Below are 71,355 nucleotides of genomic sequence, written 5' to 3' on the forward strand. Positions count from 1 at the left end.
AAGGATACATGACCTTGGAGACAGGGGTCTACTGATGGATATCAAGTCTCAGGGAAGAATTCCTCATCGTGAAGAGCTAGGGCGGTATCTGGAGATCCATGGATCCTACTGCTCTTCCAGTCTACCTGAACATGTTCTTGATCATGCTGATCACATATTGCAAATTGATGATAGCTCTTTTAGTCACTTATCCGAACTTGTTAAAGAGAATTTGAAATCAATAAAGAGCTGCTGGCTTGACAGGTGCACGGATATCAAAAGTATAGTCAATGGAGAAGAAGATGCCAGAGCTTCAGGAAAGCTTGAGTTTCTTTATCTGTGTAATCTCTCTTCCTCAAGATGCGTGTGTGATGATAAAGTGCAGACCGATGATGATAAAGTGCAGCCTGAGGTCTTTGGAGTTCTTAAGAGCTTGTATATAGAGTGTTGCCCAATGCTCACAGACGTTTTCCCATTGTCCAAGCTGCCAAAGAAGCTCGAAACCCTCCAAATCAAATTTTGTGATGAAATGAGAGAGCTATTTGACCATGGTATGTCTGCAGAATGTAACTTGCAGACCTTGGATCTTATGGAATTACCGAAGCTTGAGAAAATTGGGGTAATGATGGTCTCTCTGCGAGTACTGAAGGTGAGACGATGTCCAAAACTGAAGAACATTTTCCCATCATCCAATCTGCCAAGGAAGCTCGAAACCCTCCAAATCAATTCTTGTGATGAAACAAAAGAGCTATTTAGCCCTGGTATGGCCGAAAAATGTAACTTGCAGACCATGGATCTTATGGAATTAAAAGAGCTTGAGAGAATTGGGGTTATGATGGTCTCCCTGCGAGTACTGAAACTGGGACGCTGTCCGAATCTGGAGAATTTAGAGGAAGTGCTTGGAGAAGCTGAAAATCTGGAAATTCTCCATATTTCTTGCGCTGCTAGGCTGAAGACCATATGCAATCAGAAAGTGAAGCCAATGAGCTTCAAAATACTAAAACAGCTTAAAATAGAATCTTGTCCCCAGCTCAAAGAAGTTTCTCCCTCATCCAAATTACCACCAAACCTGGAGGTTCTTGAGATAAACTCTTGTGAAAGCTTGGAAACTATATTCGGAGGCAGCTCAGCAGGTTCTTCATTGTCAAGAGTACGACTGTGCAGCTTGCCTAAACTAAGCAGCCCTGGGTTCATAGTACTTCATCAACATGATGTCAGCAATTGCCCAAATCTGCAAATAGACCGATCCGGTTGAGTGAGAAGTAAGTTCATAGAATTTGATGTGAAGCTCACTGATCAATGCTTTTAGAATATCATTCAGTTTGCAATTGCCAGTTCAGCTCTCTCTCTCTCTCCCCAACAACCGCCCCGCCCCCCTTGGAATTTGGTATTGTCATCTCAATTTTGGAACTCATCCATTTTGCAGGCATTTCTTCGGTCGTGAATCTGTGATGATCCATTGAATGCAGGAGAAATTTCCCCTGAAATGCCTGGCAGCTTTTTTCTTTTACTAATGTATAAACAATCATGGTCATCGCGAATGGAAAGAGAAAACATCGGATGCTTACTGGCTGCAATGTCCGACCGCCCTTGCTGTAACTCAATGCATATGTTTCCTTGAGGGATGTGATGCAGCATAGAATCAGATGCTGGGGATATCAGGTGTGACTTAAGTTTTCATATAACAGTCTGTCAAGTCTACATTATTCTTTCATATCTGGTTTCAGATTTCTCAATTTGTATGTGTACGTCCATATTTGTACTAATTCAAATCCCGTGTCGATTGATACCTTTGCAGTGGCAGTGGTGTCATACTTCTCTGCCGGAACTCACCAATTTTAATTTGTTTGAGGCTCTTGGCTTCATTTCTGAACTGGGTTCTGGTTCCAATTGGCAACCCTTGATCTCCCTTCAAGCTGAGATTACAGCTGATTTTGTTCATATGTACCAGGTTAGACATTACTCTTATGAGCTGCATAATTTGTAATCCTAGAACTGAGGATGCGTGTCACATTGGACTTCACGAGAGAATTTATGATCAACGACGCATCACTCGACAAAATCATGTACTGAAGTATTCGGAAGATGCAACAATCTCCATTCTTCTGCTGTTACCAGAATTCTGTATGTGAGAACTGCAGTTTTTCCTCCTCCAAATGTTTCTATCATGATATTATGAAGAAGCTCCCAAGCAGTGAGAAGCTCATAATCTCACGAAGAAAGATGCTCGTACCGGGACACATCGTCTCATAAAAAATCCCAAATCAGCACCCATTCGTCTCCAAGAAATCCAAATTGGCACTCCCGATTCAAATCTATCCTCCATATCGGTTCAGAATTTTTCAAGAGAACATTATTAATTCGAGATAAATGTGTTTGAGATTTTTAACAGTACTAAAAAAAATACATTTATACAAGCTGTCAATTTGCATGAAACTCTTCAAATTCTCAAGCACAGGAATTCATCAGTATCGTCGTGTGATGCAGGGCATCGTCATGCTCTCCAACGAACGTGGGCAAAGGGGATGAGATTGTAGTACAAGAAGGGTCCAGTACAATGATGAAGTACAGGACTCCACCCTTTCTTCCCGAGCATTAATATTCCGTGACAAGACCCGAAACCTCTGCTTGTTCAGCAGATCGAGAGGCAGTACAAAAGGGATCCAAAGTCACTGTGTACTGCACTTTCATGGCTACTACCGTATAAAAGAATGAGTCTAGATGTACGAAAGATGCAGATCGTGATGCTGCTCGAGAAGATTGGAGACTCCCACGATTCAGAAACATCATTGAGTGCAGCGTTGATGAAATCGCCTCCAAGTTTCCGGGGATCTTGCTCGACGGAACAGGGTCGGCTTCGCCGGCGCTGCACTCAATTATGTTTCTATGTTTGGGTCGCCGGCGACGCCGGAGATTTCGAGGTTTCGGTTTTACTTTTGCGTACGATGCGATTGGTTTTGTACTCTTGTCGTCTGGATTTGTAGGCAAATATCAGATCCCAATATATTCATATTGATTCAGGATACGAATTTCATTTATGATTGCATAGCTATTGCGAAGTATTCCTGCATAATTAAAAGTGTTCATCAGTAAACTCGCATGTTTATGGCGAAAATCGCTATGAAGTCGTCGATATATTTTTTTTTTGGTAAGGTAAGTCGTCGATATTTGTTGTTAGATAGTTCAGAAAAAGATGCATGATGAGTACGAGCTTGAAAAAGTTAAATAAATAGTTTCGCAAATGGTAATACTTTAATTATTGAGCGCATCTATAAACTATTATTTCGGAGTATTTTGTGCAAGATACTTGTGTTGATCAAGGCCCAATGAGACACTCTTTTTCCCTTTGCAATTAGACCCCTCCTAGAGTAGACAAATTTACAACAAAACTTTACCAATACTTGAGGCTTGTGGCACACATTATATATATATTGATAATCATGGATCCGCACGTACGGCCGACAGCCAACAGCGACTATACCTCGAGGGGAACTAGCACAGCAACCCACCGCTATGGCCCCCCACTTAAATCGCGATAGCAGTGCTGGGGAATCGATCCCAGGTCTCATGGGTAAAGACTGGGAACGCCCTAACCAGCGCAGCTGCCCACGGGTGGGTTTGTGGCACACATTATATTCATATTCACAATTTCCAAAATGTTCAAAGAATAAAATTTTCTAACATGTATTTGGTGCGCACATGCCCGATGCACTCGTTAGTCATTCAATGACGACTTTATGCGCATATGACGCATTAAATAGTGGTTCATACCTAAGAGCGTCCAATGCATTAGATAGTGGTTCATACCTAAGAGCAGATCTGCCCAATTAAAGTAATGAAGTTAATTGTATAAGAGATTCGAGATAATTGACCGTGATAGTACAGGGAAAGGAGTTCTTAGCCCATGATAGATATAGATGGACTAGTTCCATCGTATAGTTTGGGCTCTTAGAATATAACCCTTCTAAAGCTTTCGATTCGGTTATATCAAAAAGCGCACTAAATTAGGGTCTCCTTATCGGGCCAGGTCATTTCAGGCCAAGCGAATTGTAAGTTTTGGAATGTATAAGAGTGTAACGTGTGTTAAATCAGTTTTCTAATTCGTCTCCCAATTGATTACGCAACCAATTCTAATCATGAATCATTCAATGCGACTTGAATTGAATTCGACAGTCATATCAAATGTTGCATTTCGATCACGACAATGCATAAAATCTTCCAAAACCGGATTTTTCATGACCTTGTTTGATCCTTGAACGTTCCTAAAAGAGAGAGATCCACCGGATACGGGAGATCACAAAAGTGGCATAAAACTAATCATAGAAGAAAATATCTTCACTAAAGTAATAAGATGCTTATTGTAGCTTGATGAAAGCACACCTTTCTAGAACATCCTAGGGACATTACATGCGAAAAGTTTGAGATGACGACAGATCATGAGTACTGTTATGGATACACAATCTGATTAACTTAGATTTAACAGGTCATCGAAGCCTATCAAGCTCTAAAAAATATATTTAAGCAAGCGGGTCATATTCAAGTACCGAAGAAAGAGTATCGTGTCATCTTGTAAATGGAAAAATTGCACCATTGGTCTTTAATCCTTTACGAAAAAATTGCAATCGAGTCGTAAATTTTTCAATTGGTTCGATCGAGTCATCAACCTCTATTGAAAAATGCAATTAAGTTATGAAATTTTGTCGAAAAGTGCAACTTAAGAATGCCACATAAGCAATTTTGTTTGGGTGACACGTAGGCAATTTTTAATACTGTTCGTCAAAATAACTTGATTGCACTTTTTGAAGAAGGTTGATGGCTTAATTGAACCAATTGAAAGGTTTAAGATTTAATTACATCATTACATAAAAATTAGGACTTCCTGTACGATTTTCCTATCGCAATTTTTTTTTTTTTAAGTCTAGCTGTTCAAGAGAGACCAACCAAGTTGCTAACTGAGTTGTGAAAGCCCAATGAATGAAAGCCCTATCTACAAATGGGGCCTCTTTCCCTCCGCAGGCCCTTTGAGATTTACTCTTCTCAAGATACTTCGAACTTGTATTCTCAATCTTTATCTAGTTAATGAAGCTTCCAGCTGTTCATAGCAGATTTTTCAGGATTTCCTATTATTTGACTTGATTTTGATACAGTCTTAAATACATGGGAGATCAAATAGGGCATACATGTAATTAAAGGAGAAAATACTTTCATGAAGTACTAAAGTTCTTATTTTACCTTAATAAAAGTACACCTTTCTAGAATTTCCCAGGGACATCATCGTATGCAAAAAGTTGAGATATCATCTATGTGTATCAAACTTTAAGAGAAATATTTAAACAGGCAGGTCATATTTAAGCACCTAATAAGGATCTATCATGTTATCTTATAAATTGATTTGGTAAATAGTTGTTTTCTTTAATCTCTATCCCCAATATCTCCAGACTATATCCTCGAGTATTAACTTGTGCTTTCTTCAAACAATAAGTTTTTAGGTAGATAGACTATTATGTAAAAAAAAACAACACTAACTCTCATGCACGACCACCACCACCGTCGCCTGGTCTAAAGGGCTAAACCAACCTCTTTGCACTATACTCCTCCGCCCTGAACGGTGTCTCCGGTGCAAGAATGTGGTTGTGACTCATGGGCGGATAGTTGCGCCGGCATGATCGTGGTGGTTCAAAGGAGACTGAAATGAGGTTGGAACTCAAGAGCAATTTGTTGATTAGGTTGACATTAGATTTTTCCATCACTTAAAACAGAGTGACAATTGTCCAAAAAGTCTTAAATATATTGTACAACGGTCAATTCAGTCCTAAACCTTTCAATTGTGCCAATTTAGTCCTAAATCTTTTGACGATTTTCTAATATAATCCTTTCAGCCAATTTTGGATAGAAGTCATCGATGTGGATGCCTACCGTCCTACGTGGCATGGTCGGTGTTGACGTGGCAGTTTTTGCAAATATTTTTATTTTGTTCAATTTTTAAAATTATTTGTTTATCTATTTTCTTTTTTTATTGTTAAGGGTTGGCGGTCCCAAGGGCTTCACGGCCCTCGCTCACTGTTGGCAAGGGCTAGTAGGCTCTCGTTGAGTGGCCGACGGAGGTTGTCGAGCGGCCGGTGGGGGTTGTTGAGCCTCGGCCGGTGATAGTTAAAAAAAAAAAAAGAAACGAAAAAATAACAAAATAAAAATTAATGAAAATTATTAAAAATTCAATAAATTCAAAAAAAAATTGAAAAAAAAATTGTGAAAATTATCCACGTTAGCACTGGCTATGCCACGTAAGATGGCTGTCATCCACTTCAGCGGTTTTTGCCCAAAATCGGCCCGAAGGATTATATTGGCAAATTGTTTAAAACGTTTAGAATTAATTTGCACAATTAAAATGTTAAGTACTGAATTAATGCCGTATAACAGGTTCATGACTTTTTAGACAATTTTCCTAAAGTAGACGAGCTAATGGAAATACTTTATTACACTCTGTTGACAAGTTTTAATATTTGCTCACACGATTTGGAAGTTTCAAAACTTCATTACCTTCGTATATAAATTTTAAGGCTTCTAGTGTGCTCGTGTCCCTTTTATTTTACCTACAACAAAAAAAGAAAAGTCCTAGGTGGGACTGACTAAACTTTGGACTATTGGACTCTTGCCCCCACACATCCCCCCAAGAAATAAACAAATGTTGTTCCTTCCAGTGCAACAAAAAGAGACAAAAAGGCAATCAATTCCCTAATCTGATTAAGCTTCCACTTAAAATCAATCGGATCAACACTCAAAGAGTCACACACTACGTAATAACAAAAAGGAATATGTGGAAAATCCTAAAGCTTATCATAAAAGTGCAATTGAGTCCTAAAACTTTTAAAAATTGCACTTAAGTCCTAGAACTTGTCACGAAAATGCAATGAAGTTCTAAAAGTTTTAAAAAGTTCAATCAAGTCCTAAAACTTGTCAAATTGGTCCAATCAAGTCCTAAAACTTTCATAATTAGGATTCCATTGCACTTTCGTGATAATTTTTTTTAGAACTTCGAGTGCACTTATCCCTAAAAAAAATATTATCACAACGACCCTTAAATTTATCATTCTATCTTTGAACAGACAAAAAACTACGTAAAAATGTCAAATAGCGAGTTGAATCGTGAAGGAGGGAAAGCAGCAAAGGGAACAAAAGGAAGCATGGAAAGGGAGAGTCCGAGAGAAGAACAACTTTGAGGAGTTGAAATCCCCTTTGAGTTTGGAGAAGAGTCAAAACGGAGAATGCGAAAATAATGGAAGAATTTCAGAGTGCTTTTTCTTTGGGCGGTCGAGGCAGAAAGCGAGAGGCTTTCGATTTTTCAAGCTGTGGTCGGCTCGTGGCCGTAGTGTTCATAACTTGAGCTCATCTTCGATTTTTTCGACACGTCGAGACCATAAAGTCTTCGTCTTTCTACGCCCACAATTCAGCTCTGAGATAGAGAGAGAGAGAGGATTGGGTTGACGTATAAATGATGTATGGATTACGTGCACGAAGGGATTGACCTGTAGAACGGGTAACATGGATTACTTGCATCCCTCGAGTAGGAGAGTTTAGCATCTTTTTTATTATTTTGGGCCACTCTTTGACATTTGAGTGGATCCGTCGAGCTAGTGGATCGGGTCGGGTAAAAAATTGTCCAAGTTAAACTGACTCATTTAACCCGTTTTGATATACTTCTAGGCAATACAATTTAGTGACCATATCCGACCTAACTCATACCTAACTTGTACCCGATTCCGATCCATAATACTAAAACACTTCCATATTTAATCAAATGTAGGAAAACTAATATTCAAACTGAGGTGAGAACGAGGAACGAGCGAGCACGAGATCAAGTGATGTTGAGAGAGAGTGAAGAGAGTGTCATAGAAATGGGTTTATGATCCATTTTGAGAAGTATACATTCGAGACAGATCAACCCTTAAATAGTTAGGATTTGTTGATCGTAATAAAGACTTCACTAGAATTCATATCAAGCACATATTAACATTGGAAAATTACTTAAAATTACTTTTTATAAGCATAGTTAATCACATGACATGTAAAGTATAATGATCTTATGATACATAGACACACAGTACAATAATACAATCCCAGTGGACTCAATTATTCAGAATGCAAACAAATTTCTTTGAAAAGGTGCAATCTGGAATAAATTGGCCACAACCAGGCCTGAATCCAAATGCAAGAACCACTTCAGTCAATCAGCTAGACACGTGGCAATCTAATATTAGTCCAAAACCTAGTCCCTACGAACAATCAACAAGGAATTCAGTAAAAAAATAAAGCATAGTTGAACTTCCAGATTTACCTTTAGACTTGTTTCGTGTATGGTTTTATACTTCGACTGGTGAGTGCTCTCCAAAATGCTTCGATCAGCTTACATACCAAGAATTTCCCCGACTTATTCAAAGAATGAGATCGACCGCTTTGATCAATCTCGCTTTGCAAAATACCTATTCAAAGTATACTTTCTCAGTAGTCGAGATATTTTCAAATGCTAGATCAGGTGTAGAAGAGGCAATCGTCCAAATGCTTTGTATAATATCTAAAGAGCCTTCTTATCACGGGTCGCTGCTGATAATGAAATCAAATCGTCTAATCACATCAAATCAAATCTAAAACGATATGAAACAGTGAATAATATGGATCACCTTTAAAGAGGGCCTACTTATCGTATTTCCGACAAATAAAACACGATCCCTGAGTATTGATGACGCGAGTTGAATTCATAAAAATCTCCGATACCATTATCATTATCGATCCAAATTAATCTACCACGTTTTAGTTATCGAAAGGACTATGGGACTCTTGGGGCCCCATCACCCATATCACTTTCAATCAACAGTTTCTGATATCTGCAATGATTGATGGTAATCATGAACTGATCACAGCCGATCATCGCTTTCTTCTCACAGCAGCAGCGTCCGCGAAAACCAGGAAGAACGCGCACGCTACCGGGCCAACAGGTCTCCCGCTCTCCATACCATACCAGGCCCCACTCGCGAGCGCAGCGCAGTACACGTGTACGCAGAGGGTGACGTCACCTCTGCGCATCTCTCTCTCTTGGGTTTGACTCGGGGCGCCATTAATGGTGGATTGATGAAGACGACACGAGCTTCCCGCAAGAACCATGCCATGGTTTTCAAATAAAGCTTGTGGCCTTTCCCCGCCGGTGGGGCCGCCGTGGGTATCGCCTCGACACGTATGCGCCTGCCTGCGTTTTGTCAAAACTCCATTAATGGAACTCCCATGCAGGAGAAATAATTGCTTTGGCTATCCTTTTTACGCGAAGTTGACAGTTCCCTATACAGGTGGCGTGGGGACAGGTGTCCCCGCCGCTCCTAACCAGCTCCGGCCACCGTCGCCGGAGGCTCGAGGTCGCTGCCGGAATCCGGGGATGTAGGCTTTACGCTTCAGTGGATAGGATGGTTTTTCTCTACTTGGCTTTTGATTGCAAACTGTAAGATACGATGTTCAGATAGAAGAACCCACCTCCTAGATAGCAAATAGCTACTGTTTTGATAATAGTTCAGATACTAAATTTATTTTGATGCTATGTACCAATAACTATGAGATTTAATACTACAAAAAACCTTAAACTGGTACATCTATGATAATTTTACTTAAAACTAATTTTTTGATCACCAAAAACTCTAAACTAGTATACCTATAACAAATTTACCCTCCGTTAGTTTCTGTTAAATTTTACAGTCAAATTGCTGAATTTCATTACACGTGACAGTTGGTCGGTATATTAGTTTTGGGCTTTTTACTCATCTGTTTGTTACATGTTTACAAATTTGTGATTTTTTGTGGTATTAATCTAACTTAACGGAGGGTAAATTTGTCATAAGTGTACCGGTTTATGATTTTTTTGTGGCCAAACAATTATTTTGAGGTAAATTTGTTACAAGTGTACTAATTTAGAGTTTTTTGTGGTAAAAAAATTAGTTCGGGTTAAATTTGTCACTGATGTACCAGTTTAGGATTTTTCGTAGTATTAACCCGAACTAAAATGAACTTATGTTTAATTTTTTTCTTTGCAAATACTGAATATATCTAATCTTTAGAACACGAAACTCGATAAGTATAATTTTCTAGATGAACCAAATAGGTCCATCCACTGATGTTGATTTCTATGCTTTGCGGGAAAGTTCCGCAATTTCTGATAATTGGTTCATTTGTTAAAATCAAGGTCGATGATGTATCTCTGTGAATAAGCCATTTTCACGTGTGCTATCTCTCAATAGCATAGTCGGTTTTTAATATCTGGGGTGACTGATGATTGGTGGATATCTTGACCAATCTTTTCTTATCGTTCGGAAGCAACGTCGGTTAAAAGTTGGGAGATTTTTAATGATGTTTGGCAAGAGAGGTTTCTATCGTATGGACTATGGAGGAGTGCTTTCAAATGTCAAGATGACAGGATACACTAAGAGGAGAAAAGAATAGAAGATTAGATAGCAATAATGGAAACACACCCACACTAAAAAACTCATAAAAGTAAGAGAAAAGAGGAAATCAGGACGATCTTGCCTTCCTCATAGCGTAAGCTTAACTATGCAAACTTGAAGGAACAGTCAAGTACATCAATGTTGAGATTACTAAACAAAAGGAAGTAAAAAGAGAAGCTTTATCGCTTCTACACCTATCGAGAACGTCAAATCCAGGACCATCGTGGCAAACTCTTCTTCACCATCTTGGTTCTTGACATCACATGAATTCATTCACATCCAAAAGATCTGGCAAATCGAATTTCAACATGTTGCTGCAGTAGCTAATTTCCCGCTCGTCCTCTGTGCTGCTAGTGATATATGTCGGGCTGGACGAGCAGAAACTTTGGTAGCTATCATGAGAATTGAAGGTGGAGTTGGTCGATGAATGGTCGATTAACGATTGGTCTGAGCTGCGGTAGTCGTAGTCGTAAGTTGGGAATGGAACATAATCTTCTGTCAAACTTGAAGCCAAGTCGCTTATCTGAGAATTACTCGAAGAGCTGAAATCTGTGAGATTTGAAGGAAATTCATCTACTAATTTGGGTTGTGATACTGGCGCTTCATTAGGAAATGGAACAAAGGTGGAGGCCACCGCAGTAAAACCAGGGATTTCTTGAAATTGTTGGTTTGTTAGCTGGCTTTCTTCGAAATTTTGAGGAGTCGGGTTCGAGTTTTGATGTTGGGACGACAGGAGAGACGTCGCGAGCCTCAAGAGTTCGGGATTGATCGGAGGGTCGACCCCGAGCAGTCTCGAGAAGTTCACTTGAGCCGACGCACTGTTACTGAAGAGACAAGGGTTAACGATGGAAGAGAAGTCGAGGAGATCGAGGCGAGGGGCGTGCGTCACCGGATCGATTCCCATCCGGAGCAGCCTTTTCCTGACGTGGGTGTTCCAATAGTTCTTGATCTCGTTATCCGTTCGTCCAGGCAAACGAGCCGCTATCGCAGACCACCTGCATATTAAATGGAACATGGATAGACATAAGTTCTCATTCCACCACTCGAGTGAGATGCAAAATCAATTAAATGTTCGACTCAATTCAAATTACAAAAAGCAAAGAGAAGTTGGACATACTTGTTCCCCAAAATGCCATGGAGTTGAATGATGGTCTCCTCCTCTTCAAAAGAGAACCTCCCTCTCTTGATGTCCGGCCTTAGATAGTTTGTCCACCGCAGGCGACAGCTCTTCCCGCACCTTTGCAACCCTAGAGCAAGAAAAAAATCAAGAACCCCAATAACACCACTCGTCGTAATTCCCTTCACAACATACAAAAGTAGCCAAACAACGAAAGGAAGATACAAAGAAGAGATATGTAAGTGAATAGACATGAAGTACCTGCATTCTTGGGGAGAGTCCTCCAATTTCCGTAGCCGTGCTGGTGAATGTAGTCGAGGAGCTTCTGATCTTCCTCTGGGGTCCATGGCCCTCTCTTCAACCCGCTCTTGTCGCAACATGGTGCTCTCCCCATTCTCTCCGCTTGTCCTCTAGCTTATCAGCTGCGCTATAATGTAACTTGGCAGAACTGTGTACGTACAAATTATCACTTTGACAGAGGGAGAGAAAGAGAGATTTGAAGATGGTGTGTGATTGTTGTAGGGTATGGGGAAGTCAAGATATAAATAGGAAGTTTAGAGAGAGAGAGAGAGAGAGAGAGAGAGAGAGGGAGAGTCAAAAGGGTTTGGTGCCGTCCGCCGTTGATCATAGAGGCGACGTGTAACCCTTCTTTAGGGCCAAAGTGCGAAGCACCCCTCCCCCCACGCAACGAGGAAGGGAAAAAAGTTGCGTTGTGTTCAACTCGATGATACTTACCATATGATGTTTGCCCTAGTCATTATTCACAACTTTTAGCGACAAAAATGTGGATATTGTGATCATTGCGATGTCAACATATACAATCAACATAAGTCATGAAAAAGTCGACTTTACTTCATCTATCAGTAACAGGATTTCGCTTGTTTAAAGACAAATTAATTTCAAAATATCCATAGTACGGAATACAGTAACCATCTTTTCGAGAAATTAATTTGTCATCGGTTGAATGAATGTCAACAAAAACAAAAAATGAAGCAAGAGGACAAATTTCTCATGTTGAGTATGGTTAAAAAGACAATTCATATCTTCTTTCCTCTCTTTCTCTACACATCACAAGATCTCTTGTAATCTCTACGTCAAATAAATCCATCAATTTCAAGCGGGAAGTGCCACCTTCTTCTTTGCTTTTTTTTTTTCTGGGGATTCACATTATGATTAGCTGTCACTAACGTGAGGCCGCCACGTACCATCTTTTCATGAGACTTCCCCCAAAAAGCCTCCATCGCTTTTGCCATATAATTATCTATTTATTTTTCATTTATTAATATGCATGGCTTCTTGGCTCATGCTTCAAGTCATATAGCTTGAGCTGGCGAGCTCCGTTATATCGTGCTCGCGACGCAAAGATCACATCAATCCCTTATGAGAAAATAACACAAACAGTCTCTAAACTTTGGCCTAATGTGCAATGGGGTCCATGAACTTTTAATTTGTTCAATGTAATTCTTGAACTTTAATCAAATGTTCAATGTAGTCCCAAAACTTCTAATTTATTCAACGTAATCCCTAGATTTTTGGTAGATATTCAATGTAGTCTCTGAACTACATAAAAATATTCAATGTAGTTCTTAAGGGAAGGAACCCGTGCAACCGTGAGTCCGCGAGGGCGAAATCGACAATTCACATTGTTTGTACGGATGCCCTAGCTGGTTGGTCCGATTTCCTTTCATTTTTTTCCCTAGAAAAGTTGGTCAAATTTAACTTGGGAGGAAAAGTATAGGCATGGGGCGTATGGATGAGCATTTAATAGATGGTGGCAATAATTGACATGGTTGTGTTTGCCGAAATATAGGAACATTTATTATGAGGATTGTGTTATTTATTTATGAAAAAGCACAGATTTAATTTATTTCGGCATTGATTTTCTTTTTTGGGTTTTTTTTTGGATATGCTCTGGTCAAAAACTTGGAAATGAAATAAAATTTTTCAAAGGAATCTTTGTGGGTTCCTCCGCTTTTTGAAGAAAAATTTTCTTTTGAAAATGGTGCCTTTTGCAAAGTCAGAATCATACGACTTTGCAGCGAAAGAACATAGTGCTCTTGATGTTTTGTTCTTGATGGACAGTGGACAATGTCGAAAATTATGGCCGAAAGACAAAATCGGATTGACCTCCCATTTTTCTTTATTAGCTTTTTATATGTTGATTTCCTTTTATGATGTATATGTACCTCCATAGAGTATTATTGCTTACCATTAAAAGAAATAAAGGGTTATCTTATCTCCAACTATGTAAGGATCTCGTCACAAATTGACTTGAAGATAAGCACTAACAAATTTTATCGATAGCATATTCCTCTTTTCATAATATATTAAGAAGAAAAGGAAAAAGCATTATAAAATTCCAGACATCATAAGGAAAATAATCGTACCTACTAATCTGTTTATTTAATCCAAATCATGAATGTTGGAGCACCCTTTTATTGAAAAGAATATATTTTAAGGTTTTGTTATTCAGCTTTCTGAATTTTTTAATTTTTTGGATCCCAACTTTTATGTGACGGGGAACTGGTGTTCTGAAAATTTTAAAATTTCCTTTTAGGTCTTATTAACGAGTATTTTTGTGACACTTATTAATTAATAGACGATGTTTTTAAACAACAAAATTCTTCAATTTAAATTTTAATAAGTATTTTGAGAGTACACGTCGATAACAATTTATTAAATAAGCATGGGGAACGGGATTATGACACGAACCTATAAAATAATCTGCATGCATGATTATTTAACATGTACGGACCGACCCCCTCTCTTTATCTGGTTTCCAGCCATGATAATCATTAAATTAATCTAGATTTGCAAAGTTTTGAGCAACTACGTGTCGGCCAGCTAGACCCCATGGTTTCCAAATCTGAGGAGCACCACATAATAAACAAAAATCGCCAGCAGTATTGTCCCTATCGAAGCCTGCCACGTCCAAATTCATGTGACGTACGTTAATAAACTAAACTTGTGTTCCACAAAGAACAGGAATCAACTTTTCCCGCCTTGTCGACGTGAGAAAAGTCTGCGGTTGTTGTTATCCACAATTGAGGAGATTACTTGGGAGCGACTCCTGCGTTTATTCAGCCTGCATATGTGTAATGCATGCAGAGTTTCTTTAGTTAATTGATAATGATGTGTTAGAGCATATGTTATGATTGTATCATAGTGTAATAGGTTTGAAAAAGTCTAGCAACTTCCATGTCGGGGCACTTGTCGATCATGTGGACGTTTTCTATGGCAGAGCTTGCGAAGAGATACACTTGTCGACGTTTGAGTGCTCACCTCAAGATGGCCGAAGTTTCGCGACTCTCTCTTACTCATAGGACTAGGATCCATCGGAACTTGGAAGTCATTTTCTAAAATGACGTTGTTTCTAGGAGCCATTTATGCTGAATTTCTACGTTGTATCCGTGTCGGACGAGTTGCTTGCCACATGTAATCCACTAGCAATTTAACAAGGGCACTGGATGGAAACTAACGAATGGTAGATTTGTCAGAGGCATACCAATTTAGGATTTTTAGAAACACATAAATAAATTTCCTGTAATTGTGTTACTGGTTTGAAATTTCTGGTGGTACTATTTCTAATTTTTTTACTTTTTTCTTTTCTTCGATAAGGATTTGTTAAAGCATATGTTATGATAGGATCATAATAGTAGGTTAAAAAACATCTAGCAACTTCCATGCCCCGACACTTGTCAATCATGTGGGCATTAGTGTTGGTGATTTCATTAAATGGGGTAGTACACATTGAGAAGCAATTGATTGTAAATTCTTGAGTTATGGTAGATCATGCAAATATAACAAATATCACACATGCAAGACACGTAAATACATTCTGTTTAACAATCTTTAAGTTATCATCTTCCAATGGTTTTACATAGCAATAATCTTGGGACATATGTTAATAATTGCTAGGCTGTGAAGCCTATGATGTCCCGCTAATCGACAACTTTGAAATCCATGCATATCCCACCAAATCAAAACATGATTTGTTCTGGCTTCGCTGTGTCAAATAAATAGTTCATGTGAAACCCTAGTCATTGGATGAAACTACCTACGAACAGCATATATTGGGGTCAAACATTATACTATGTAACCACCAAGGACTCCTATTTGATGTTCTCTTAGCTTTTTTTTTTATCATACTTAGGCAACTTGTATAGCACATATGATTGTCACTTTCTAGGTGTTGCGTCCGAGGTTTTCCTACTTGCAGGGTCACTTTACTAGTTTATCTATTCACTAATTTACACACTAAGTTTGCAGTCCAAAGTAACTATCGATATTTAAAGACTTGGAACCCTAATCGAGCCAACAACATTTTGGAGCCACTTTACGAGAAAGATTTCTAATTTCGAGACATGCATTTGAAAAATGGTGCACACTATCTAGACGAACACATTGCAAAAGGTATTGTTAAATTCCTTGTTGCTTGCTCATAGGGACCAGGTTTTGGATTGATATCAGATTGCCACTTGTCTGGCTGATTGCTGGTAGTGGGTCTTGCATTTGGATTAAGGTTTGGTCGTGGCCAGTTTATTCCAGATTGCACCTTTTCAAAGTAGTTTGTTTGCATGCCGAAATAATTGAGCCCACAGGGTTTGAATCATTGTACTGTGTGTCTACGTATCATTAAGCTCATTATACTTGTACATATGATTATCACCAGTAACGTAATTACTCTCCATGTCATGTGATTAACAATGCTTTTGAAGAGTAGTTTTAATTATTTTTTTTCAAAGATGTTATGTGCTTGATATGATGTTTCTAGCGAAAACTCTATTATATCCAAACAAACAGAGACATGACCGCAATCCTTGGCCTTTTGTCTCCATGCTTGATGTCATGGGGGCACCCCCACGACTTTTATATCATTTACCACTCAACCCAAGAGCCAATCATGCACACTAACAATGGCAATTGATTCTTAAATCAAGAAAGCTGCAACCCAGTGCTCAATGGGGTAATTACTTGTCCAAAATCTAGGGTTTTGCTTGCGCATGGGTTTGCCCAAAGAAGCTGCATACGTGTTAGAGTTGACCAATCGATGTTCACACATCAGGTGGAGGATTATCTTTATATTTTTGTCATCCTCGTGGTGCTCGATGGCTCCAACAAACGTTGAAAAGTGTTTCATGTGGCTTTTCTTTGGTTTCTCGATCCCATTTGTTCAGCAGATCTTACCCAATTTGGTGACTAGGGCAAGATTTGGATACCCAAATGGGTGTGTGTGGATGACGATCCATCTTGGTATTATTCAAAAATATCCAAGCAACTCATGCATGTATTTTAAAGTGGTATGTATACGTATAAAAGTATGAGTGCGCATGAGGGCTACGCACGTATGGTAACCAATGATCAAAGCATTGTGCATATTATAATGATGTTTTGCATTAGCACCTATATAAAACCTTGATGATGTAGAATACCCAGAAAGAATGGTTCTTTGGTAAGATGTATAAATTAATGCAAAGGAGAGTTATCTGGGAAACTTCTATTCCCTTCTGAGAATATTACCCTTTGTTTAGGTGGTGTAGCTTCTCAACAATGTAACAAAGTGTATTGACTAACGGATAGCATAGACCAGTTATTTTCTTTTACAATATCTAATTCGATGGAAGCGAGACGGGTTTGGGATGATAACCCCTGAGACTAACCCATCCCGGTTGTCTAAACTCGTCTCAAAGCGGTCAGGAGTTTCGACTTGAAATCTCATACTCAACTCACTTAAATAGTCTAGCATCCATTGGATGCCCTCAACCTACTTGAAACTCGCCATAGAATTTTCAATAAATAGATTATCTAACACTAAATACCCAACAATCTTAAGTTATCAAGAAACAGGCCAACAATGTATGTAGCTTTTTAGTTAGCAATCTCCTCGCATGTAAGCCGATCCTCGCATGCTCAACACGGGATGTGACGTGACCAGATCAAACAAACAACCATAGACAGGAAAGCAGGAACACTAATTAACAAGAATGGCAGGTTAGAGAAAGATGAGAGGCGGTGCCAGGACTTGAAATCGGGAGGACATGCATCTGATACCATTTTTGACAAATCGTTTTAGATTAACATTTTGAGCTATTAGGAAACGGCGCCAACAATGCGCACGTTATATGTTACTTATCAGTGGAAAAATGTTAGATCAAAATGAAATGTGTAGTAGACTAACATAATTACCTAAGTAAACCCTGAGGCTTTCGAAAGACTTAACGGTAGTTTCATAAATGACTTCTCGGGTCGGGTGTTCAGGTCACCCGTCCCAAATCCTATACCGCTTTTGTAAACGGGACCTCAAACTCGTCTAATTCGAAACTCATATAAGTTGCTACTCAGCTAAGGACGAGAACCCAATTTAAACTCGACCGCAATCCCGTGCTGCTCACTTCTCGCGACCGAGCTACTAACATCTTTACCGATGCTGATCATCTTGGCTGCTTCCTCAACCTCCTGTCCATGTTCACATTTTGTGTTTCACCATCACCATGAGATTAGGAGAGATGCGAGGAGATTCTAATTTCAAATTGATTTGCTGTAAATAATTGTCAGAACACCTGATTTCTTCCTTAATTTGGGTCAATCCAAATTCACCAAACGGCTGACAAAATGCCGACAGGAAAATTGGTTTCGACCCAGAGTCAAAAACGTTAGTCTGCTCAACTTCAAGTGTGGATAACGTTGAACTGATTTAGTTGCTGTTAATTGTGGGATTAGCAAAACAACATTACTCGAAAAAAAAAAAAGAATTTTCTGTTCATGGTTGGGAGAAACAGATGGTAAAAGTACAGCAAAACCAAAGGCTCTCCTTACTCCACCATTCAAGGAGCCTCAAGTAAATGACTTGATGGTAGTCACATTCGAGGCAAAAACTATTAGAGATCATGTAGAATGTAGAGTAAAAAATTCAAGAGGAAAATGATTATTGTGCAACAACTTTCTGGTATAACAGAGTTTTAGGACAGAGGAATTACTGCAGAGTTTCTGTTTCTCTACATGATTTTCACTAAAGCACAGATAGTTGACTTTTCATGAACTCTAGACTAAAGAATTGTCCTAATATGCACTGGACTCTATGTACCCTAATTTCATCAACCTTCATGCTCAGTGTGTCACTGGGACTGAAGGTTGATCAAAACAGTTTGTAATTAATGCATGTAACTGCGACTTCTTGAGTTATCGCATCGATGGTTCTTTGGACTTCCTTGAAAGCCTTTGTGCAGTCTCTTTTCTGCAGACATTCTGGAAAACAAAATAGATCAGCGGTCACTATATAGAAACGGTATTGAAGTTAGAAGGCATCAACATTATGCCGGAATCACAAGATATAAACAATCTAAAACATGTCCAAAATCTGCAGGAAACAGACACTCACCAGAAGATTTTCTGAAGATAAGGGACCTCAAAAGAGCACTTGCTTAGAGCTTCAATCCCAGCTTTCACCAAGAAGCTTATGTATTACATTCAATAGAATACATGCGTGGTTTTAACTCTTTTTTACTGCGTAGCAAGAACCACAAGAAAATGTCAGTCAATGAGAGCAATTACTGCTGATTAATTGTCTACTTACTGGTGGAGATATCATTGAGCTGGAATACCGAACTAATAGAAAAGTCTCTGGCTACCATAATATGCAGGATAACCCATCACATACTTGTAATTGTGAAATCCTCTGATTGAATTTAAAAAGGTGAGCTAACCAAATGCCCCACACTTGTGCGGGCGAACACAGAGAGAGAGAGAGAGAGAGAGAGAGAGAGAGAGAGAGAGAGAGAGAGGGTGGACGCACTCAAATCTTGAGCTTCCTCTAAAATAGATGAGGAACCAGAAGTAGTAATGCCCAAAATCTTGTCATGCAGGTTCCCATTAGACACAATAACACCACCTCTAGCAAATATGATTCTCCGTTCAGCGGCATCTGCTGCCAGATGAATTTGACTTCCTTCCCAATCGGTCACCTAATTGATGGTGGCCAGTTAGTCATGTAACACGTAAACCTAAACTTTTAATAGCACACTAAAAAGATTATGCTTCTACGATACACGTTATCTGAGCTGAATTTTCTCATAAAGTAGACAAGGTGTCCTTTCTTGGTAAGCAAGTCAAGTATCAGAGCTAATGTAACAGATAGAAATAAGGGGTTAGCAAAATCAATCTGATATTTGAGAGACAGGACGAATTGACAAAAAGTATATTGGGTTCCTTGGTTTGTACAAAAGAGTTATTTAACGAACTTCAAAATATACAAGGAAAAAGATGCGTGGCAAATTGCAAACATTGCAGATCCAGAAGCTGTTCATATTGTGCAGATGAAATTCATAAATGAAATACTGAATCAACCAAAAAAGTAGCTTCAATTGGTAGGAATGTGTTAGGAAATACAACCCAATAACTAAAACTATCAAGTGAAAAAGACTATCTATAAAGCCATCGTAAACCTGGAATGCAAGTAATAAGTAAATTTGAATTAAGCCATGTAAAGAACATAAATGAGCTAAATACCATGAACAAGAATATATGGGAGAAATACACAATTAAATGGGGCAATGAGAACATGACTTTGATATAATGTTATAACAACCAACCCAAACTTAAACTTTTGTTTTTTGGTCAATCAAAAGTTAAACTTTTAGCTGGATTGGTTGAGGAATCACTAAATGTATGAAAGCCCATTCTGCAACTGATTTGGGCCATATCTTAACATCATTTGTAATAGATTCATTCTATTAGTACTATTTGTCCATTGTGCATACATAATTCAGATTGTTGTCACTCTTTCTTCTCACATTTTTCTGGAAGTAGTAATTAGGAAAAGAGCCTAAACATACCAGCTGATCTCATTTGACAAACGCAAAAGCAAACTAACAAACTGCATTCAGTAATGAGAAATCCTGAAATATGAAAATCATGCAGAAGGAAAAACTTCACAAGTGATAGAGAAATTCTAAAGTCACGAATATATGTACCTTTCCTCCAGCTTCATGCACGCATATCATGCCAGCAGCATGGTCCCAAGCCTAACGACATTTGATGAAGAAACTTAGGCATGTTCCCTTGATTTTGCACCAGCCTGGATAACGAGAAATTTGTAGGAGAAACTCGGATAATACCTTGATTGAGGTTTGTGTTCTTGTTCGAAGAATATAAGTTGATGCCCTTCCTGAAGCAACCATCATATACTTGCATAAACTGTGAGAAACCAAAATGGAAAATCCCATTACTTCTACGGCAAGGAGTCATCTATCCCACCCAAAGGGATCATGATTGCTGATGGTATATACTGATCCACACAGAAAGAAGAGAAAACTGTGACAGAGAATGGCCTATTTGTGCAAAGAAGTCAGTGCAAAGGCTCTTGCAGGAAAAAAAGGACAATAAGCATCTCCTTTCACATAATGTGACAATAAATGCATGAAACAAACTGGCAGAAGTGGCTTATCTTCAAATTGGAGGATGTAGGACACTTATTGCCTTACGAGAGACTCCGTGTGCTATCTGTATACAATTATTTATACAATTATGAAAGTGTTTGCCCATCAAAATGACAAATCTAATAGCCAGGGGAAACAACCCTGTGAATATGGAAAGGAATTTTCATTTAAGAAAAAGGAATCGATATCTATCAAGGAAATACATGATGATTTAAACTGAATCCTGTTTTTTTTCTCCATAATTTAGAAGTCATATGTAATTAGTTCCATCCAGCTGAGAAGTACAACACACATTAATGATGGCCATATAGTCACCACATGATGCATCATCAGGTGACACAAATGGAGTTAATAAGGATAAGCCGTTTATTCATTTGAAAAGATGTGCACATGTCAATTGACAGATACGACTTGGAAAAATAACATTTTTCACAACATTGGGTATCACATGATTTTGTGAATGTAATTGATATTACAACAGTTACATCATTAAGGGCCTTTGATCCTTCTAGCCAAGCCAATAACTATTGTATCAAAAGAAAAATCTGATTGAATAATATTTCCGTAGAATATGATGGGAATTGTAAGCAAAGCACTTATAAGCAGAAGAGTGGATAGCAACAGTTTCCGACATTCTGGGACAGCAAAGAGCAACAATGAAAACTCGAGGGGAGCTTTTGCACCTACTCCAGAGGCAGAGTATTAAAATTAATACAAAAATGAAAAGATATTGACTAGGAAAAAGATGAACCGACCTTCCACAACATGTTGGCAGTAGAACAATTTTCCCTCCTCCAGGAGTATCAGTTTCCATTCTTGCTTTGACTGAAGTAGACAGGGGAAGTGTCTCCCATGTTTGACTCTCCGGAATGCAAAAACGTGCTTCATGAACTGCAGAGAACCCATCAACAAAGCACCTGGTCCAATAGGCTTCCTTTGCACTTGTGTTACTGAGCTGTGGTGGTAACCTTTTGGTCCATGTTCCACAGCCAACATGAGACACCATGATGATCTCAGATCTCGCATTGCTGATCTCATACTCCTGCAGCCCATCGTTGGTTACATTGGATAGATCTTGCTGCCAATTAGGGCATCCCATTGCGCCTGATACAACTTCTCCACCAACTACAAGTGCCAATCCTACCTGGGTTTATATTTGTCCATTCAGCCAAGAAAAGAAAGTTAAAACTTCCATAGAGTTGCAAAATCATATTTCCATATAATAATACAAGCAACAAAGCATATCCCCAATAAAAGCTACTGTTTCCCAATATCAAACATATATTACCAGCGGACTAGACTGCTTTATATTTATATATATATAGGGGACTATCAGCATCCACAGTGTTATGTAAGGATTCTTTCACAATATAAAAGAAGAGAGGTCAAAGAGAGGAGACCTGAGGCACCAAGTGTCCCATGTGTTATGCGGCAAGTGAAATTAAGTGAGGTAATAGGACTTTGGCCAGTAAAGTATCTTTCACCAAACGAGGGCGATTAAAATTTAAACTATACATTACTGCTACCTACATCTAGAAGAGCGACCATGATCACCTGCTCATGGGCTGAGACAGGTCTGTTATATGATGTTCAGGGCATATACTGATTGGAGTAATAAGGCAATAGGGGATCAGTATCATAAACCTAAACCGTGATAGGGACATTACAAACAAAATGGTATCAGGTGTCTTTGTGAATACATCAGACATTGAAACCAACTTAAACAGAAGTTCCTCCCAGATCCTTTCTCAACCAGCTTGAATTTAGACTTGGTCTTTTGTATACGTAAAAGCCTATATTTGGACTGCACTTAATATTTTGTTATCAAACTAACCTTTGAATGCTTAACATACCGGTATGCAGTTCAAAAGCAACTTAACAATTTCATTCTAAGCAGTCATCAATCTGGAGCTATTCCCCGTTAAACCAAACAACCAAAACCACCAGAGAGTATCATACCACATACAAGGACTCCCTTCCTTTTAGAAATCCTCGTGTCCCATCTATTGGATCCAGAACCTGCAGTGATCATTGTAACTTTAAGATCTACTATGGAAGAGCATCTCGCAGACCATATTACACTCCATACCCTGCTATTAAAGTCGAGCAATTTATTGTAATAAATGTGGACAGATACGCAACTTATCAATGTCAGAAGCAAATCCTTTGAGAGGCATGTCTATTCTCTTTTTATTTTACCAAACGGTGGACTGGGAGGAAGGTTTTTCAAGCCCTATATAATCATTTCCTAGCCATTCAAGTTGATGTTGGATTCTACAGCTACCTGTACAATCTCAGAGAATACACAATCTAACATCAAGTAAAAGCTCTGTTCTTTATGGAACGTATTCACACCAACCTTTAACTTACACCCTTTAAATAATAGCCAATTCATCTACATACCCAATACGAGGCTGGCTGCGATCCCATAGAGAAGTCGTTCTTTCCTCCTCGGTCAATAGCCTCTAAAACATCACCCTTTGTCAAAGGATGACCTTCAGAGCTCGCTTGATCAGTAACAGCATCCACCACATAACCCACCAAATCAGTAGAACGTATGGAAGCAGAGTCCTCTTCTGCCACTAAAGGAATGAAAGGAAACAAGTTTCCCAGCTCTGGCGAAACAATAAAAAAACCTCAGAAGTGATATCATATCCCAACAATAGCAGTTTACAATTGAAGTTTGGTCTGACTACTTCTTGCAAAAAAATTGCATGACATGCCCGAGATATTGAATAGGATAATGGCTGATTTTATCTTCTCCATTGATATGACTTTGCCGCCAATAGTTTCAACATATAAGCACATCAAATTACAGACCCCAGACAAGGCCATACTGTGGCATTGCCCGTAAAACATCACTCAAGTTCATTTTGCGGGTCAATTGAATGTCCAACACCAATTGAAGCCTAAATGCTCGAAAACGAGGTATCCATTTAGCATTTTCATACTACAAACTTCATGAATTGAATTGAGCAACGAAAGGAAACACGAAGCTTCACGCAATCACGCAAGAAAACTACCCAAACTGACAAGAGCTTTGCACGCCAAAGTCCGCAACAGTGACAGGTGTTTGGTCGGTCTTCTCGAGAATCTGACCATCACCCGAAAACAAGGCTTTCTTCACCTGACAATAAACATAACCATCAACACACAAGCAAAAGAATCATTCCCAACAAGCATTTACCCAAGAACAAGAACAAGAACAAGAACAAGAACAAGAACAAGAACAAAAACAAGAACAAGAACTGTACATCAACACAGAGACGGCAAGCTTGCTCCACAACGTCGGTGGCGGCCTCAAGCTCCCGGCGATACCTGGCGTCGTTGGCCGGGAATGGGACGCTCGAGCTGAGGCACCTGAACGGGAGCAATCGTCTGCGGACATGAGCAGGGGAACGTGGAGGAAGATTGAACCGGACGGTGGAGATGCGGGAGGCGGAGTGGAGGAGGACGGCCATGGCGGAGAGAGAGAGAGAGAGAGAGAGGCGTGGCGGGTAGTTCCGGCTGTGTCGGCGGTGGCGGCGGGGCTTGGAAGAGGGAAGCGTCGCCGCGGCGGTTGACGGTGGCGAGGCGCGAATGGGGTTAGTTAGATTCGGTTGAAGACCACGCAACGGTACATCCACGTTGCGGGTTTGACTCATATTTAATCCTCTCTTTTTTTTTCCCAATCCAAATTAATTTTCCTATATTAATTTGATTATGCTCTAGGATGGATCGTTTCTCGGCCTATAAGTAGAAACTGACCCTGAAGATTGAAATTGAGATCGAACTTAGCCGATTTTTTTTAACCGGCCGATGTCGATCTAGCTCCTAGTTCTAGACCCATTTTATATCTTGGGTGAAAAATCGAGATTTTATAATAAAATATCAAAGTTGCAGCATTTCACCACATCTGCAAAAGTACTTGTTGGTTAAGTAGCCATGTTTTTTTTTTTTTGTAAGGTAAGATGTATATTAACTTTTTAACGCACCACTTACAAGGAGGGGTTAGTCGTACACAAAAACCTTGTACCCAATGGGACACCAATGGTGTTCCAATGGGTAGAAGGTGTGCAAATTAAGTAGTCATGTTGTTGTTTGTTTATATTGAAAATCATGTTTCAATTCTCAACGGGTGTAAAAGTAATTTTTTTCTTTTTCCTTTTTTTTTTAATAAAAGAGGCTCTTAGAATCGGTTCAACTCGAGAGCCAAACTGGTTGAACCAGCTCCCAGCCTTGAAATCGGGGACTGAATCAATCCTAGGCCAGTTCTAGGTGCGCAAAACTGAGAACCAAACTAGTCCTCTCCCTAGAATCGGCATTGAACTGGTTGGTCCAAGTCGGTTCATTTTGATTCTCGAATTGAATTGGACTCGGAGCTCACTCCTTATCTTCATATGGCCTTTACTATTATGTCAAAAACACTCAAAAGTGCTTCTTCCTATCGGCAATCTGCTGGGAAAATCAGTTAAAACAATTGTGAGAACACCTGATTCCTTCCTTAATTTGGGTCAATCCAAAATTTACCAAACGGCTGAAAAATGTCTACAGGAAAATTGGTTTCAACCCCGAGCCAAATACGTTAATCTGCTTGACTTCAAGCATGGATAACGTTAAACTGATTTAGTTGCTGTTACTTGTGGGATTAGCAAAACAACAATCTTCGAAAAAAAAAATTCTGTTCATGGTTGGGAGAAACAGCTGGTGAAAGCATAGCAAAACCAATGGCTCGCCTTACTCCAAACATTCAAGGAGCTTCAAGCAGAAGACTTGGTGATAGTCCCATTCAAGGCAACTACCATTAGAGATCATGTAGAATGTAGGGTGAAAATTCAAGAGGAAAATGATTGTCGTGCAACAAAATTCTGGTACAACAGAGTTTTAGGACAGAAATTACTGCAGAGTTTCTCTCTCTACCTAATTTTCACTGAAGTAAAGTACAGATAATCGAGTTGTTCGTGCCTAGGGAATGTACCCTAATTTCATCTATCTTACACGGTCGATGTGTGAGCAGGACCGAAGGATGATCAACACAGCTTGTGATTAATGCATGTAACTGCGACTTCTCGAGTTATCTTATCGCACAGATGGTTCTTTGGACTTCCTTGAAAGCCCTTGTGCACCCTCTTTTCTGCAAACGTTCTGGACAACAAAAATCGTTTAGCTGTCACAAGAAAGAGAATGGTATTGAATTTAAAAGGCAATTAACATAATGCCAGAGTCACTACATACAAAAAATCTAAAAGATCACCCGTCTGAACTCTGCAAGAAACGGATACTCACCAGAAGCTTTTACCAAAGATAGGAACTTCAAAAGAGCACTTGCTTGAAGCTTCAATAGCAGCTTTTGACAAGTAGCGTACGTACTACATTCAATAGAACAAATGTGCAATGGTTTTTAATTGCTTTTCTGCATAGCCAGAACCACAAGAAAATGTCAGTTGATGTGAGCAATTATTACTGATTAATTGTCTACTTACTGGTGGAGATATCACTGAGCTGATATTCCAAACTGATTCAAAACTCTTTGGCTAGTAAGCTACCACCATATGCAGGATAAGCCATCACGTACTTGCAATCGCGAAATCCTGTGATTGAACTAAAAAGGCGAGCTAACAAAATGTCCCACAAGAGCGCCGGCCCACAGAGAGAGAGAGAGAGAGAGAGAGAGAGAGAGAGAGAGAGAGAGAGAGAGAGAGAGGGTGGACGCACCAAAATCTTTAGCATCCTATAAAAGAGACGAGGAACCAGAAGAAGTCATGTCCAAAATCTTCTTGTGCAATTTTCCGTTAGACACAATAATGCCACCTTTAGGGAATACGATTCTCCGTTCAGTGGCATCTGCTGCCAGATCAATTTGACTTCCTTCCCAATCGGTCACCTAATTGATGGTGGTCAGTCAGTCAGGTAACACATAAACCCGAACCTTTAGGAGCACACTAAAAAAGATTACGTTTTTAAGATATACACATGTCTGAATTGGATTTTCTCATAAAGTTGAAAAGGTGTCCTTTCTTGGTAAGGCAAGTCAAGTATCAGAGATAACGTTACAGATAGCATAAGGGAAAAGCTAGCAAAATCAAAATGAAATTTGAGAGACAGGATGAATTCGAAAGTACACTGCGTTCCTTGGTTTTTTACAAAAGAGTTCTTTAACAGACTTTAAAATGTACAAGGAAAAAGATGTGTGGCACATTGCAAACATTGCAGATCTAGAAGCTGTTCAAATTACGTAGACGAAATTCATAAATCAAATACTGAATCAACCAAAGAAAAAAGAAGCTTCAATTGGTAAGTATATTATAGAAAGTACAACCCCAAAACTTAAACTATTAGGACTACCTATAAAGCCACAGTAAACCTAGTACTCAAGTGATATGAAATATTAATACCCCTTCTTACGAGTAGATTGGGATTAAGCCATGTAAAGAACACAAATCGAGCTGAATAACATAAACAAGAATCTATCCGAGAAATGAATAATTAAATGGGGCAATGAGAAACATGACTTTGATACAGAAGTCATAACTTAGATTCTTCTCGTTATTACTATTTGTCTATTGTGCATACGTAATTCACATTGTCATCATTCTTTCTTCTCACGTTTTTCTAGAGGTAGTAATCAGGTAAAGAGCCTAAAAAATACCAGCTGATCTCATTTGACATACACAAAAGAAAACCAACAAACTGCATTTAATAACAAGAGAAGTCCCGAAATATGAGAATCATGCAGAAGGAAACTCAAACTTCGCAACTGAAGGTGAAATTCTACAGTCACATGTATATGTACCTTTCCTCCAGCTTCATGCACGCATATCATGCCGACAGCATGGTCCCAAGCCTAACGACATTTGAATAAAAAATTTAGACATGTTCCCTTAATTGTCCACCAGCCTGGATAACAAGAAATTTGTAGGAGAAACTCAGAAAATACCTTGCTTGAGGTTCGTGTTCTTTCTCGAAGAATGAAAACAGATGCCCTTCCTGAAGCAACCATCATATACTTGCATAAACTGTGAGAAACCAAAAAGGAAAATACCGTCACTTCTACTGCAAGGAGTCATTGGTCCCACTAAAAGGGATCGGTGAATGCTGATAATATATACTGATACACAGAAAGAAGAGAAAACTGTGATAAGAGAGAGAGAGTTACTACGAGACAGAGAATGCATCTTTGTGCAAGGAAGTCAGTGCAAAGGCTCTTGCAGGAAAGAAGGAGAATAAGCATCTCCTTTACCACGATGTGACAATAAATGCATGAAACAAACTGGCAGAAGTGACTTATCTCCAAATTGAAGAAATGCAGGAAACTTATTGCCTTACGAGATAATCTCCGTGAACTATCTGTATTCAATCATGTGTACAATTTTAAATGTGTTTGCTCATGGAAATGATAGATCTAATAGCCAGAGGAAACAACACAGTAAACGTTGAAAATTGTAATGTCATCTCATCATCTGATTTATTTTTATATTATTCCAAGATTAGATAATAGAAAGTAACAGAGGGCACTATTTCTTTAAACATTGTTCATGTTTGACATAAGAACTTAATCACGAGATAAATGATAATTTAATCTTAGTCCTGTTTTTCCATTTGTTAGAAGTAAAATGTTAATCAGTTTCATCCAGCTGAGAAGTACAACACACATTAAGAAAAGATTGTGATTGCGAACAATAGTGATGGGAGATATAATAGCCACACAACGGGTCATCAGGTGACAAATGAAGTTAATAATGATAAGCCATCGATTCATTTGAAAGCTTTGCACATGCCAATTGATAGATACGACTTGTAAAAATGACATTTTTAACGACATTGGGTATCACATAATTTGTGAATATAATTCATGTTACAACTATTGCAATATTAAGGGCCTTTGATCCTTCTATCCAAGCCAAATAAATATTAGACAGAAAGAAAAAATCGATTGGATAAGATTTCCTTAGGATGTGATGGGAATTGTAAGCAAAACACTAGTCAGTAGAACAGATTGCAACAGTTTCAGAATTTCGGGGACGGCAAAGAACAAATTTGAAAACTCCAGAGGAGCTTTTGCACCAACCCCCAGAGCTAGAGTCGTAAAACAAAATATACCCAAAAACGAGAAGATGTTGAATAAGGAAAAGGTTAATTAACCTTCCACAACATGTTGGCAGTAGAACAACTTCCCCTTCTCTAGGAGTATCAGTTTCCTTTGTTGCTTTGAATGAAGTAGACAGGGGAAGTTTCTCCCATGTTTGACTCTCTGGAATGCAAAAACGTGCTTCATGAACTGCAGACAACCCATCAACAAAGCACCTCGTCCAATAGGCTTCCTTTGCACTCGTGTTACTGAGCAGCGGTGGTAACCTTTTGGTCCATGTTCCACAGCCAACGTGAGACACCATGATGATTCCAGGTCTGGCATTGCTGATCTCATACTCCTGTAGCCTATCGTTGGTTACATTGGATAGATCTTGCTGCCAATTAGGGCATCCCATTGCACCTAATACAACTTCCCCACCAACTACAAGTGCCAATCCTACCTGGAAATTTATTTGTGCATTCAGCCAAGAAAAAGAAAGCTAAGAACTTATATAGAGTTCCAAAATTATATTTCCATATAATAATACGAGCAACAAAGTATATTCCGATAAAAGTAACTGCTTCCCAATATCAAACAAATAAAACCAGCGGACTAGACTCCTTTATATTGATATATAGGGGTATAGGGGTCTATCAGCATCCACAGTGTAATGTAAAAATTCTTTCACAGAAGAGAGGTCAAAGAGAGGAGGCCCAAGGCACCAAGTGTCTCATGTGTAATGCAGCAAGTGAAAGTATCTTTCCCCAAAAGAAGGTAATTAAAATTTACACTATACATTACTGCTACCTACAACTAGAAGAGTGACCATGATCACCTGCTCATGGGCTGAGACAGGCATGTTATAGGATGTTCAGGGCATACACTAATTGGAGTAATAAGGCAATAGAGGATTAGTATCATAAAACTAAACCATGATAGGGACATTATAAACAAAATGGTATTAGGTGTCTTAGTGAACACTTCAGACATTGAAACCAACTTAAAAAGAAGTTCCTCCCACATCCTTTCTCAACCAGCTCGAATTCAGACTTCATCTTTTGTATTGGCAGAAGCCAAGCATTGGACTGCACTGAACGTTTTGTTATCAAACTAACCTTTACATGCTTAACATACCGGTATGCATGTCAAAAGCAACTTAATATTTTCATTCTTAGCAGTCATCAATCTGGAGCTATTCCCCATTAAATCTAATAGCCAAGACTTCAGAGAGAGTAACATACCACATACAAGGACTCACTTCCTTTTAGAAATCCTCGTGTCCCATCAATTGGATCCAGAACCTGCAGCAATCATTGTAACCTTAAGCTCTACTATGGAAGAGAATCTAGAAGACGCCACATATCTAGCAACTAAAGCCAAGCAACTTATCGTAATAAATGTGGACAGATATGCAATTTATCAACTTCAGGAAGCAAATCTTTTGAGAGGCACGTTTATTTTCTTTTTATTTTACCAAGCCGTGGACTAGGAGGACGGTTTTTTTAAGCCCTATATAATCATTTCCTAACCATTCGATTTGATGTTGGATTCTATACGGGTACAATCTCAAAGAATACACAATCTAACATCAAGTAAATGCTGCTCTTTATACTACATATTATGCCAAACCTTAGCTTACATCCTTTAAATAATAGCCAATTCATCTACATACCCAATACGAGGCTGGCTGCGCTCCAATAGAAAATTCATTCTCTCCTCCTCGGTCAATAGCCTCTAAAACAGCATTCGTTGTCAAAGGATGATCTTCAGAGCTCGCTTTATCGGTGACAGCATCCACAATGTAACCCACCAAATCAGTAGAACGTATGGAAGCAGAGTCCTCTTCTGCCACTAAAGGAATGGAAGGAAACAAGTTTCCCAGCTCTGGCGAAACATGCAAAAAAACCGAGAAGCGATATCAACTCCCAAAATAGCAGTTCACATTTAAATTTGGTCTAACTACAATTTTCAAGTAGTTGCATGCCGTGCCTGAGATATTGAATAGGATATTGGCTGATTTTATCTTCTCCATTGACAAGCCTATGCCACTTTCAAATTATAAGCATATCGAATTACCGACCCCAGAAAATGCCATCCATAGTCATGTGAGTCGAGGTTCTTAACGGTGAATTCACCTATGCGCTACTGTGGCATTGTCTGATAAATCATGCCCCAAGCTCAGTTCGCGCATTGATCAAATGTCCAAAACTAATCGAAGCCTAAATGCTCGAAAACCATCGACCCAATTTTGCATTTTTAAACTACAGACTTCATGAATTGAGCAACGAAAGGAAACATGAAGCTTCATGTAATCACGCAAGAAAATTACCCAAACTGACAAGAGCTTGCACGCCGAAGTCCGCAACAGTGACGGGAGTCTGGTCGGTCTTCTCGAGAATCCCACCATCACTCGAAAGCAAGGCTTTCTTCACCTGACAATGAACATAACTATCAACACACAAGCAAACGAATCATACCCAACAAGCATTTACCCAACAAGAACAAGAACAAGAACAAGAACAAGAACAAGAACTGTACGTCAACACAGAGACGGCAAGCTCGCTCCACAACGTCAATGGCGGCCTCGAGCTCCCGGTGATACTTGGCGTCGTGGGCCGGGAACGGGAGGCTCGAGCCGAGGCACCCGAACGGGAGCAGTCGTCTGCGGACATGGGCAGGGGAGCGAGGAGGGAGATTGAAACGGACGGTGGAGATGCGGGAGGCGGAGGGGAGGAAGACGGCCATGGCGGAGAGAGAGAGAGAGGCGCGGCGGGTAGTGGTTCCGACTCTCTCGGCGGCGGCGGAGCTTGGGAGAGGGAGGCGTCGCCGCGGCGGCTGACGGCGGCGAGGCGTGAATGGGTGGGCCTAGGTAGGTTCGGTTCAAGGCCACGCAACGGTACATCGCGGGTTTGATTCGAATTGATACGCTCTCCTTTTTTTTTCCTCACCAAAAAGACAAAAAAAAAAAAACTAGAATATTGTTCTCTCGAGACAACGATCTTTAGCGGGAGTGATTCGTTTCAAAGTGAGATGGTTTCCGGCCTATAGGTAAGAACTGGCCTTGTGAGCCGCGGTTCCAATCTTTTGGAACTGAGACCAAATTGGTTGACTTTTTAAGGGTTAATACCATGAAAAATCTAAATTGGTACACTTGTGACAGTTTTACCTCAAACTAATTTTTTGACCACAAAAAATTCCAAACTGGTATACCTATGACAACTTTACTCTCCGTTAATTTCGGTTCAATTTTCTGTTAAATTTCTAAGTTGGATAACATGTAGTAATTGATGGATGTACTAATTTGAGCTTTTAACACAGATATACTAGTTTGTAATTTTTTACGGTATTAATTCAATTTAACGGAGGGTAAATTTATCACAAATGTACAAGTTTGGGGTTTTTGATGGTCATAAAATTAATTTGGGTAAATTTATCGCAAATATACCAATTTGGAGTTTTTCGTAACATTAACCCATTTTTTAAAGGGTTAATACCACGAAAAACCCTAAACTGGTACACTTGTGACAAATCTACCCCGAACTATTTTTTTGACCACCAAAAACCCCAAACTAGTATACATGTGACAATTTTACCCCGAACTAATTTTTTAATATTATTTTTTATTTTTCGAATTTTTTTATTTATTTTTTATTTTTTCTTTACTTTTTTTTTCCTTTCTCTTCAACCTCTGGCCGGTCGCCGGACCGGCGACCGGCCAGAGGCGGAAGCCGGCGAGGTCGGCCCCGCCAGCCATTGGCGAGGCTCGACCTCGTCGGCGTTGGGCGAGGTCGGCCTCGCCGTTGCAGGGCGAGGTCGACCTTGCTAGATCTAGCGAGGGCTCCGCCCCGCCGTTGCAGGGCTAGGTCAGCCTCGCTGGCGTTGGGCGAGGTCGGCCTCGCCCTGCAACGGCGAGGTCGAGCCTTGCCAAATCTGGCGAGGGCTCGGCCCCACCGCTGCAGGGCGAGGCCGACCTCGCCCAACGCCGGCGAGGTCGACCTCGCCCAATGCCGGCAAGGTTGGCCTCGCCCTGCAACGGCCAAGTTGAGCCTCGCCGGATCTGGCGAGGGCTCAGCCCCGCCGGCCGCTGGCGAGGCTCACCCTCGCCGGCGTTGGGCGAGCCTCGCCAGATCCGGCGGGGCCGGGCCCTCGCCAGATCCGGCGAGGCTCGACCTGGCCGTTGCAAGGCAAGGTCGACCTCGCCCAACGCCGGCGAGGGTGAGCCTCGCCAGCGGCCGGCGGGGCTGACCTCGCCGGCTTCCGCCTCTAGTCGGTAGCCGGACCGGACCGGCCAGAGGTTGAAGAGAAAGGAAAAAAAAAGTAAAGAAAAAATAAAAAAAATTAATAAAAAAATTCGAAAAATAAAAAATAATATTAAAAAATTAGTTCGGGGTAAAATTGTCACATGTATACCAGTTTGGAATTTTTTATGGTAAAAAAAAATAGTTCAGGGTAGATTTGTCACAAGTGTACCAGTTTGGGGTTTTTTATGGTCAAAAAAATAGTTTGGGATAAAATTGTCACAAGTATACCAGTTTAGGGTTTTTCGTGGTATTAACCCTTTTTTAAACGGGCCGATTCTAGTCTAGTTTGCAATTTTACACAAGAATAGGCCCATTTCATATCTTGGGTGAAAAATCAAGTTTTTATAAATAAAATATAGAAGTTGTAGCGTTTCACTACAAAAACATTTGTTGGTTAAGTAATTATGTTGTTATGTTTCAATTTTTGATTGGTTGAAATTTTTTTATTAAAGAGTCTCTTAGATACAGTTCAACTTGAGCGGTGGACCGGTTCAACTTGAGAGGTGGACTGGTTGAATCGGTTCCTAGCCTTCGAATTGAGAACTGAATTGATCTAAGACCAGTTTCTAGATGCACGAAACTGAGAATCAAACCGATTCTCGTTAGAATCGACATTAAACCAGTTGGTCCAGGTCAGTACATTCCAGTTGTCCGGTTGAATTTTTCTCGATGCTCACCCCTAATCTTTAGATAGCCTTTACTATTATGTCAAAAACTTAAATTGCTTCCAATCGGCTATTGGCTGGGAAAATCAGTTATAAAAAACATTTACATTGGAGCATGAATTTGAAAGATTGAAAATCTGATTTACACTTTTAAAATTAGAAAAATCATATTTTGGAATTTAATTTGGTTTCTGTCATAGCTATCGACCATTCCCTTGTCCAGACTCAAGTCCACGAAGGCCAAACTTGAGTCCTTGGTTGTTCATTTAGGACATTGCCAATCGAGTCTAGGTCCTAATAAGATTTGAGAAATCAAGTTGCAAACGATAGAGTTTATGAGAGCTCGTGCGAAACATAAGCGCCATCTATATCCCCCTGCCAGCAATCTGTTAGCTCCTTTGGGATCTGCCTCTGGAGGGTTGCGACAAGGACAAGTTAGACTATCAAATTGTACGATAATGTTAATTAGATAACCAGACTTGGAATTGCCCCTCTGGCAATGTTAGATAGAAAATATCTGTCTTGCCTATGGAGCGTTGCGACAAGGACAAGTTAGACTATCAAATCGTACGATAATGTTAATTAGATAACTAGACTTGAAATTGCCCCTCTAGCATTGTTAGATAGAAAATATCTGTCCAGCCCCTAGATCGCAATAAGAATGAGTTGGGCTATCAAACCGTACAATAATGTTAATGAGACAACCAAATTTAGAATTGCCCCTTTGGCAATGTTAGATAGAAAAATATTTGTCCACGGATCCGTCTAGCGTTGAGGCCCAGGCTATGCCTGTGCATGATTATCAACAAAATACATACAAAGAGAAAGAAAACTTTTCTTTTTGAAAATAATTGAGTTTATTTAATTGAGTACTTATGGTGGGTAGTTGTTAAACTTATATGAAGAGAGAGTATTGGGAAATCATAATTTTTTTTTACATAATTTGCTATAAGGGGTATTAGTGAAAAATTTAAATAAAGATCAAAAGAGTTAAAATAGCAAATGCATAACCATGATGTTCATGCTGGCTTCTTTGTACTTGCTAATAAATTTAGTCAATCTCCTCTCCTTTCTATGATCACATCATCTCTTCTCTCCCTAACTTATGCTACATAATTTGTGCCTCTAATTATATTATTAGCAGCATAGATCCCCATGAATATGATATTGATACCTAATCCTTCCCTTCAACAAAAGAAGAATGATATTTAATCCTTTCTGGCAACGTGGGACACCCCTGTCTATCCTTATCCCGAAGTAGCTATCGCAGCCAATTGTTTCCCCTCATTCCATCCCCTGTTTTGCAGCAAAACCTGGGGTGCCACCGATCTATATGAACAAGCTCGCGCAGCTCACGGCTTCAATGTGAAGTCATCTGGTTCTGGAGTGGTGTTTTTACTCGCATATGCATAGGGAGAGGGATCGGAGACGCGATGACAGACCGAGGATCGAAGTCGTGCGATCCCGCGATCAAGGGTCCGGGAGGTTATTGCTCTTCTTCTTCCGGTTCGGAGAGATTGAGGCGGCTCTTCTCGGGCGGAGCTGGCGACGGCTCGATGGCTCTCAAAGATGGCATTGGCAAGGGCAACGAGAGATGGTGGAGGCAAGCCGAAGAGTCTCTCAGAACCGTCATTTACTTGAGCTGCTGGGGTCCTAACTGATAACCGGGGCGTGCGTCTTCGCGCAAGCTGAGATGGAGTTGGAGCGCTGCCTTAGGCCCCTCGGTTACGACCGTCGAGCGCGGCGAGCCGTTTGGGCGAGGAGGTTGAGTCGATGCTGCCCTGAAAGACGTCAGCTTTTGGATCATGTCCTGGAGATCGAACCTCGGCTTTGAGGTTGCTTAATTCACAGATAGAGTTGTCAATGAGTAGGATCGTCCGCAGGTTTTGCCATTTTGCAAGTGTTGGGCTGTGTGTTGAAATAAAGCTCAAAATTTTTTGTTCTGTATTACATGACCAAATCTAGGACGAATAGTTCGAGGTCTAGCTGGTTTGTCGCCACGTTTATGACGACGATGCCATATTCATCTACCAAACAGGGCAAAAATAACAATATCATAATTCTTCTGTTCTGTACAAAAAAATGAATTTTTTCTGTACCGGTATATTTTAGCAATTGTTTAAATGTGAAAAAATCTTTTGTAAAAAAAACATACCGGTGACTTTTTTTTTCCAAGTAACTTATCAATATGTCTATTTACCAAATTTTTCATGAAATTATCAACCTTTTTCTTATAGTTTGCAAATAATGAATATTTGTAATAACTTGATAACTTTTGTCCGCACAACATACTAATAATGTTTCAAATTTCCAACCTATACTAGAGTAACTTAACTTATCAACCTTTGTTAGATTAAATTACCAACTAATTTTGGGCACCAACTCTCATTTTAGTTATCCACCTTTCTTGAATTGTTTGTTAATTTACAAACTTTATTTATATTGGTTTAGCAACCCTGCAACCCCTTACAACTCAAATGAGAGTTGATAACTTAATCGGAAGAAAGTTGTTAGGTCATTCAATAAAGGTTAGCAATTTCATATGATGGTTACTAAATTTAAGACATTGGTTGGAAAGGTAAATAAAAAGTTTTTAGTGGAAGTTTTTGTTTGTCATACATAAGAGATGCTGTTACTAAAAAAAAAACCAAATCAATATATGTAACTACCTCAAATGAGAGTTAGTAACACAAAATTGGTCTGTAACTTAATCAGAGAAATGTTGGTAATTGCTTTAATTAAGATCGGTAATTCCTAAAAGTAGTTGGTAAATCTAATGGTTTGGTAAGTAAGGTTATTAAAGCCAATAATTCATATAAAATGGTTGGTGAATAAAAAAGAACAAAAAGAAACATTGATAAACAACTCAAGATAGAGTTGGTACACCACAGCGAACCCGTCACTTAGGACGCGTCTGGCAATTTGCCAAACAGTAACAATTTCTATTCTTTTGTTCCCAGAATTAGTTTTGGAATAGAAATCCGTTTGGTAAATTTTTTATTCCCTGGCACAAAATTGTAAAAATTTGTTTGATTCTAGGAACAATAATCAGAAATGGAAAAAAATTTCAAATGCTTAGAAATTGTTTTGGGCATGGAATAAAAAAAATCATTTCTGAGCAGAATTAGTTTTCAGGAACAGAATGGTTGCCAAACGCATCCTTAATAGGAGAAAAACTGATAATAAATAAACACAACCTCCTTTGTGATAAATACTAGTAAAAGAGTGAGTTCATCATTCTACATTGTTCATCGTGAGTCGAATGAGTTTTTATGTGCATATCCGAACAAGCGACTCGATGCTAACGACCCAATTGAAGATTCTTCGCAAGATCTATGATGGAATCTATTTTTAGTTGCTTTTCCATTACACAACATCAAAATGCCGCCATTGAAAACTCATCTCTAAGATTCCATACCTAGTTTTCAATTTTGTCAAACGGGTTTTCTGCCAGAACGAAGATTCCTATTGCTTTGCCCTAGCACAATCCGTCATATATCTTATACAAACATTGCCAATCTCTCTAAAGTCGCATGTTCCTCTGTATTGAAGAGCCGGCCTAGCTTGGTGTTTCCTTGATGTTCTTGGCCAAATCATTCAGCCACTCGAAGCTCGTGCGCTTTACGTTTTTCCCTCTCTATATGTAAGACATGTATGGATCAACGTAGAGCAACCTCACAACAAAGACAGAAGAAAAGACATTAGCTCATCTGTGGCTAAGACCAGCAGCAACAACGCAGTCAGCTTCTTACTAATGATCGCGGCGTTCTCCATTCTCCTAACAGTTGCTGTGGCCAGAAGCGACGGAAGCAAACTCAGCGTTCGTAAGTCACTGAACTATATCGTTCTATTGTTGTGTTATATGAAATTCAAAATATATTGATAAACTGAAACTGAAAAAGGTACATAGGTTTGTGTTGATGATCGTTCCTTTTCACACACGTTAACTTTTATAGTCTACACAACGTAATTGCTTGTAAGGAGATAATATTTTAACGACGGTTACAACTGTATCTCCGCAAATTTAGGCCCCATGATCACATGTCGACCTTATCCACAAGCGGCTACAATTCCTTGTGTGCTACAAAGCTCAACTGTCCATTGATATCTTCATCTTCCACAGCATCCTCCCTTTCTTTATTTCTTTGCATCCAACACTTGGACCCAATTTGCTATGACATTAGCCATGTATTCTTTTTTCCATTTCGTCGATATGCTCATCGACCATGCACCATCATACATCGATAGTTGTATCTCATGGTCATCGATAATTATTGTATATGGTCATCGATAAGTGCCTCATTATCGGTAACTCATCGATAGCCATATCTGTTATCACTGGGCTCTATATTCACTTAAATCGACATCATATTGATTGCAAAGGCTTGGTTATTTTTTGGCATTAACAATATATAGTCCCTTTGACAATGCCGGGCCTCCATACTCTCCCTTCGAGCTTTTGTCACACGCGACACATCTCGTCTCCCACACGTATCTAGACTTAGACAAAAATTTAAATAAAAAATTAAAATTTTCAACCCACACATTGAGAGCAATGTATAACCACAATGTTCAAGCTATTTTAATTATCTTCCCTTGATCTATTAAATTATGTTTTGAGTTTGAGCCTATATATGAGACACTTGACTTGATTGAAAAATGAGATTGGCTTGTTAAACCGAATATGTTAGAAAGGAAAATTTAAATGCTAATGAATCACTTTCCTATTTTCCTATTTTGGATTAGAATTCTTATCTCGAAGGACTCACAAATTCACGTGAAGAGGAAAATATCTAAGTTTGACTGGACATGGATGGAATTTTCAGAAAGCGTGCAGTGGACGTCTTCTTATAAACATGTATCGAGGCTGCATAAAGGTCTTTATTCCACGAACCAGAAAAAGAAGCTCTTTATAGAAAGCCACAGGAGGACGAAAGAAGGGCCAAACGTTCAGAGTAGTGGATTTTCTCTTTTTTTCGGCCGAACCGTGAGTGCTTGATTTTAGTCGTATACAATGATTTGTACTTTCAACTTTACGTCTAATATACTGTGAATTTAGGCCTAATTTAGATGTGGAAAATATTCGAGCGTTTGAGCGATTGTGACCCCGGTTCTTCAACTATTAGTGGATTATTTGCTACTGGCACACCATGTGGAGTATCTACTGATACTTGGACCGAATCACGTAAAATTTCTGGAGTCTTTTAGGGCGCAAATGATAAATTTTTCTTCTTCGGCCCTATTTCTGATTAGAAATAGAAAAATATTTCTTAGACAAGTTTCTGAGTAAAAAGTAGAGTTTGATAATGATAAAAAAACTTCTCTTTCCGGAAAGGAAATTCGTTTGATAGGTTATTCTTAAATTTTTGTTCCTAGCGGGTAGCAGACGGGGCTGGCATCCAGAGTTGGATGGCGGGCGGGCATCGTCGGACAGTCGGCGAGGGGTAGAGGTGGATGGCGGGCAGTCAGTGTCGGGCGGCCGACGAGCGGCAGCGGCGATGGACAACCGGCGAGCGGCGGACGAGCGGTGATGAGCGAGCGGTGAGGGGGGACGATCGATGGCGGCAGGTGGCAAGGGACGGCCAGTGGGTTGCGGTGGGTGGATGGTGGTGGGCAGCGAGGGCGAGCAATAAAAGAGAGTTGTTATTTCTGTTTCTGTTTTAGATATAGAAAAATGGAAAATTTTAATTTCTTATTTCTGTTCCAAATCTATTTTTGGATTAAAAATTTCTTTCAGAAATAGAAAAATAAAATTATTTTACCAAATAGATTTCTGTTTCAAATCTATTATCAGCAACAAATTATTATTGCTCATTTATTTCTTTGATTCTTTTACGTTGATTTAATTGAAAGATTCTGTCAATTATATTACTATAAAGCATCCTGAAGATATGATATCTTATCCTTTCCTAGACACGTTGGAAAGCTTATCACCAAAGACGTGCGAAACTTTTTTTGCCAACGTAGGAAACCCAAGTTGGCCTTATCCGGAAGTAGCCATCACAGGCAATTGTTTCCACTTCCTCGTCCCACCATATGATCCACTGTTTCGCACAAAAACACGGGGTGTCTCCGATCTATATAAACAAGCTCTCACAATTCACAACTTCTATGTCAAGTCAACTGGTTCTCGAGTGCAGTTTGACTCACATATACATAGCGAGAGGGATCGCAGACACGATGAAAGACCAAGGATCGAAGTCGTGTGATTCCGCGATCAAGTGTCCGGGAGGTTATTGCTCTTCTTCTTCTGGTCTGGAGAGATCGAGGCGGCTTTTCTCAAGTGGAGCTGGCGACGGTTCGATGGCTCTCAAAGATGGCATTGGCAAGGGCAATGGGAGATGGTGCCGGCAAGCCGAAGAGCCTCTCAGGACCATCATGTATTTGAGCTGCTGGGGTCCTAACTGATAACGGGGCATGCGTCGTTGCCCCAACTGAGATTGAGTTGGACTGCCTCAGGCCCCTCGGTTACGACCGTTGAACGCGGCGAGTGGTTTGGTGAGGAGTTTGAGTTGATGCTGGCTTGAAAGATGTCGGCTTTTGGATCATGCCGTGGAGATCTCGAACCTCGGCTCAGAGGTCGCTGAACAGACCAGGAGATTAGTAAAAGAGTAGGATCGTCCGCAGGTTTTGCCATTTTGCAAGTGTAGTGTTGTGTTGAAATAAAGCTCAAAATGTTCATATGACGAAATCTAGGACGAATAGTTCGAGGTCTAGCTGGTTTCTCGCTACTTTTTGTGACGACGATGCCATATTTGTCTATCAAAAAAGGAAAAAAATAATAATATCAATTTCTCGTTAAGTCTTCACATAATTCTGTTGTTCTGCGCAAAAAAATGAATTTTTTCCGTACTGGTATATTTTAGTAAGTGTTTAAATGTGAAAAAATATATTGGCAAGAAAAATAAAAAGACCGGTGACTTTCTTTTTCTCCAAGCAACTTACCAATATGTTTATTTACCGACATTTTCCTGAAATTATCGACCTTTTTCTTATAGTTTGCAAATTTTTAGTTTTTGTAATAACTTTTGCATAGCATACTAATGTTTAAAGTCTACTAACTCTTACATGAAATTGCCAACCTATACTAGAGTAACTTATCAACCTTTGTTATCTTAAGTTACCAACTGATTTTGGGTGCCAATTCTCATTTGAGTAATTCACCTATCTTGAATGGTTTGTTAATTGACAAACTTTTATTTATCTTGGTTTGGCAACCCTTTACATGTATTAACTCTTTTTAGAGATTGTAATAACTTACAACTCAAATGAGACTTGGTAATTTGATCGGAAGAAAGTTCGTATGTCATTCAATAAAGGTTGGTAATTTCATATGAGGGTTGCTAAAGGTGAAAAACTGGTTGGAAAGGTAAATAAAAATTTTTAATTGAGGATATAAAGTTTTTGTTTATCAGAGATAAGAGATGCTATTAATTAAAAAAAAAACCAAATCAATATCGTTAACTAGGCCAAATGAGAGTTAATAACACAAAGCTAGCTGAATAATTTAATTAGAGAAATGTTGGAAATTGCTTTAATTGAGGTTGGTAATTCCTAAAAGTAGTTGGTAAATTTAATGATTTGGTAAGTAAAAACAAAAAAGCCAATAATTCAAATAAAATGGTTGGTGAATAAAAAAGAACAAAAGAAACATTGATAAACAACTAAAACAAGAGTTGGTAAACCAAAACTAAACATTGATAAACAACTTAAACCATAGTACGTAAACAAAAACTAACTGGTCACTTAATGGAGAAAAAACATAGTAGATAAATATGACCTCCATTGTGATAAAACTAGGATAATTACTGAAAAACTTAGAGAAAAGTGTTAAAAAAGTCTTAAATTTTTTGCATTTGTGCCAATTTAGTCCTAAATTTTTTTTATACCAACTCAGTCCTATATCTTTTGTCTTTGTGCCAATGTAGTCCTTCCGGCTAATTTTAGCCCGATTTTGCTGACGTGGATGCCGGCTAACCTATGTGGCACCCTCGGCGATGACGTGGACAACCTTTAATAATATTTTTATATTTTTCAATTTAATATTGTTTTTCTTTTTTTTCCTCCAGCCGGTCGCCGCTCCGGCGACCCGCTGGAGGCTAGGGGGACTTTGGCGAGCCCCGCCGGCCACTGGCGAGGCTGCCTTGCCAGTGCTGGGCAAGGGTTGAGCCTCGCAGGCCAGCGCGAGGCTCGCTCGAGCCCTTGCTGGGGCTCGCCCTTGCGCAGGCCAAATCTGGCGAGGCCGACCCTCGCGCAGGCCAAGGCGGCCTTGCCGGATCTAGCAAGGGGAGCCTTCGTCGAGGCTTGCCCAGGCCAAGCCAGGCCATGGCCGGTTGTTGGCCATTGCCTGTGGCCTATCACCGGCAAAGAGAGGAAGAAAGAAAAAAAGAAAAAAAATCAGAAAATACTTAAAAAATAAAAAAAACATATTATTAAAAATTGTTCACTTTAGCACCGGCGGTGCCACATAGGCCGACCGGCATCCACGTAAGCAAAATTAGGCTAAAATTAGCCAAAATGACTGAATTAGCACTAGTTCAAAATGTTTAGGACTAAATTGGCACCCAAAAAAGGTTTAGGACTAAATTAGTACAATGCAATAGGTTTAGAACTTTTCTGACACTTTTCCCAAAAAAGTCATAAATCTGTTGCACTTATGCCAATTCAGTCATAAATCTTTCAATTGTACATATTTAGTTCTAAACTTTTTCACGTTTTGCTAATTGAATTTATCCGGCCAATTTAGGCTGGGAATTACAGACATAGACGTTAACGATCGTACATGCTAGTGATCTTACATGGTATGGTCAATGCTGGCGCTGACATTTTTTTACAAATTTTTGAATTTTTAAATAATTTTTTTGGTTATTTCTTTTTTTTTTCTTTACTCTTTTTCTTGTTCGGACTGTGGGCTGGCGACCCTTGACGGCACTAGGCAAGGCCTACAACACCTTCACCGGCCACTAGGCAAGGGCTTGTGGGCCCTTGTTGTGGCAAGGGAGGGCTTGGGCAAGGGCCACAATGCCTTCGCTAGCCAAACCGAGGGCGCGCAGTCCCTCGCCTAGATTCGGCGAGGCTGCGACGCCTTTGCCATATCTGGTCAGGTGATGATGCCGTGGCCTTCAGTCTTAAAAAAGAAAAGGTAAAGAAAGGCAAAGAAAAAATCAAACAAATTACAAAAAATAAAAAAAGGCAACACGTCAGCGCTAGCCGTGTCACGTAGGATGACCGATGTATGACCGGTATACAATTTAGCAATTTTTGGCCAAAATTGATCGGATTGGCTCAATTGGAAAAACATGAGAGTGTTTAGAGCTGAATTGGTATAAGTGCAACAAATTTAGGACTTTAGTTGGTAATTTTCCGAATAAATACTAGCGAAAGAGTAAGTTGATAATTCTACATTGTTCATTGTGAGTCGAATGTGTTTTTAAGTGCAAATCCAAACAAACGACTCGATGCTAACGACCCAATTGAAGATTCTTCACAACATCTATGATGGAATCTATTTTTTTGCTTTTGCATAACACTATATGAAAATGACTCCATCGAAACTCTTCTCTAAAATTCCATACCTATTTTCAATCTTGTCAAACGTATTTTCTGCTGGAGCGAAGATTCCTTTGCTTTGCCCTAGCACAATCCGTCATCTATCTTACGCAAACGTTGCCAATCTCTCTAAGTCTGCCTGTTCGTCTGTATTGAAGATCCGGCCTAGCTTGGTGTTTCCTTGATGTCCTTAGCCAAATCATTCGGCCACTCGAAGCTCGCGCACTTTACGATTTTCCCTCTCTACTATATATAAGACATGTATTGATCAACGTAGAGCAAGCTCACAAGCAAAGACATAGAAGTAAAAACATTATCTCATCTATGGCTAAGACAAGCAGCAACAACAGTCATCTTCTTACTATTAATCGTGCTGATCTCCCTTCTCCTAACAGTTGCTATGCCCAGAAGTGACGGAAGCAAATTTAGTGGTCGTATGTCATTGAACTATATCGTTCTATTGTTGTGTTGTATGAGCCAGATCCAACTGCATTGTGTTGTTCCTGCAGTTTCAAATGACATTTGCCTTTCTTTTTCCTCATGAGTTTCTAGGATCAGCGCCATTTGAAGAGGCGGAACAGGCAGACCCGCGCTGTGATGGGGCGCATGGGGTGAAGAGTGGGGAGACTTGCTTGAGTGTCACAGATGCAGCCCGCTTGACTAGGGGGTCCCTCCAACAGCTCAACCCGAATCTCAATGGCGACGCACTCTTCATCGGTCAATGGCTTTGTATTAGGGGAATTCCCTAATGTAGTTACCTTAATGGGCGATGAAATGATGTTCTGAATAATAAGCACCAAGTAAAATGGTGACTAGAAATAAAAATTTGAGGGAAAAGTATCAGAAAAGTCATAAACCTATTATGCTGGTGTCAATTTAGTCCTAAATCTTTTTTTGGTGACAATTCAATCTTAAACCTTTTGTCTTTGTGCCAATTTAGTCCTTCCGGTTAATTTTGATCGGATTTTAATGACATGGACGCCAGCCAGCTTACACGGCACCGCCGGCGATGACATGGGCAACTTTTAATAATATTTTATATTTTTCGAATATTTTAAATATTTTTTCTTTTCTTTTTTATTTTTATTTTTTTTCTTTTCCTTTCTTCTTCCTCCAGCTGGTCGTCGATCCGGCGACCTGCTAGAGGCCAGGGCCAGTGAGCCCCGCCGATCGCTAGCAAGTGCCAGCGACAGCGACGGCGAGCCTCGCCCTCGCCAGTGGTTGCGAGGTCGCGACCTTCGACCTCGCGGCCTCTGCCAGCAGCTGGGCGATGTACGACCTTACTAGATCCGGTGAGATCGGGCCTCACCCATGGCCGGTAGGGTTCAACCCTCGCTAGCCCAGTGCGAGATTTGGCAAGGGTTGACCCCCGTCGGCCATGGGCGAGGCCCAATCTCGCTAGATTCGCCGAGGTCATGCCTCGCCCACTTGCTGGCAAGGGCTCGAGCCTTTGCCAATGGCTGCGAGGTCGCGGGCGAGCCTCGCCAGCGGCTAGCGAGCTCACTGGCCCTGGCCTCCAGCCGGTCCCTAGACCGGCGACTGGCTAGAGGAAGAAGAAAGGAAAAGGAAAAAAAAAAGAAAAAAAATATTTAGAAAATTAAAAAAAATAAAATATTATTAAAAGTTATCCACGTCATTGCCGGCAGTGCCACGTAAACTAGATGGCATCCACGTCAGCAAAATCCGGCCAAAATTAATCGGAAGAACTGAATTGACACAAAGATAAAATGTTTAGGACTGAATTGGCACCAAAAAAAGGTTTAGGACTAAATTGGTACAAATGCAAAAAGTTTAGGACTTTTTCAACACTTTTCCCAAAAGTTTGATGAATTCGGTCTGATACCTAAGACCAACTGTTAGCGTGCTGAGTTTTATACTGTGAACCTTCGTGTGATTATCGAGTGTCACAATTTGCAGAGTTTGTATTTGTGGAAGCTAAAGTTTACCTAAGAATCATGTCTTGTCCCTGACAAGTAGCAACTTTTCTTTGACTTGGAATAAAATCTTCTTGTCTTTCTGTTCATTTTTCCCATGTCCTCTTTATGTAAATTGTATGCATATATGAAGCAATGTTATACTAACAAGCATCAATCAATACCATCTAATCTGAGATAAAGCTCTTATCATGGAACCACTCGATGCAATGCCATAATGACTTTATTTTCAATAGCAGCAATGCCGTAATGAACATATTATTACTTCTCATAGTAATGTCAAAGGAGCTTTTTCTATAAATTTAACCAAGCCTGTCAGGTCAATGGTATTGAGAAATGTTGGAACCAAAAAATAATATTGCAAATTTTGGAAATTTGGAGTAAGAGCACAAATATAAAAATAGATGAAGATCCTATTAGAAGGCTTTTCCTTTGGCTTCGTACACGAAACTCTCAAGCTCAGAGCCTTATATAGAAGTTGAATGCTCAAAAATGTCAACAATATCATTTAATGAAGAAAACAAAACAGCCCACACATGGTTATCCTAAGCTCAAATTAAACACATAATAAAAAGGTAATGGAAGTTTTCGGCAGCTTTTATTCTTGAACATGTAGCTTACCGTGAATCATGGTTTTCTTGATTTGAGGTGTTGTCACCAAAAGTCATTTTTGCATTTCAACGGTCTCTTCTAAAATTTTGATTTTGGAAATCAACAACACAAGCATCGTCTCTAACTTTTCGAACGAATTCACCTTCAATAATTTTGTAACATCCCCGATTTTGGGCGCCCTTAGACCGTTAGCACTTGATCGAGGATCGGTCGTGATTTAATCGCCGAAAGTTGAGTTTTATAAGAAGTAAGTCATGGACGTACCATGTACCGAGTCCCAGGCCTAATAGCTTGGCCACGGGCCGGCCACCATGCCTACTGGTTTGGTCAGGTGGTCAGGCCGTGTGCTCGGTCATGACTGGGCACCGTGCCCTAGTGCTCGGCCACGAACGGGCCACGCGCCCGATCGTGTGTCTGGCACCGTGCCCGATCTTTGTGCCCATGAGATTCGGCCCCGACCAAGTCCCGTGCCGATGAAAATTTCCCGTGAGTCATGTGCCGTGCCCATGCGTGAACCAATAGTTGTGTTTGAATTATGAACCGACCCTTAGGATTGTTGATTGGCTTTGTGCCCGGCGCGCGGCTCGTGCAGCCAGGCACGTTGCCTGTGCAACCAGGCACAACGTCCGTGCAGGCCGGCCGTGCGCTCGGTCACTCGCCTGGCCATGGCCCGGTCAGGCCCGGCCAGTCAGGCTACGCGCCAAGCCACCTGAGAAGCCCGATTCTGCCCAGTTTTGATTCAAACACTTCCTTAGCCTTGTTTGGTCATTCTTAGAGGTTTTTGTACATCAAACTTTGGTTCATTTGGGATTTTTGAATGTTTTATTTTGTAGAAAAAACTTCGGAAATAGGTCGAGATAAATATGATGCGGGGTTCGTTTTTGGCGTCGGTTGCGTTATTCTGCGAGAACCTTTTGATCCGAGCCATTTTGGACAGAAGCCAGCCCTTAGATAAGCAGCATAGGAGCTCACGTGAGCTGCAAAGAAGAACCTAGAAGCCTTTGACCAAGTCCAAGCTTATCTTCTCCATTATTGCCTTCATTAATGCTTACTTGACTTAGTGTCCCCATGTAATAATTTTCTGACCAGCCATTTATGATCCCATTTATGAAGCCCTTGAGTCACCAAGACACCAATTATTTACCCAAATAAAGAGTGAGTTTCAGCCAAGGGAAGGGGGGAGCCGAGAGAGAGCCGAGAGAGACAGAGAATTATTAGTTCTTCATTATGAAATTTTGTCCCTTGTTATTAATGAAGCTGCGAGGTAAGCGATGACCTCAAAGCCCAAATGACACATGCGCTTACCTCATCCAAACTTTGGCCTCAAGTTTTGCCCCTCTATAAATAGATGCCATTAGGAGAAATTGCGGGACTTTTTCACAACCAAGAAAGAGAGCTAACCGAGAGAGAGAGAGAGAGAGAGAGAGAGAGAGAGAGAGAGAGAGAGAGAGAGAGAGAGAGAGAGTGCTCGGCCACTTCAATTCACACCCGAAAACCCGTGAGCCGTGAGACCGCCGTGAGCCCGGAACCACTCGAAACCCCTCGGCCCCCGTTCCGCCGTTCCCTTTCTTGTTCTTGTTTTACCCCATTGAGTAAGTAAATTCCCTAATGCTGGGAATGAACGTTGAGATATGTCGTATCGTAGTTATTCGACCCGTTTCTTGTTTCTTTGGTGATTCGACGTCAAATTTAGATGGCTTGCTTGTTTGGTTTCATGTTTTGCATGACGTTCGTTTCCGAACTTTAAACCGAGGCGATATGACCATGAAATAGCCATACTTGAAGTTTTCTTGTTATACTTGGCATGCACATTTGTTTGAGTAACCATTGAGGCCGGTACGGTAAGAATCAACGCATGTTATGACGATCGATATGCTCTCGCTCGTTATTAAGGTTTTTACTTGCTGAGTCTCCTCGACTCACTCCCCGTTGTTTTCCTCTTTTTCAGGTCCGTGACATGGCGTCTCCCTCGACCCGGTTTGGCAATCCCATCGAGATGAGAGCCGAGCTACTGACGGTGATTGATGCCCGCGAGAACCGTGCATACCGTCGGATTACGACGTACGTAATGGTTGACGAAGGCCAGGAAGACCTTGTCCTGCACCCGTACGTGGCTTGGTATCACCTAGCCAACGGGGACTGGGTCGGACCCCTTCGTGGGTTTAGCGACCCCTTTGATGGCACGGGGGGGACGGCTCCGGGACAGGCCACGGGCGGGGCGTGAGGACGGCCGTGCGGACGAGGGCGGGGAGGAGCGAGTGAGAAGCGAGGAGCGAGCGAGAACGAGAAGCTAATAGCCGTAAAGAAGCTAGGGACCCCAAGCCAAATTTTGTTGTTCATATGGCTTGTAAACGGAAATACCTTTGAAATGGGCGTGTGAAAAACCTATGCTAGCGGCTTGCTTGGCCCGAAATAGGGCATGTATAAATAAGCACGAGTCCATCATGTAAATACGTCCGAAGTTTACTCAGTCACGTCCCGAACCAACTCACGATCGATACGATGTGACCAACCATGACCGGAACGAGCCCGTGACACAAGGAAAATTGTTAGAACGTCCCGTTTGTTTTAAATTAAGGCGCAAGCGGAAGCAAAACAAACGAGACAAATCCAAGCAAGATAAGCAAACTTCGCACATTGTATTTACATGATGGACTCGTGCTTATTTATACATGCCTTACTTCGGGCCAAGCAAGCCGCTAGCATAGGTTTTTCACACGCCCATTTCAAGGGTATTTCCGTTTACAAGCCATATGAACAACAAAATTTGGCTTGGGGTCCCTAGCTTCTTTACGGCTATTAGCTTCTCGTTCTCGTTCGCTCCTCCCCGCCCTCGTCCGCACGATCGTCCTCACGCCCCGCCCGTGGCCTGTCCTGGAGCCGTCCCGCCCGTGCCATCAAAGGGGCCGCTAAACCCACGAAGGGGTCCGACCCAGTCCCCGTTGGCTAGGCGGTACCAAGCCACGTACAGGTGCGGGACAAGGTCTTCCCGGCCTTGGTCAACCATTACATATGTCGTAATCCGACAGTATGCACGGTTCTCGCGGGCATCAATCACCGTCAGTAGCTCGGCTCTCATCTCGATGGGATTGCCAAACCGGGTCGGGGGAGACGCCATGTCACGGACCTGAAAAAGAGGAAAACAACGGGGAGTGAGTCGAGGAGACTCAGCAAGTAAAAACCTTAATAACGAGCGAGGGCATATCGATCGTCATAACATGCGTTGATTCTTACCGTACCGGCCTCAATGGTTACTCAAACAAATGTGCATGCCAAGTATAACAAGAAAACTTCAAGCATGGCTATTTCATGGTCATCTCGCCTCGGTTTAAAGTTCGGAAACGAACGTCATGCAAAACATGAAACAAAACAAGCAAGCCATCTAAATTCGACATCGAATCACCAAAGAAACAAGAAACGGGTCGAATAACTACAATACGACGTATCTCAACGTCCTTTCCCGGCATTAGGGAATTTACTTACTCAATGGGGTAAAACAAGAACAAGAAAGGGAACGGCAGAACGGGGGCCGAGGGGTCTCGGGTGGTTCCGGGCTCACGGTGGTCTCACGGGTCACGGGTTTTCGGGTGTGAATTGAAGTGGCTGAGCACACACACACACACACACACTATCTCTCTCTCTCTCTCTCTCTCTCTCTCTCTCGACTTGTTCTCCCTCTCTTTCAGTTTTCTCTCTCTCTCTCGGTTAGCTCTCTTTCTTGGTTGTGAAAAAGTCCCGCAATTTCTGCTAATGGCATCTATTTATAGAGGGGCAAAACTTGAAGCCAAAGTTTGGATGAGGTAAGCGTACGTGTCATTGGAACATGAGGTAAGCGCACATGTCATTTGGGGTTTGAGGTCATCGCTTACCTCACAGCTTCATTAATAACAAGGGACAAAATTTCATGATGAAGTACCAATAATTCTCTCTCTCTCTTGTCTCTCTCTCGGCTCCCCCCTTCCCTTGGCCGAAACTCACTCTTTATTTGGGCAAGTAATTGGTGTCTTGGTGACTCAAGGGCTTCATAAATGGGATCATAAATGGTTGGTCAGAAAATTATTACATGGGGACACTAAATCAAGCAAGCATTAATGAAGGCAATAATGGAGAAGATAAGCTTGGACTTGGTCAAAGGCTTCTAGGTTCTTCTTTGCAGCTCACGTGAGCTCCGATGCTGCTTATCTAAGGGCTGGTTTCTGTCCAAAATGGCTTGGATCAAAAGGTTCTCGCGGAATAACGCAACCGACGCAAAAAACGAACCCCGCAACATATTTATCTCGACCTATTTCCGAGGTTTTTTCTACAAAATAAAACATTCAAAAATCCCAAATGAATCAAAGTTTGATGTACAAAAACCTCTAACAATGACCAAACAAGGCTAAGGAAGTGTTTGAATCAAAACTGGGCAGAATCGGGCTTCTCGGGTGGCCTGGCGTGTAGCCTGACTGGCCGGGCCTGACTGGGCCATGGCCGGGCGCATGGCCGTGCGAGTGGCCGAGCGCACGGCCAGCTTGCGCTGGCGCTGTGCCTGGTTGCACGGGCAACGTGCCGGGCTGCACGAGCCGCGTGCCGGGCACAAAGCCAAGCAACAATTCTAAGGGTCGGTTCATAGTTCAAACACAACTATTGGTTCACGCATGGGCACGGCACATAACTCACGGGAAATTTTCATGGGCACGGGACTAGGTCGGGGCCGAATCTCATGGGCACAAAGATCGGGCACGGTGCCGGGCACATGATCGGGCTCGTGGCCCGTTCGTGGCCGAGCACTAGGGCACGGTGGCCGGTCATGACTGAGCACACGGCCTGACCACCTGACCAAACCAGCAGGCACGATGGCTGGCCCGTGGCCAAGCTATTAGGCCTGCGACTCGGTACATGGCACGTCCATGACTTACTTCTTATAAAACTCAACTTTCCGCGACTAAATCACGACCGATCCTCAATCAAGTGTTAACGGTCTAAGGGCGCCCAAAACCGGGAATGTTACAAATTTTGTGAAAATATTTGCAATCCGATTTTCTAATCTACAGAAATTTAGCTTAATCTCACCATTTTTGACTTGCTAATGAATATAATGATACTTGATGTCAATATGTTTGCTCTAGTCATGAATAATTAGATTCTTGGCTAATGCAATAACTAACTTATTGTTGCACATATTTTTGTAGGATCTCTTTGTTCATGCATCAATTTATAGAGTATCCTATGAAGCTATATCGCTTGACATGCTGCCAAAGCTAACACTCTATATTCAACTTCCACTGTCGAGAGAGCGAAAACTTATTATTTTTTTGAGGACCAAAAAATTACTCTTGGTGTAACAAAGAAAGCATATTCGGAAGTGCTCTTCTGAGAACCGGTGTCACTTGCCCAATCATTATCTATGTACCCCACTAAATTGTTGGTGTAAGAATGTAAAATTCTATGATCATGAGTTCCATTAACATATTGTAATATTCTTTTTGCTGCTTGCAAATGTGATTGGAATAACTTCTCCATGAACCTACTTATAATTCCCACTTTATTTGTAATATTTGGCCTAGTAGAAGCCAAATATCTTAAACTGCCAACAATGCTTTTTAAATAAACGGGATTTACTAGTTCACCATTTCTTTCTTTCTTTAGTTCCAATCACTCTACTTTTGAAGTCCGGATTGATTTGAGCGAATCCATCTTCAATTGCTTCAAAATATCATTTGCATATCTTTTCTGGGAGATGAATATGCCATCATTTGTCTATTTCACTTCAAGGCCAAGAAAGTAGGACATTAATCCTAAATATGTCATCTCGAACTGGCTAGTCATAACCTCTTTGAATTCAGCAAACATCTTTTTTACATCTTCCTGTAAATATCAAGTCATTAACATAAGGGCATAGAATTATTATATCACTTTTAGTATTTGACTTGATATACAATGTATACTCATATGGACACTTCTGAAAATCATGCTCCAACCGTTTCATGTCAATCTGAATGTATCACGATCAAGCTGCCTATTTTAGCCCATATAATAATTTCTTCAATTTGTAAACTTGATGTTCATGCCTTTTCTTCTTGTGACCTTGAGGTTACTCCATATAGACTTCCTCTTCAAGGAAACTATTAAGAAATGATGATTTTACATCCAATTGATAAATCGTCCAATGATTCTGGCTTTTGCTTGTGGCCCTTTACAACCAGTGTGGCTTTGAAACGGTCCACTCGACCGTTGGGTTTGTACTTTGTCTTGTACACCTACTTGACACCAATGAGCTTCTTACCGAGTGGTAACGAAGTTGTAACCTATGTGTTATTCTTTTCAATGGAGTAGATTTCGTCATTCATTGCTTATATCCACTTCTCATCTATAGCTGCATCATCATAGGATAGACGGTCACATTATGCAAATAAATAAAAATTTATCACAGTTTCACCAGTGATTCCGTCACTATCACTATCATTATCTCTAGTAACCATATAATCCTTGAATTTTGCTAGCATCTCCCGCAATCGCTATGAACGACGTATTGGCAGTTTTAAAACAGCTCTTGGTGAACAAGATGAACTACCAGGCGTAGATGATGCATATTTAGTTGAAGATTTTTCTATCTCCCCCACAAATGGTTCATCTTTGATGGTGATGCTTTTCTGTTAATCTTTTCATTCCACTCCCATGCTTCATCTTCAAAAAACTATACATCCTTGCTAATGATTACCTTCTCGGTGACTGAATTACACAGCTTATAATCCTTAGTAATGTGACTGTAGCTGATAAAGATGCACTTTTGGCTTTTGTCATCCAACGTTTTCATTCGTTAGTCTAGTACATAGGATATGCCACACACTCAAATAACATCTAGCTTGTTGCCACTTGAAGCCTCTTCTTGGGTTCTTCCAAGAATACTCTTTGTTGGAACACAAGTACTGTATAAGCAACGGCTTCCACCCAAAACTTATTGGATAAATTTTCAACTTTTAGCATACTTCTTGCCATTTCAAAAATTGTTATATTCTTTCTTTCTGCTATACCATTTGTTGATGAGTATAACTGGCAGTCAATTGACGTTTCACTCCATGAATTTTCTATATATATTAAGTTCATTTGAGGTGAAGTCTTCCCCTTTATCTGATTTCAACGACTTTGAATTAAAGCCATCATGTTTTTCAACATAGATTTCGATTTCTTTAAACTTGACAAAAGCTTCACAAAAACTAACATGTACCTTTTTTAGCCGAATGATTCCACCTCAACAGTGTCACAAATGTTTAAATGTACCCACTCCAAAAGTTGTTTTATTATTCTGGCTTTTCCAATTGGAAAGGATTCTCGATGTTGTTTACTAACAAGACATCTTTTGCATGGGCGATCTAGACTATCAATCGAAGGCATGTCGTGTCACGCCCCGAACCCCATCGAGCGCGCGACACACTTCTCTGGTCGATTAATGCGACATCCCAGGGTATCGCCGACCTCACTTATAATTATCAGAGATTTAAAACGATCAGCGAAAACCACAAATACCCGGACAATTAAAACTTGGGTAATCAGGGAGAATGCACATATTCATTTCTCATTCAAACCTATATAATATTCACAATTTACAAACCGTCATACACATATGCACACCATACTATAAACCACCGATTTTCAAAACGATCGATGACCTGGGTATTCTATCACCAAAATGAGACTCCTCAAAAAGCCTATTATCAACCCTTAACCCTAGCCCCTACGCCCTCTGCTTGGCGTCCACTCTAAGTCTGATTCTTCATCGTATGAATCTGAGTTCCCCTGAACAGTCTGCTTCTCCGAGGACTCCGACTCTGCCTCAATCTCGATCGGGTGGTTTATGTCACCCGACTCCGCTGGAACCGCGTTCCGCTCCTCCGAATCGGACTCCTCATCAGACCCATACTCTGGTACAAAATCGGGGTCAACCCAATGCTCATACGGGGGAATGTACACCGGTTCTTCTTCAGGCTCAGCAGGCTCATCCTCAGGTTCCGCCTCGGGTTCCTCCCCTTCTGGTTCTTCCTCTGGGATCGGCTCAAGATCCACATCCATCGGATCATACCCCGCTTGCGATCCTTCGGGCTCTGGTTCTTGCTCGGCCCCCAAAGACTCAGGTGCTGCGGGCGCCGGCTGTAGTCCTGACTGCGCTAGACTAGTCTCCACACTAGTCAACTCGCCATCCGGAGGAGGTATAGCAGACGGGTCCCAGTCCCCAACTCCATCAAAGGGGACGTCAAATCCGCGGACGGGTCCAAACTCGTCTATCCCGTCCCTGAAGAACCAGGCGGTGTAGGTGTGGGCCTCCAATAGGGGTAATCCTACGTCTACCCAGACTACCGTAATATGCTTAACCCAGGTCATGAACTTATCTACAGGGTACTATATAACGTCGTGGTCGGTGTGCACCGGTACTCCAAAACGCTCAGGCGGCGGTGGCGGAGGATTCATTGCTTAGTCCGGGGTTCTAAAATGTTTGGTTGAAACAACCATGAGAATACATCTCAGCAAGCACACACCCTAAACCCCACCTAGGCTATCACGTACCTCCAGACAATCACGACAAACAACCACACTCAGCTATTACATCGCAAGCACACAATCAATACTTACCTGGCCTTTCCAGCGTGCAACCTGCACGTTAGCCATAACAACACCATTCCACTCACATGCATGTTCTAATTACGTTTCATGCATTCATTCCGATCTCATCACATCTTTTCCACACTACTCGCCAGTGACCCGCGTAATAGTACCGCCTCAGGTTCACTGCGACCATCTCACACTTGCCTTGCCAGTGACCCGCGTAATGATACCGCCTCAGGTACACTGCAACTAATTTATAACAACACTTCAAGGCCCGCGTAATGGTACCGCCTTAGGCCGTGTATCTTGCCCGCGTAGTGGTACCGCCTCAGGCTCAACACCCACCACCTAAAACACAACCCGAGTAATGGTACTGCCTCAGGTTGGTCGTCCTCCGGTAATACCGGACATCGTCCCGCGTAGTAGTACCGCCTCAAGACGGATCAATTCCTCGCGTAATGGTACCGCCTCAGGGATTTCCACAATTACACACACCACACCTCACACAATTTCTCGCTCATGCACACATTCAATACCCACTTGCCAATAAATTGGCCAATCACACGTGGCCCGTGCACGCACCAATTCACACACATTCTCTTGCTCATTAAGCATTCAATACGGCCAATTGACAATTAATTCAATTCGCCTCACGCGTGCACATAACAATACAAAATCCTGTCATTCAGTCCACCACTCAACAACATACATGGCCACTCACGGGCCCACAATCACGGCCACATTACAAACACACAATCCACATACAAATTGCCATTTTTCCACATCCAAACTACGTCAAATCAATTCTAGCCCTTCACGACATTTTCACACAATTAATTGCCGAATCCAAATATCCAATTTACGTACCGTACCACACATCACAGCATGCACATCAGCCACTCACAACCCGCCTTTGGCCTCTAATTTTCCACCAAAATCTCCCAAATTCATTCCTAAGGCCCTTTAAACAATTCCGCCCCTAAAACCATACTAATCCGCGTCTAATTAAACCCGATTCCACCTCAATTTTGTCCGTCGATACCCGAAATCCTAAATAAGGTTTAGGGCGTGACTTACCAAACTCTAGACTGACTCGGCTAGAGTGGAAAGGGGGCGGCGATCGACGGTGGACGGCGGCGAGCGGCGGCGCGGCTTGGCGGCGGTGCGGACGGCCTCCTTGCCGCGGTTCACGGCCATGGGAGAGGGAGAGAGAGAAAGAGAGGGACGGCGTGGGGTGGGGGTACGGCGCGGTGGCGGTTCGGCGGCGATCCGGACAGGCGGTGACCGGCGTGCAGCGGCTCGGGAAGGGGAGGGGCGATCGGCGGTGAGGGAGAGGAAGAAAGAGAGAGAGCCGAGAGTTTGAGAGAGAGAGAATGAGGAGAGAGAGTGGGTCTTGATCTAAATAGTCCAATTTTGACCAATTTTGGCAAATTACCATCTTGCCCCTCTCTAATCTTTTTAATCAACAGCCGAGATTCGATCTTATCTTGGAATCGACGGCCGAGATCGAATCTTTTCCAAAATATCCAAGGGCAATTTGGGAATTTCATAAAATTCCAAGGGCAAAATTGTCTAACTCAAAAATTAGGGCAAAATGACCAAAATGCCCTTCCCTCTTAAAACTTGCCCTTAACAAATTCCTAGGGGTAAAACGGTCACTTTCCTCATTTCTCGCCAAAATTGAATTTTTTTGAAGGATCCTGGACAATCCCAAGCTGCACGTTCCAACCACAACGTCGTCCTAACGTCCCATTATGACTTCCTAATTTTTCCGATGTCCAATTTGGGCTCTAAATAATAATCGAATTTTATTCAACGTAACTCGAGTGTTTCTCAAACTAACGGGCGGCTTTTGGGGGAAATTCGTATATTCGACCCGTGACTGATAATAAATCGAGTCACGTGCAAGTTCATTCGGTCCGTGACGACTTCGGTTGCCATGTGATCGCGAGGTTCGATCACTAGTTCCGTTGGGCACGATCGTTTGGTATAGATTTAGGATCATTCGTCAATTCATTTCGTGGTCTAGCGGAATCACCCGCGATCTACCACTATGACAGTGGCGAATTGTCCCCTGGCTATCCTTGGATCGGCCTACAGTGATTCAAAATGTCACCTCGACGATTTTATGGTCGAAAATCAATTCACGATCAAATTTTCTTTAGTCGCACGAATTTAAATTCCTAATTAGCCTTTCCCTATTGGTTAGTATCCCAGGAATGATCAGTTCCGGACGAGAACTAACTACAAGTACGTTCATAAAATCAAGCATTTCATAAATCTCAAATGGGCAAATTTCAGGATGTCACATCTCGATCACCATCCTTTCCTGGACCAGTAAGTTTAGTCCACGAAAATTTAGATGATCGAATCGAAAATGCCAAAATCAATTGCTATCTTTCGTCATGCTTAAAAACTCAAAACATTCTTTATGTGAAGAGTCAATCGGAACATCTAGTTTTTCGTCATTCGCACTGTTGCAATCAACTTATTATTTAGGACTTGAATGGGAAAAAGAACACTAAATGTGTTATACCATTAATATGGCGCTCATTTTGGCATCATAACTTTCAATCGATCACATAAATATAATAGCTTTTCAAGAAAACCTCACTTGAGTGACGTTGGCAACTTCCCTTGTTGGAAAATCCAAAGTGGCTTTAATTTGAAGTAAAATTATCCGATGTGACTTGCTGGAGATATAGTATCATCAAAAGCGTGTAGAAGCGAAGTCATTTAACCCTTTCCTTGCCCCAAATTGATGAATTTGGGCTAAATTAGGTCCAATCGAGGTGAGTCTTAATCCTGCTCGTGCAACCGAAGGACGCCCTTGGAGCGAAGGCGCTGCAGGTGGCGCTGCTGCTGGTCCTTAGCAACCATCGTCGTCTCAGGAGGCCAGGATATGGCGGTCGTTGGGAAATCGACGGCCGGCATCAATCGAGTAATTCCATGTTGACTTCCCTCCAAGGCACGACGGTCGTCGACACTGGGGATGGGAAGGCCTCCTCCACCACCGCTTTCAATGCGCATAGTAGCTTTGTCATTAAAAATTAGAAATCTGCTTTCCTCCCATTTTTGGGTATAATTCCTGCCGTTTGTTTCCTCTCTTCGTGTTCTTCAATGGAGGATTTGCAGACGAGAGAGAGAGAGAGAGAGAGAGAGAGAGAGAGAGAGAGAGAGAGAGAGAGAGAGAGAGATGCAAACGGAAAGTCGGGTGCTTTCTTGGACCCTTACCGGATTCTTCAAGCCTGGATTGCTCCTTTCTTCCCGTTTTTACTTTTTGATGATACGTATGTTCTAAATACATCCTGTGAGTTACAGATTCAAGCCCAATTCCCCGATATTGCTTCGTGTCGATTGTTGTTGAGTCATCCTCATTTGAGAACCATGCACCCTTCAAGTACTTCCTCAAATTTTTCTATTATCCCCCTACTCAAGTGCTCAATTTTCGTCCCATTCTCTCGCCTGATTGTTCTGATCCCTTTTTTGAGTTCGACAGCCATCTTGGTTTTGCTCAGTCGATACTTTAGTGGCTAACGATTCAGAATGCACAGCCCTTTCGTTGCCATGTTGCGGCGATTGATTGTTGCCATCAGTATTGTTGGGCTCTGGTTGATTCCTAATCCTTGCCATTGCATTTCCTCAAATTGAACCACAATGGTTCCACCAGAAGTCTCAAAAAGAAATTTCACTCAAGGGAATCTACCCAAATAGTGAATTACCTTTCACTAAATGTTGATCTTTGCTTTTCACTAAATGGGTTCAGTGGCAATTCGGATAGGAATTGAATTATCAAGGATTAAGAACAAGAAATTCAAGAAACTAAATGCTGGAAATTCACAAATGTTGGTAATTTTATAAAAATTACAGATTTTTTTCTCTTATTGGTAAATTTCAGTAAGCGTTTAAATGTCAAAAAAAGTGTAGGTAAAGAAAAGTCGAATGACTTTTTTTTTTCAAGTAAATCACCAGGACTTCATTTACCAACATTTTTATTAAATTACCAACTTTTTCTTGCAGTTTGCAAATTTCCTATTTTTGTAATAACTTACTGAATTTTTTTTGTATAATTTACATATGATTCAGATTTATTAACTCTCATATGAAATTGTCAACCTACATAAGAGTGACTTACCAACTTTTGTTAAATTAAATTATCAAATAATTTTAGGCTACCGACTCTCATTTAAGTTACTTATCTACTTTTAATTTTTTCAAAGTTAGTATTTTTTTATTGAGTTGCCAACTTTTGTTTATTTTGGTTGGTAGGTCATTCAATAAAGGTTGGCAATTTCATATAATAGTTGATAAATGTAAGGTATTGATTGAAAAGGTAAGTAAAAGTTTTATAAATGACAAGATGAGGTCTTTATTTGTCAAAGACAAGAGAAGCTAGTACTTTTTTTTAATCAAATGAATATCGGTAGCTAACTTAAATAAGAGTTGGTGACCCAAAACTAGCAGGTAATATACTTGGAGAAATGTTAGTAATTATTCTGTTTAAGGTTGATAATATCTAGAAATAGTTCATAAATTTAACAGTTTGGTAGGTAAGAAATATAAAAGTTGATAACTCAGATAAAAAGTTGGTGAATGATGATGAACAATTCGAACGAGAGTTGGTAAACCCAACTCGCCGACTTGATGGGGGAAAAGTTGGCCATGGATAAACATGACTTCCATTGCAATCGATACATGCAAGATAGTGAGTCTATAATTCTACTTATTTCACTGTGAGTTGAACTAATTTTGTGCATATCCGAACAAGCGACTCAATGCTAACGACCCATCGAGGATTTTGCGCAAGATCTACAGTAAGGTATACTACATTGTTCATTGCATCTTTGTTTTTGGAATCTATTTTTGTTGCTTTTGCAAAACACATGTGAAATGACATCATCAAAACTCTATCTCCAAAAGTTCCATACTTATTTTCAATTTTGTCAACGTATTTTCCGCTGGAATGAAGATTCCTATTGCTTTGCCCTGAGCAAAATCCTCGTATATCTTACACAAACATTGTCAACCTCTCTATGTCGCATGTTCGTCTGTATCGAAGAGCCGGCCTAGCTTGGTGTTTCCTTGATGTCCTCAGCCAAAACATTCGGCCACTTGAAGCTCATGCACTTTATGTTTTTCCCTCCATATATAGAGGGCATGCATCAAATCAACATAGAGCAAGCTCGCAAGTGAGATTATACACTTCTTGGCAAAGACGTAGAAGAACATTAAGGAAAAGGGGTATGGCCTCTCCTTTATACCTCCAACTATTGTTGATGGCAAACATGTTGTTAGAATATCTGATCATATATTGGAAGAAGCTAATCCGAAATGGAAAGAATGTATCGTTGGATACTTTGTGGGGAAAAAACTCCCCTTCAAGTTGACAGAAACAGCAATCAAAAATGTCTGGGGGTCAAATGTTATTGAAGTCTTAGCTAATCCTGATGGTTTCTTTTTTTTCCACATTCCGGACGAATTCTATCGTCGGAAAATTCTGGATGGGGGGCCTATAACCATTCTCAGAGTCCCCATGATGTTACAGCAATGGCATCCTACTCTGAAACTAGTGAAAGACCAGCATAAGTCTCTTCCGGTTTGGGTGAAGTTGAGGGACATGCCTGTCTCCCTCCGGGTCGCCATCGGTATTAGTGCTTGTTGCCGGTGCAATCGGAAAACCTCTTCATGTTGACCTTCAAACAGAGAAGATGAAGATGATATCATACGTTAGAGTGTGCATCGAAATTAGTGCTACACAAAATCTGGCTGACTCCATTGACATTTATATGAATGAGGAAATCTGGAAGATCAAGGTTGAATATGAATGGCGCCCAATCTCGTGCACGACTTGTGGCATCTTTGGGCACAAATGTCCTCCCACAAGTGTGATACCATCTGGGCCTTCTACAGAGCCTAGTCCTCCTATTAGTGCTGATAAAGCCCCTCACAACGCTGATTCATGGCAGACGGTGAGAAACAAAAAGGGCATTCCCCGCAATATTTCAGTAAATAATGCCTCCCCTGATAGTGGTGATCTCTCGGTCCCCCTCCAGATTTCTCAAAAAGGGGATCGCCAAACCCACCAGGTCAATGCAGGGACCTCTTTGGAATCCTCACCGGATTCCTCTGACTCGGAAGACCAGATAGGTGATCATGGTAGCAATGTTGGTGGTGAATCTGAGGATGAGTCTCCCTCCCCCCTCCCGACTATAACTCAACGCAAAGCTCCATTGAATCAAGCCGAAGTGCCAGCTAGCCGTCCCTCTACTTCTGGAATGGCCGACTCTTTGGCTGCAATCTCGACGGATGATGCTGATCTTGCTACCAAAGACCATCCTGTGCCTGTTACTAGGGGCCCAGTTCAAGAGAGCAGTCCCACAACTGCGAAGGCGGCCAGCCGTAAACCAAAAAAACGGGCTGGCACTAAAAGGAGGTAATTTCTCTAGACCCTTCCTTAATGTTTTTTGGCGTCTGGAATATTAGGGGTCTGGGCGACTCCATTAAACAGGCAGAAATAAGAGCCCTCGTTAGAGCTCACAATTTATCCTGTCTTGGCATCCTTGAGACAAAGATTAATCCGACCCTTTTTGAATCCCTCTCCGTTGGACTCGTGCCGGGCTGGGAGTGGAAGACCAATTATGATCTTTCGCCGCGTGGTAGAATATGGATTGGGTGGAATCCGCAAGAAATAGACCTCCACGTCCTTTCTAGAACCACCCAAGTTATCCATGGTCGGGTTCGTTTGTTGGCACTAAATAAGACTTGTCTGTTTTCGGTTGTTTATGGAGAGCATACTTTTGTGGCTCGCCGTGCTCTTTGGGCAGATCTTGTGCTTTCAAGTAGTCTGTTTGAAAATGAACCTTGGCTGGTTGCCGGGGATTTTAATGCTATAAGGGACAACTCTGATAGAATGGGTAGTTCTAACGCATGGTTGCCAGTCTTTGATGATTTCGGCATTTGTTTGGACCAAGCTGGTCTTGATGACCTGAGATATACTGGCCACCGGTTCTCTTGGTCAACTGCAGTGGGAGTAAATCGCAAGCAAAGGAAGATTGATAGGGTGCTGATTAATGCTAACTGGACCAGCTCGTTCTCTTATTCCGAGGCAAACTTCTTGGCTTCCGGAGTTTCTGATCACTCCCCGATGATCATCAGAATTGAACATGCAGTCTCATCGAGAAAGCCATTCAAATTCTTCAATTTTTGGCTATCTCACCAGGCTTTTCCGGATATTGTTAAGCAAGTGTGGGAGTCTCAGATCACTGGAACTCCAATGTTCCGGCTGTGCCAAAAACTCAGAATTCTAAAAGGGAGACTGAAGCAGTTGAATAGAGACTCGTTCTCTGACATTTCGGCCCGCACAGCTCAAGCAAGAGAGATGCTTACGTCCACCCAAGATTCCTTAGCTTGTGATCCTTCTAATATGGATCTGGCGAACCTTGAAAAGGAGCAGCTTCTCATCTTTTCCAATCTACGTCTCCAGGAGGAAGCTTTTTACAAACAAAAATCGAGGATAAGATGGCTGAATGATGGGGACTTGAACACCAAATATTTCCATCATTTCGTCAACAAGCGACAGCATAGCAACCGTATCCTCTCCGTCTCGGACTCTAATGGTGTCCTCCTTTCAGACCCGACATTAGTCCATAACCATATTATCTCGCATTTTCAGACTCTATTATGCGCAAGAGATTCTGATGATGCAAGAGATTCTGATGATCGGCCTTCCTATGCTGACATCCAGCCTATGGTAGCTCGTACTCTCAGTAGTGAACAAATCAACCTGTTATCCAAGGAGGTCTCGGAGTCCGAAATTCGTAAGACTCTCTTCTCCCTTGCCAAAGGTAAGGCCCCGGGGCCGGATGGGTACAATGTTGACTTCTTTATCTCCTCTTGGCAAGTCGTTGGGCCGTCGGTTATATTGGCTATTAAGGATTTTTTTTCAGTCAGGCTGCATGCTAAAGGAGATCAATGCCACTATTATTACACTTGTCCCCAAGGTTTCAAATGCCACGGGAATGAACGACTTTAGACCAATTGCATGCTGTAATACAATTTACAAGTGTATAGCCAAAATCCTGGCTAACCGAATTGCTGCTGTGTTGCCGTCAATTATAAGTCCTCAGCAGAATGCTTTTGTAAAGGGTAGGAGAATAGGAGACAATATACTCCTCGCACAGGAGTTATTTGCAGGCTTTCACCATGAACCCTATCTACCTAAGTGTGCCATCAAAGTTGATTTCCAGAAGGCTTATGACACTGTAGACTGGAATTTTTTGAAATCAGTTCTGGAAGTCTTTGGGTTCCCTACGATGATCACGAAACTTGTTATGGAATGTGTCACTTCTCCTAAATTCTCGATAGCTATCAATGGAGAATTACATGGTTTCTTTGCGAGTGGAAGAGGAATACGGCAAGGCGACCCCCTATCTCCATACCTGTTCACGCTGGTTATGGAAATATTCTCTGGAATTCTGAATTCACAAACTAGGCTCCCGGGTTTTAAATTCTACTGGAGATGTAAGCCCTCTTGCCTAACACACATGTTCTTTGCCGATGATGTCCTTCTATTTTTAGAGGGAAATATCACATCTGCCACCCTCCTTAAAGAAGGGATTCAGCTCTTCTCCAAATGGTCGGGTCTTTACCCGAACCCCAACAAAAGTGAAGTGTATTTTTCTGGTGGAGCTGCAGATACTAAGGATCGTATTCGGGCTACCTTGGATTTTATTGAAGGCACTCTCCCTTTCCGTTACCTCGGGGTACCCATCCTCGCTTCGAGGATAACGAAAGCGGATTGTAACTCGCTTGTTAACTCCATAACGGCTCGGGCACGCTCTTGGTCCCATCGTTTTCTGTCTTTTGCTGGGCGTCTGCAACTAATCAGGTCTGTTCTCTATGCTATGCAAGTATATTGGACCAATGTCTTCACTATCCCCCAATCTGTGCTGCATAGAATAGAAATGATTCTTCGGCAATTTTTGTGGAAAGGTCCCGAATTGGGTATTGGGGGGGCAAAAGTCCCATGGAATGAAGTCTGTTTGCCTAAGGAAGAAGGTGGGCTGGGCATTCGTAGGCTGTTCGATTGCAATAGAGCAGCGATGTTAAAACACATATGGATTCTATTTTCAGATAAAGAGTCCTTATGGTGCAAATGGATCCATTCTACCTTCCTCAAGAATAAAAACTTTTGGTTGGTACCAAAGCCCACCTTCTGCTCTTGGGCTTGGAAGAAAATCCTGGATCTACGGTCCCAATTTCGACTGCAATTTCGTTGGCATATAGGTGATGGCTCATCTGTATCATTTTGGTTTGATAATTGGCACCCTAAAGGCCCTCTTTATGAATTGTTCTCTAATAGAGAAATATATTCCTCTGGCATCCCGAGAAGTGCAACTGTCCAGGATTTCTTTTGCTCTTCATGGCATGCATCTTCATTCATGGGAAGTTTCAACTCATGGACCGACCCATTACCAACAATCGGTGACAGTCCCGATACCTTCATCTGGCAAAGCCATTCTACTGGGACATTCTCCACAGCATCGGCGTGGGAGTTCATCAGAACCAAGAGACCAAAAGTGTTCTGGAGCTCCTTTATTTGGGACCGTAGCATTGCACCAAGGTATGCCTTTTTTCTATGGCTTATCTCCAAAAATAGACTCCCAACTCAGGTTGTGTTACTCAACTACAACAGAATTTCGGAAGCTGTTTGTGCATTCTGTAAATGTAGACCGGATTCTATAGACCACTTGTTTTTTGGTTGCCAATGCACGGGATCCCTTGCATTGTTCTGGGCAAACACTTGCAATCTCTCTTGGAGGAACAAATCGTGGGTAGATAATCTCCGTTGGGCAAGCAAATACATTACTGGTAACAGCTTCCATCATCGGATAGCTCGGTTCTCTCTTGGTGCCTTGTGCCACATTATCTGGTCCGAACGGAATCATATACTTTTCAGGAACAAGGCGATGTTCCTACCAGCCATGCGCAATCATCTTGTAAAGGTTGTTCGGGATAGAGGGTTATCTATGCATCCTGTTCAAGACACTCGCCGCAACAGGAAAATACAAACTAATTGGGGCATTTCCTCGTCCATATTCGCGTAACCTGCTGATGCGGTCTTTGTATGTATTTTTCTTAGTTAGTTGGCTGTCTTTTCAGCCTTCTTGCTTTGCTTCCGTACCTTGTTTAGCCTAACACCTTTGCACATGTTGGGACACTTAGGTGTCGCTCTATGTGCGGGGTTTTTGTGTTTGGCTACAATCTTTGTAAGCTTCGGTTTGAAAAGTTAATACAATCCTTACCTTACCAAAAAAAAAAAAAAACTATTACACATTGCGTTGTTCGTGCGATTTCGAATAAGATTTCCTCTTTTCTTTTCGTTTATGAATTTCTAAGATCAGTGCCATTCAAAAAGGCCAAAGGGGTGGGCCCACAATGCGAAAAGGTGCACAGGGTGAAGAGTGGGGACATTTGCTTCGACATTGCGAAGGCGTTCGACTTGACTACAGCGTCCTTCGATGCACTCGGTCAATGGCTCTGTATCGAGGGAACACGCTAGAGTTACCTCGGATGGTGATCAAATTATATTCCAAATAATAAGCACCAAGTACTATGGTGACTAAATAAAAGTTCGATGTATCGAGTCCAAAATCAGACCGATTGTTCTCGTACTGAGTTTCATACGCTACAGACCTTCATGTGATGATCAAGTATCACGGTGTGCAGGGTTTCCGTTTGTGTAAGCTAAAGTTTACCTAAAAATCATGTCTTGTCTCCGACAAGTAGCAACTTTTCTTTAACTCGGAATAAAATCTTCTGGTCCGTATTTCTGTTCATTTTTCCCATGTCGTCTTTATTTAAATTGCATGTATATATCTTACCCCAAAAAGAAAATTGAATGTATATATGGAGCAATGTCATGCTAACGAGCAAATTAACTAGTACCATTCAATCTGAGGTAAAGCTTTTAATATGGAACCAATCGATGCAATCCCATAATGACAAAGTCGTTATGAATATACTATTACTAATCAAAATTAAGTCGAAGCAGCCTTTTCTAAAAATTTAATCAAGTCTTTTGGGGCAATAGTACTAAGAATGCCTACATGGCTCTTGAAGATTGCCTATGAAATATGTTGGGAATGCACAACTGATATTTGCACTCGGAAAATCGCCAAGAAAGAGCCTAAATCCGTGCTCGTCAATGCATTTCGTTTGACCTACCCTTACTCAAAAAGTTAAATCAATGAGTTTTAGGCTAATTATGATATATTAACAGCTTCACACTACATTAATTCTCTAATGTGAAACTTTTTTAGCACAACCCACGTTTGTTTTTAACAATTCTTCCTTCACGCATGAGCTTAGTATTTGGTCTACTTCCCTTTTATGCAGATATCCTTTTGCATGTCAATCTCTTCTTTGTTGCCTTGTGAGCACCGCAACAACAACGACGTCGACCTTCATCCATGGCCTATTTCTTCATATTGAACCATGAAAGCTACCATTGGGACTACGTTGGCAATGAGATTTTTCCTTGAGATATTCACCAAATACTGATACATACTGAGAGTGGACTACCAATCAACTATTGGTTCTGATACCATTTGTTTGAAGTGACCAACAGAAATCATATGCCTTCACATGGGGGGATTGCTGAGAGAGGGTCCAAGTCTGAGCCCATTAACACTTCTAGTTGAACCAATCTTCACTTAAAAGCTTAATCCAATGAGCCATAAATGATTTTTCTTCACCTTAGAAATTAACATTTTTGAGATTTAGATTTCATTGTGTCTCCGATCCTCGGTTCGTGATTTAGAAAATACCATTTTTTTCGACCAAAAAAAACTAGTTATGTCGTTATTTATTCATGTTAAAGACCATCATCTGATTCTCAATGGGAAAGGTTTTTTTTTTTTTTCCCTAAAAGAGGCTTCAAAACTAGTGCAAAATTGGTTCAATTTGGGAACCGGTTCAAAGCCGGCGGTTCCGGCCTTTGTACCGGCAACCAAATTGGTCCTTGGTCATTCTAGGTTTGTGAAACCGGAAACCGAACCAATCCTCCATAGAATCAGTTTTAAATTGATCAATTCACACCGGTAGGTCCAATTCTACCGAGAACCGAACCCGGTGCTCATCCCTACCTCCGATGAGGTCAACCTCCCGATTCTCCGGTCATGCTTTTCTCACGCATGACCTGTGACATCCTGAAAATTTGTCCATTTGGGATTTGTAAAATATTTGGTTTTATAAATGTACTCGTAGTTAGTTCTCGCCCGGAACTGATAATTCCTGGGATACTAACCATTAGGGAAAGGCTGACTGGAGATTTAAATTCGTACGACTAAGAGAAAATTCGATCGTGAATTGACTTTCGACCATAAAATTGCCGAGGTGACATTTTGAGCCACTGTTGGGCGATCCAAGGATAGTCAGGGGTCAGTTCGCCACTGTCAGAGTAGTGGATCGCGGGTGATACCGCCAGACCACGAAATGAATTGACGAATGATCCTGAACCTATATCGAACGATCGTACCCCTCGGATCTAGTGATCAATCCTCGCGATTTAAATGACAACCGAAGTCGTCATGAACCGAATGAACTTGCACGTGACTCGATTTATTATCAGTCACAAGTCGAATATGCGAATTTCCCCAACAAGCCGCCCGTTAGTTCGAGAAACGCTCGAGTTGCGTTTAATAAAATTTAATTATTTAATTGAGCCCAAATCGGACACCGGAAAATTAGGAAGTCACAACTGGACGTTAGGATGACGTTGTGAATGGATCATGCAATTTTGGATTGTCCCGATTCCTTCGGAAAAATTCGATTTCGATGAGAAATGAAGAAAGTGACCATTTTACCCTTAAGGATTTATAAAGGGTTAATTATAATGGGCAAGGGCATTTTGGTCATTTTGCCCTAAATATTTGGTTGGACATATTTGCCCTTGAAATTTTATGAAATTCCCAAATTGCCCTTGGATATTTTGGGTAAGATTCGATCTCGGCCGTCGGTTTCAAGATAAGATCGAATCTGGACCGTTGATTGAAAAGATTAGACAATGGCAAGATCGTAATTTGCCGTTTTGGTCAAATTGGACTATTTGAGTCAAGACTTTCTCTCTCTCCTCACTCCCCCTCTCTCTCCCTCACGGCAACACCCCCCCCCCCCCCACCGTGGACTCTCCCTCTCTCCTTGCCGATCGCCGCCGAGCCATCACCGCCGGTCACCGCCGCCCAGACCGCCGCCGTACCACGCCATCGAGCCGCCCCCGACCCTCACGCCGTCCTCTCTCTCTCTCTCTCTCCCGATTCTCTCTCTCTTGGCCGTGAGCCGCGCCGCCGTTCGCCGCCGTCCCCGCCAATCGCCGCCACTTTCCGTTCTAGCCGCGTTAGTCTAGAACTCGGTAAGTCGCAATCTAACCCTTGCCTAGGACATCGGGTATTATTGGACTCGTTTAGACGCGGTTTAGGGTAGTTAGGGGTTGATTAGGGTGTTGATCGTGGTTGTTGGTGGCTGATTATGGCTGTTAATGGCTGTTGCGTGTTGGATTAGACGTCTGGGAATGAGTTTTGGCGGTTGAAATTCGGTAGAAATCAATTGGGGTTCGAATCCTTGAGGTTTGGTGTGATTCTCGAATTCGCGGTGACTGTACCCGTCCGGTTTGCTATTTTTGTGGAGAATTTTTCGGGCCGAATTTGAGGAAGTTTTCTTCATGAAAGTTGCTTCTAACATCTTGATGTATGATATATTTTAATTTGAGAATTTTTGGAAACCATCAGAGGCCATTCGGAAGTCCATCTTTGGACCGAAATTAGTGTACTGGAAACACTGTTCCTCCGACCTTCGGGTCTATTCGAATTTTTATAAATTTTTCCAGACTCATTTGCAAAATACTTCCTTCAGAAAACTTGTTGGGGACATTTGTGACTATGACATATAAAAATTTCAAGGCTTTCCAAAGTGATTTGGGTACTGGATGAGATGCATTTTTATGGTCAGGTGACCTGACCGGACGGGTTGATTTTCATCTGACTTCAAGTGACAAAAAGAGGTGCTTACAGTTGGAACTGGGTTTCAAGTTCTTCATGGAAAATGTTTGTCAAGATGTTTTACGCAACATATCCAAATTTCAGAATTTTTGAAGTTCGTTTACTATTATTTTGATGGGATTTCGGTCACTGTGTAAGCTGCTCAATTTTACCCCGATTCTTTGGATGTTCATTTTATGAGCGGAATGGTGGGGGTGTCGAGGTTGAATAGTTGCTGCCTCGTGAGTGGAATTTATGCTTGAATGTGTGTTATATGAGTTGATTTGAGGATGAAATGAGGATGTTTCGAGGCTGGAATGAGACTGAATAAAGTGTCAGACGTTGTGGGATGAAATTGGCGAGCTTAGGGTTCGATTTAAGGACAATGGTGTCGATTTGGTGTGTGGTAATATGGCTGGATTGTGGTGTTTAACATGCTTGGAAATGTCGAATTTATGCCTATGAACGTGGCTGTGTTTGTGGGCCCATGAGTGGTCTTGTGTGTTTATTGAACCGTGATTTGAAGGATTGAAATGTGCTTTGTTATGTGCACGCTTGGGCCAGACTGAATTAATTGTTAAATTGGCCATGTCAAATGCTTAGTGAGCATGAATTGTGTGTGAATTGATGCGTGCACGGGCCACGTGTGATTGGCCAATTGAGTGTGGCAAATGATTGTTGAGCATGTGCATGAATAAGAGAGTGAATGTGGTATGGCATGTACGATTGTGGGAATTGTGCCGTCCTGAGGCGTGTACTTCAACGCGGGACGATGCCCGGTATTACCGGAAGACTGCCAGCCTGAGGCGTGTACTTCAACGCGGGTTGCGCAGTAGGTGGTAGATGTTGAGCCTGAGGCGTGTACGGTAACGCGGGCAAGAGACATAGCCTGAGGCGTGTACTGTAACGCGGGCTAAGGAGTGTTGTGAAAATGAGACGGTTGTTTATGCCGTAGGTGGTAGATGTTGAGCCTGAGGCGTGTACGGTAACGCGGGCAAGAGACATAGCCTGACGGGTGTACTGTAACGCGGACCCTGGAGTGTTGTGATGAGTTGGTCGCAGTGGACCTGAGGCGTGTACTGTAACGCGGGTCACTGGCGAGTGATGTGGAAAAGACATGATCAGAACGGAACGAATGCGTGAAATGAGATTTGAACATGCATGTGAGTGGAATAGTACTATTGTAAGACTAACGTGCAGGTTGCGTGTATTGAGAATCAGGTAAGTACGATTGTGTGGATGTTGTTTATGTGTTGCTTGATTCGGTGTCTGGACTGGTCTGGAATACGTGGTAGCCTAGATAAGGTTTAGGTTGTGTACTTATTGAGAAGTGTCTCACGGTTGTATCAACCAAACCATTTCAGATTACCCGCCCGAGCCATGAACCTTCTGCCGTCGCCGCTGCAGCATATTTGGGATTGTTATGCATTCTTATCATGATGTGGTAGAATTCCCGATCGAGATTGAGGCCGATTCGGAGTCGTCGGATGAAGCTGTGCCTAATGAGGATTCGGATGAGGATTCCGAAGAGAGTGAGCCAGAGCGGACGCCATCTAGAGGGCGTAGGGACTAGGTTTGGAGCTGAGGAAGAGTCTGGAAGAGTCCCATTTTGGTGTAGCGTTACCCAGGCTACTAATCTTTTGTGTTATCGGTGGTTTGCAGTTTAGTAGTTTAAATGTGTATATTTTGCTTTATGGTTTGTAAATTGGCGGTTGTGGCATAAGTTTATGTTGTAAATGGATATTGTGCTTAAATTGAGGTATAGTATATGATTTGGTGGTTTGGCAATTTATTCTCCCTAGCACCCCAGGTAAATTATTGTTTGGGTGTTTGGTGTTTCCGCAGCGATTAAACTCTGATGGGTTCGTTTTGGGTCGACGACGTTTCCTGGGACGTCGCACTAATTCGACTTAAGAGGGATGTCACGTGCTCAAGGGGTTCGGGGCGTGACATGACCCATCTCGTCTCTCCCACATTTCCTAACCCGAGTAATTTAAAAAAAATAATAAAATAAAATACGCGCCCCACACATTGAGAGCGATGTATAACCATGATGTTCATGCTTGCTTCTTTGCATTTCTAATAAATTTATCTATCTTCCTTCGTAGCACATCAGCTCTCCTCTCCTTAACTTGCGGAACGTAAGTAATAATTCTAAGTTTATTATCATGAGCGTCCTCAATGATATCTTATCCTGCCCTAGGCACGTTGCGAAGCTTATCCCGAAAGACATGGAGATCTTTCGGGCAACGTGGGACACCCAGTTTGTCCTTATCCCGAAGTAGCTTTCGCAGCCAGTTGTTTCCCATAATTTGATCCGCTGTTTTGCAGCAAAACCTGGGGTGTCGCCGCTTTATATGAACAAGCTCGCGCGCTTCCCAAGTTCCATGTGAAGTCAACTGGTTCTGGAGTGGAGTTTTTACGGGCGTATACGGTGGGAGAGGGATCGGAGACGCGATGAAAGAACGAGGACCAAAGTCGTGCGATTCTGCGATCAAGGGTCCGGGAGATTGTTACTCTTATTCTTCTGGTTCAGCGAGATTGAGGCGGCTCTTCTCGGGCGGACCTGGTGACGGTTCGATGGCTCTCAAAGATGGCATTGGCAAGGGCAACGAGAGAT

The 71,355-nt window shown here is 41.3% G+C and overlaps 3 protein-coding genes, 1 long non-coding RNA gene and 1 pseudogene across 15 annotated transcripts; 2 read left to right on the top strand and 3 right to left on the bottom strand.

The window, feature by feature from the left end:
- LOC115673827 (putative disease resistance protein At4g19050) overlaps positions 1–2,136 on the top strand; it is a 9,627-nt pseudogene extending 7,491 nt beyond the window's left edge.
- Positions 2,137–10,443: 8,307 nt separating this feature from the next.
- Positions 10,444–12,096, bottom strand: LOC115673831 (transcription factor MYB102-like). Its single transcript, XM_030596085.2, has 3 exons — positions 11,836–12,096; positions 11,575–11,704; positions 10,444–11,452 (listed from the first exon to the last, which is right to left on the bottom strand). Exons 1-3 carry the CDS (start codon positions 11,966–11,968, stop codon positions 10,717–10,719), a joined length of 999 nt encoding a protein of 332 aa, XP_030451945.1. The 5' UTR covers positions 11,969–12,096; the 3' UTR covers positions 10,444–10,716.
- A 6,387-nt stretch (positions 12,097–18,483) lies between these two features.
- On the bottom strand, positions 18,484–31,728 carry LOC115666324 (putative PAP-specific phosphatase, mitochondrial). Of its 3 annotated transcripts, none has more exons than XM_056316124.1 (10): positions 31,597–31,728; positions 24,032–24,135; positions 23,412–23,623; positions 22,968–23,027; positions 21,764–22,152; positions 20,688–20,766; positions 20,544–20,594; positions 19,367–19,535; positions 18,953–19,077; positions 18,484–18,819 (listed from the first exon to the last, which is right to left on the bottom strand). In XM_056316124.1, the coding sequence occupies exons 2-9, from the start codon at positions 24,108–24,110 to the stop codon at positions 19,064–19,066; spliced, it is 1,053 nt and encodes a 350-aa protein (XP_056172099.1). In that variant the 5' UTR covers positions 24,111–24,135; positions 31,597–31,728; the 3' UTR covers positions 18,484–18,819; positions 18,953–19,063. The 3 variants fall into 3 exon arrangements, with proteins under 3 accessions (XP_056172099.1, XP_056172102.1, XP_056172098.1); XM_056316127.1 differs by lacking the exon at positions 31,597–31,728 and adding an exon at positions 24,263–24,637 and having other exon boundaries at positions 23,412–23,644; positions 24,042–24,135; XM_056316123.1 differs by lacking the exon at positions 31,597–31,728 and adding an exon at positions 24,263–24,637.
- LOC115673894 (putative PAP-specific phosphatase, mitochondrial) lies at positions 18,484–31,995 on the bottom strand. 10 transcript variants are annotated; one of them, XM_056316122.1, is made up of 11 exons: positions 31,597–31,995; positions 31,388–31,490; positions 30,731–30,942; positions 30,300–30,359; positions 29,130–29,518; positions 27,925–28,003; positions 27,781–27,831; positions 26,703–26,871; positions 26,471–26,578; positions 26,274–26,356; positions 25,792–26,121 (listed from the first exon to the last, which is right to left on the bottom strand). In XM_056316122.1, exons 1-8 carry the CDS (start codon positions 31,801–31,803, stop codon positions 26,719–26,721), a joined length of 1,254 nt encoding a protein of 417 aa, XP_056172097.1. In that variant the 5' UTR covers positions 31,804–31,995; the 3' UTR covers positions 25,792–26,121; positions 26,274–26,356; positions 26,471–26,578; positions 26,703–26,718. The 10 variants fall into 10 exon arrangements, with proteins under 10 accessions (XP_056172096.1, XP_056172097.1, XP_056172091.1 ...); XM_056316116.1 differs by having other exon boundaries at positions 25,792–26,132; XM_056316121.1 differs by lacking the exons at positions 25,792–26,121; positions 26,274–26,356; positions 26,471–26,578 and adding exons at positions 18,484–18,819; positions 18,953–19,247.
- Positions 31,996–34,828: 2,833 nt separating this feature from the next.
- Positions 34,829–40,826, top strand: LOC130139331 (uncharacterized). Its single transcript, XR_008817582.1, has 2 exons — positions 34,829–35,907; positions 40,652–40,826. It is a non-coding gene; the product is annotated as an uncharacterized LOC130139331 (long non-coding RNA).
- Positions 40,827–71,355: the final 30,529 nt, after the last annotated feature.

This window comes from Syzygium oleosum, unplaced genomic scaffold, assembly GCF_021117445.2.
Source record: "Syzygium oleosum isolate NSW1041296 unplaced genomic scaffold, Sole_v2.1 Sole_v2.11, whole genome shotgun sequence".
NCBI classification, from domain to species: Eukaryota; Viridiplantae; Streptophyta; class Magnoliopsida; order Myrtales; family Myrtaceae; genus Syzygium; species Syzygium oleosum.

Coding starts and splice junctions, on each gene's coding strand:
- LOC115673831 (XM_030596085.2), bottom strand. CDS start 11,968: ATGGGGAGAGCACCATGTTGCGACAAGAGCGGGTTGAAGAGAGGGCCA. Junction 11,705..11,835: donor GACTCTCCCCAAGAATGCAG/GTACTTCATGTC, acceptor TTCTTGCTCTAG/GGTTGCAAAGGTGCGGGAAG. Junction 11,453..11,574: donor CATGGCATTTTGGGGAACAA/GTATGTCCAACT, acceptor TTTAATATGCAG/GTGGTCTGCGATAGCGGCTC.
- LOC115673894 (XM_056316121.1), bottom strand. CDS start 31,803: ATGGCCGTCTTCCTCCCCTCCGCCTCCCGCATCTCCACCGTCCGTTTC. Junction 29,519..30,299: donor GAAGTGAGTCCTTGTATGTG/GTATGTTACTCT, acceptor ATAAATTTCCAG/GTAGGATTGGCACTTGTAGT. Junction 28,004..29,129: donor CTGCCAACATGTTGTGGAAG/GTTAATTAACCT, acceptor GGTTTCTCACAG/TTTATGCAAGTATATGATGG.
- LOC115666324 (XM_056316127.1), bottom strand. CDS start 24,469: ATGGCCGTCCTCCTCCACTCCGCCTCCCGCATCTCCACCGTCCGGTTC. Junction 24,136..24,262: donor CTTGCCGTCTCTGTGTTGAT/GTACAGTTCTTG, acceptor GTTTATTGTCAG/GTGAAGAAAGCCTTGTTTTC. Junction 23,645..24,041: donor CTTTGGCGTGCAAAGCTCTT/GTCAGTTTGGGT, acceptor ATCACTTCTGAG/GTTTTTTTATTGTTTCGCCA.